This window comes from Dipodomys merriami, unplaced genomic scaffold (assembly GCF_024711535.1).
Source record: "Dipodomys merriami isolate MVZ:Mamm:240054 unplaced genomic scaffold, mDipMer1.0.p SCAF_29, whole genome shotgun sequence".
In the NCBI taxonomy this organism is placed as follows: domain Eukaryota; kingdom Metazoa; phylum Chordata; class Mammalia; order Rodentia; family Heteromyidae; genus Dipodomys; species Dipodomys merriami.
The window spans coordinates 18,115,786-18,187,874 of record NW_027204381.1 but is presented as its reverse complement, the minus strand read 5'-3'; positions in this window follow the sequence as shown (position 1 = coordinate 18,187,874).

The following is a 72,089-nucleotide window of genomic DNA, read 5'->3' as shown; positions in this document are numbered from 1 at the left end:
GCATTGCCACCTCTGGCAGGTGCCAGGCACCAGCGATGAGGAATGGGGTTGAACCCTAGCGGGGAGGAGGTGCCCACAGAGCCAGGCCCCTCAGGAGCAGGCAGGGGGCAGGCCGGCCCCTCGCGGGGTGCTGTGGTAGTAGTTGTATTCTTCTGCCTGGGAGGCAGGGCCTCTGTCTGCTCTCAGTCTCCACTGAGGCTCAGGGCCTTGTGACCATGGCCTGAGTGGCCTGTTCTCCCCAGCGTCGGGTTTGGGAACAGTCCCCATTGTGGCCCTGTCAGAGCGGACAGGTCCCCAAAGAGGCACAAAAGGGGCCTGGAAACCAGGCCAGGGTGGAAAATACCCTTTTGGGGGTTATTTAGCCCTGGCTGATTGGTCACCTCATTAGCGGCCCATCTGCAGGCGGTGAGGAGGGGCCGCCCGGCCTCACAGACAGCACAATTACCGGAACTTCTAGAGCCAATTCCAGTTAGGAGCACGCCAGGCCCGGCTTTGTCCTCGGGAGAAGCAGGAAAGGTCAGTGCACACCATAGGAGTAGGAAAATAAAAGCTGTGCACAGCTCGGGGGAGGGACACAAAGAGAGGAGGAAAGAAAGAATGGAAGAATGAAAGAACGAAAGAAAGAAGGAAGGAAGGAAGGAAGGAAGGAATAAGGAAGGAAGGAAGGAAGGAAGGAAGGAAGGAAGGAATAAGGAAGGAAGGAAGGAAGGAAGGAAAGAAAAAGGAAGGAAGGAAGGAAGGAAGGAAAGAAAGAAAGAAGGAAGGAAGGAAGGAAGGAAGGAAAGAAAAAGGAAGGAAGGAAGGAAAGAAAGAAAGAAAGAAAGAAAGAAAGAAAGAAAGAAGGAAGGAAGGAAGGAAGGAAGGAAGGAAGGAAGGAAGAAAAGAGAGAAAAAGAGAGAAAGAAAGAGAGAAAGAGAGGGAGGGACAGAGGGAGGGGGGAGGGGGAGGGAGGGAGAGAAGGGGAGAGAGAGAGAGAGAGAGAGAGAGAGAGAGAGAGAGAGAGAGAGAGAGAGAGAGAGAGAGAGTGACATTTGGAAGTTCCTCAGAATGAGAGGAGAATAATGAAGTAGAAATGACAAGGGACAGGGAGTGGGAGCACACACCAGGAGAAATCCAAGTGAATAGCCCAGACTACTCAACGCTGCACAGGCTCTGGGGCCCTGGCCGGGGCTTTCTGTGTGGCCAAGCCTGGCATCGACCCTGAGGCCAATGTAACCTGAGGGGCTGTGTAGGTTGATGTTGGTGCCAGACAGGTGTGTGGAAGGGAAGGAGATGGTGGGAGTTATCCAAATCTCCCCTACTTCCCTCCTACCCAACCTGCTCCCCACACGTTCCTCTGTGAATCTTAGCCTTGGTCTGGTCTCTGATCTGTGAACAATCCAGGTGTCATTTCTAGATGAATTCCACAGCAAAATCCACAATGACAGGCCCCGAGAGAAGAAGACTCTTCTGTGCCATGCAGGGTGTGTGTGTGTGTGTGTGTGTGTGTGTGTGTGTGTGTGTGTGTGTGTGTGTGTGTGTGTGTGTGTGTGTGTGTGTGTGTGTGTGTGTGTGTGTGTGTGTGTGTGTGTGTGTGTGTGTGTGTGTGTGTGTGTGTGTGTGTGTGTGTGTGTGTGTGTGTGTGTGTGTGTGTGTGTGTGTGTGTGTGTGTGATGGCACAGGTTCACTCTGGTGGCTTAAAATACATGGTGGTACTTTATGTTAAGATGAACCTAGCTGGGTCTGAAGAGAAGCCCCTGGGGGTGGGTGATGAGCCACAGGGCTGGCTGGCTGTCTATGCCCGTACCGCAAAGGCCCTCGGGTTGCCTTGGTACCTATGTGTTCAACAAACCCCTGTGAAGGAGTTGGAAAGATCCCTGTCTCCCTGATCAGCTAGATCCCAAGGCACTGGGCTTTGGCAGGCTTTTGTGAGGTGAGGCCTGGGGTCCAGCCCTGCAGGGGTGAGCCTCCTGGGAGAGGCTATGGGGGTCTTTTCCTCATTCAGGCTTTCATACTGTGTGGTCTATTTTACCTGGTTGAGTGAGGCCTGCCAGGATCTATGGAACTGTAAAGCCATCAGTCTTATCTTAAATGCCCCCCCTAGCCTCAAAGCCTTGGGATTATTGACAACAAGCAATCATTTCCTCCGTATTTTGGGGGGGTGGCTGGACCAGGAAACTGAGGTGTAAGTTCAGGCTCCTGTCTACTCCCTCCCCCACTTCCCTTCCCTGGGACAACGCAAGGCAGCAACAGTAAACCTGGGATTCTATCCACACAAGCGCTGGCTTTAGGGTCTACGGGAGATGGTGGCACTGACCCTTCTTTTGACTTTGTTTCACAATTGCTGGTTGCTTCCCAGAGCGTACCAGTAAGGGAGGAAAAGGATGGGCAGCGGTGTACATGTCCTCACAGGACCAGGGATACCTAAAGCCCCAGTGAGATGGAGATGCGTCAGCCTCTTTCTCCCCTTCCCCTCTCTCCCCTTCCTGCCCCACACCCTCAAATCACTTCCCTCCACATCCATGTCCTGACTGCCACGGTTCCCTGGCTCTGACATGGTTACTGGATACTTTGCCTCTGGATTGCCTTCCTCTCCCCTCCCCCCAACCTTTTATCACCCAATGCAGTGGGTATTCATTATTTAAGCCACCCATGCCTCTGAAAGTCTTATTTATCCAACATCTTTCTACAGCATATGTCAAAATTTACAGTAAGTGCATTCATCCCATAATAAACATTTGGCTTTGCTGGTCTGCCGGAGGCAGGGCTAATTAGGGAGAGCGATTCCCTTGTTGTCTGAAGGGAGGTCAGATGCGGCAATTAGCATCCTCGCGTAGCTTTCATAATTGTGACTTGGAGGCTAGGCCCTTTGGTACCAGGTGGGGAAGAGAAGTTGGCAGGGAAGAAGGGGGCGCCTTCCCCCAGCAAGTTCAGGAAAGCCAGAGCTGTGCTGGGAAAAGCAATTGCTGTGTGTTCTGGACTCTCAAGTCTTTGCATGCAGTCCAAGATCCCTGGCTACCACTTACTTCCCAAGCAAGGCGGGGCTCTGAGGATATTCTTTGTTCCTCACCGGTGTGCCCAGCCCTCTCCGCTAGTATTCGTGAGGATCACTTCCAGCTGGGCACTAGTGGTTCACATCTGTAATCCTAGCTACTCAGGAGGCTGAGATCTGGAGAATTATAGTTCTAAGCTAGTCTGGGCAGAAAAGTCCATCTCCAAAATAATCAGCAAAAACTGAGGCTGGCAGAGTGGTTCAAGTGGTAGAGCATCAGCTAAGTATGCAAGCAAGCAAACTGAGTGAATGGAGCCCCTGAGTTCAAACCTACATCCTGGGGTTGGGGGTGGGGGGAAGAGGATTTCTGCCCTTGAAAAGAGGCAGCGGAAGTGGGTGAGTGACAACCATATCACCCACATGACAAATTCTTCTGAAATTGTTGGGGGGCAGGGTGAAGAGGTTGAGTCTCTACCTTGGTACCTCACTGTTATAATAGTATCCTGATGCCCCAGCTGGGAGGTAACCAGCAGGGCTCTATTTTTCTCCTTTCACAGCTACTTCTTTTCTTTTTGTTCCACCAAATATCCCTTTATTGAGAACTTACTCTATCTTATAACTTATTATCTCTGCCACGTATGATATCGTAGTATACCTCATTTCATACTTATATACTTCTGTGGAGAATAGAATAAGATTATCCATTCCCCTTAAAATATGAGATAGGCAATGTCTGAAAAAGTCAAATAAATTGTCTAGCTACACACTGGTCTTTTCCTCTGGTCTTCTAGTTCTAAGGACAGCCAAGGCTGTCCTAAGTCCTTCTTAGAAGTCTATGAACTCAAAACCATTTTTAGGACATTGGCACCCTTTCTCATGCTACTGGTGCTCGCAGGGACAATGCAAAATTAACAATGATAACAGATCATACTATTAAATAGATCCTCAGTAAGGTGCACTTGTAGAGATCAACCCAGTTTTCCTTCCGAATGTCTCAGTAAGGCAGTGAATAGTATTCATTTGATGAAGGCTGGACTCCTAAGCCCATGTCTGTTAAATATTCTGTGCAATACAACGGAGAAGTGTGAGGAATAACATGTGCTGTCTACGTTCGTCTGGAGGAAAAGCACACAGGTGAGTGTTTCAGTTGTAAGCGGAAACGGCAGTGTTCTGCACAAAACGCCCTTTAACTTGAAAGAAGGTCTGACAGACAAATTATGACTGTCCAGACTTGGGTTTGTGGGGAAAAAAAAAAAAAAAACGTTTTCCAGCAGATGAACAGAGGAACACTGTCGCCTCGAGAAAAGCAATTGACAGCATCCGTCGCCATTGTGAAGATTCACGTTTCAAGCCTACTCAGGATTGGGGGTAATCTGTATTCATACTGCATCTATCATGGTCTAGTTAGGAGAGAGAAACTACCCAGAAATTTCAATAGGAATAGTTTACTATGAAGAACCAACTATTTGCCAGCACAGAAGACAATAAAGAACACCCTAAGATCAAGGGAGATTTCCCCCCAGGAAAGAAGGAACTTGGGCAGCACACCCTTTCCTTAAGTCTGGGATTCAGTTCACTGAGGGCAGATAGGGTGGCAACCTGCTTTATGGTGGAGACGTTACTCAGGCCCATCCCATAGTTAATTGGCCAAGGCTGGTGGTCAGGGGACTGACTGTTGTCCAGTAATAACACGTCTACAAGAAACTGACTATTCTGGAAAGCCAGACGTGGCATCCACAAAAATCTCCAAGAAATTCCTCTTCATGGGGGTGGAGGGGGTCTGTCCCCAGGGAGACATTGCCATGGGAACGCCTTTTGGGGATACCAAGAGAATGAATTAATGGGGAGATGCAGGACTGTGGGACCGTGTCACCCCAAGTCCTTTGGGCTGCTAGCTACCATGCACTTTACCAGCACCTCACAGAAGATCAGTGAGATCAGCCATCAATCACTTTCCATCCGCCAGTGCTGCCCACCAACAGAGCTCCCGCCTGACAAGGAGGAGAGGTCCTGGGATCACAGGCAGGGGGTGAGGCTGGACAGCAATCCTGCGGTAACTGCTTCAGCACATGAAATCCCAGTAGCACCGAGACAGCTCTGCTCCTGCCTAATAAGGCCAACCGAGTGAGTGAACAAGGCGGGATACACAGACTGGACAGGTATTCTGTCCAATCGCTGGCTGTATTAACAATTTGGTCCTGCGACCGCTGAATGTCTAAGACCAGGTTAATTGCCAACAGTGTGTGTATAAAATGATGGCGCCTATCCCCACTGATTCCTGGTGGGCTATGTAGGTTCCCCAACTGGCTTCAAACAAACTCCTGAGGATGGCTTCCTACGAGTCTCATCAGAACCCCTGCAGGGTTTTTTTTTTTTTGTTTTTTTTTTTTTGCCTCCCGTTTTCTGGTGAGTCGGACTCAGGCCATTGGCTGGGCCAGCTTGGTCCAAGTCAGCCACACCCACTCCTCCTCCACAAAGTCGGATTCCCAGTGGCACTTACGCCCTAAACTTTTTCTCCTGTGCCAAGGCTTTGCTGATGAGATTGGAGGTGATATTAAGCAAATGTGATTTTTTTCCCCAATATCCTATCATGGAATATAACCACATTTGCGATATCTGCATAATTCAGCGAGCCGATATCTTCCAGCGATCAATTCACAATGTAAAATTCCATTTGAAGAACCAGGCGGATCAATGGGTTTTAATGTAATAGCATATGAAAAGGTTTCTGATTCCAAGCTGCAACTAACCTTTAAGAAACTACCATTTGTCGAGTCTCGCTGTAATTTCCATGAACATCTACAATTATCAGAAGGCTATTAAAACACTCCTCCCCTTCCAAGCACCTATCTGTGTGAGGTCATATTTTATTCATATCCTGCAACAAAACAACATATCATAACAGATTATAACTGGAAACAGCTATGAGGACCCAGCTGTTTTCAATTAAGGCAGATATTAAAGAGGTTGGTGAGCCTGATACTAGTGCCTCATGCCTGCGATCCTCGCTGCTTGGGAAACTGAGATCTGGAAGATTTTGGTTGGGGCCAACCCAGCAGACAAGTTCCTCAGACCCCATCTCAACTCATTGCTTGGCACAGTGGCACACACCAAGCATCATCCTGGGCTTCGTGGGAGGCTGGGGATAGGAGGATTGAGGTTCCAGGATGGACTGGGCAAAATAATCCCCGAGTTCCCTCTACAGGGGAAGCTGGGCATGATGTTGTGTACCCACGGTTCTAGCAATGACTGAATGTGGTTTGCTGCTCAGACACACAACTGGGTGAGAAATGAGATCTGTCCTAAAAATCTGCTGAGAAATAGTCCTGGGGGAGTGGTTTAAAGTGGTAGCGTATCTACCTAACAAGCATGAGGCCTCAAGTTCAAACCTTAAGATTTGCACAGAGAGAGAGAGAGAAGGGGGAGGGGGCTTGTGAAAATGTAAAACAAGATCACCATTCTAATTTTATTTGATTTAGGACCATTGTAATCCATGTTTCTTATGGTAACATATAACACATTTGTTATTGTGTTTAAAATAAATATTTTAACTTTTTCTCAGTTTTAAGTTCTGGCACAGTAAATAGGGATGGTTATCATCTATATAAACATGAGCTTTTGCTGGGCACTGATGGCTCATGCCTGTCATCCTACCTGCTCAAAAGGCTGAGATCTGAGGACTGAAGCCAATCTAGTCAGAAAAGTCTATGAGATTTTTATCTCCAATTAAACTCAAAAGAAAAAAATAAAGCTAGAAGTGGAGCTGTGGCTCAACTGGTAGAGTGCTAGCCTTGAACAATAAAGTTCAGGGACAGGGACAGTGCCCAGGCCCTGAGTTAAATTCCCCAGGATTTAACTCTCTCTCTCTCTCTCTCTCTCTCTCTCTCTCTCTCTCTCTCTCTCTCTCTCTCTCTCTCTCTCTCTCACACACACACACACACACACACACACACGCACACCTACCTATGAGCTTTTAGGGGGCTTGATAATTTTTTTAATTATATGCTTTAAAAGCGCTCCTCTTGGGCTGTTGTTAGATGAGAAGAGTTTTCTGTCCAAATGTGAGACCTTGGATCCCAAAAGTAAGCAGCAAGCAAGGCCTTGGGGGAAGTTATCAGGAAGCCACCTTTGGGTCAGGGGGTTGAAAGTTCAGCAATACTTGCATTTGGATGCCTACAGGTGCAGACTCCTGGTTTATTTCTATTATACTTCCCTTCCTGCCATTTTGGTTCTGTTACTGTGGCTGCATTTATCATTCTTCCCTTCTTCCCTTTGGGCTTCCTGTATCTGCCCGCCAGAGCCTGCTGCTGCTGATCTGTGCTCCCTTTGGCTTCCCCTCCCACCCCAAATTAGTCGTATCTGTGTACGTTCTACTTTCTTCTTGCTAGGCTTTGGGGTCATGAAGTCAGATCTGGTGGCTCAGCTCTTTCAAACAGATCACTCTTATCCAGAGATGCCATTCAGGAAAAGTGTCAAAAGTCTGAGAACACACTGTGACTTGGAGCTGGGGCACAGGGACATGCGGTCTTGTGTTCATCAGCACAGAACGAGGTGGTAGGTGCCCCGGGGGGGGGGAGGGGCTCCTCACACTTAGGTGACACTTCTTGGCAACATGCCCGGTTCAGCGATGCTGTGGATGCCCACAGCCCTGTTCCTGGAGTAGGCAGACCTGATGGAATCTCCCTGAATCCTGCACGCTGGCTAGGCCACGGTCTTTCCCTCCTTCCTTTCAGATGCTTTAAGGGCCAGAGCTTCCCAGAAAAAAAACCCAACCTATAAGAAGATGGCTCACCCCATGAGAGGAAGGAGAGAAATCCCCTACACTACGCCTTCAGTAAGCAGCAGATGGCACAGTGAGTATCAGGTGCCAATCTGCTTTTACTTAGTGATACTGAGGTTTTGAACTAAAGGTCATGTGCTTGCTAGGCAGACCCTCTACCGCTTGAGCCACATCCCTGGTGACAATTTCCTTGAGAATTCCTTGCGAGACCCAACCTGCACCTTCTGCCCCAGATCCCAGACTGTCTGTGAGCTCTGCCTGGGTACCCCAGGGGAAGGTGGCCCGCACAGCAGAAAGGAGAACAGAAGGAGGGAACCTCCTCATTCACCTCTGAGATAAAACGAAAAAAAAAATTAGAGAGAGAGAAAAAGAAAGAAGAAAGGAGAAAATCAAAGACTAATCCTAAAAATTCTCCTTTAATCTTAGCGCTTCCAGACCCAGTTTCTCTTTCATCTAGGACTTCGAAAGTTATCTAGTTATTTTACGGGTAGCAAAACCACAAGATGGAGAGAGGGTGGGGGGAGAGGGGGAGGAGGAGATTAAATTAATGAGCAGGTAAGCAGGTTTATTATTTCCGTCTGATCCTTCCTTCCTTCCTGCTAATTTCTCTGAGCCAATTTGGAAGGCAGGGCCTATCATGTTAACTCAGAGACAGACTATTGTATCCGTGTGCTTTCTGAAGCCATTTATCTGAAGGGGTATTAAAGACCCAATTTACATAGACATTGTAGCATTGTGAGGGATACCTACGAGAGAGAGAGAGAGAGAGAGAGAGAGAGAGAGAGAGAGAGAGAGAGAGACAGCAAGAGAGAGAGAAAGAGAGAAGAGGGGGGAGAGGGGGAAGAAGAGGGGGAGAGGGGAGGGAGGGAGGGAGGGAGGAAGAGAGAGAGAGAGAGAAACAGCAAGAGCAAGAGAGAAAGAGAAAAGGGGGGGAGGAGAGGGGAAGAAGAAGGGGAGGTAGGGGGGGGAGGGGCAGCAAGCTAGGGTACCATCCAGTGGGCCTGTGCTGTGTGCGCATGTGCCCAGTCTGCATTGAGAGTCATCTCTCACAAGGCTCTCAAAGAAGTCTGTAGTCACTCAACCTAGTTCAAGAAGTCATTGGTCTCTGGCAGAAAGCAGACTCCAGACAACGGCAGACGACATGTTTATTAGATTTGGGTTTCAATTCTCAGGCTCCTGCCTTATCGGTTTGCCTAGGTTCACAGTAGAGTAAATAGGACCCTCTTAAGCTTCATATCTGCCTAATTGGTAGCTTGATCATGTTGTTCCAGCTACTCTGTCTGTGTGTGTGTGTGTGTGTGAGAGAGAGAGAGAGAGAGAGAGACAGAGACAGAGACAGAGACAGAGAGACAGAGAGACAGAGAGACAGAGAGAGAGAGAGAGTGACAGAGACAGACAGAGAGAGAGGCAGTCAGATAGACAGAGAGACAGAGAAAGAAAGATGGGAGAGAGTTGCATGAATATTGAGAAGAGCTCAGCTTCCCAGGCTAACTTCAGCGTGTATGGTTTGGCAATGGTTTGAATGTACTCTCCAAAGGTTCCTATGTGGGAAGCTCAGTGTGAGGCAGGGATGTTGACTCACTGCGAAGCCTTGAAGAGGCAGGGTGAGGTAGGGTGGGTGTGGATCATAAAGGCACTGATTTCAGAAGGACTGAACATCAGGTAAGGTCCTGCCTTGTCTAGTGCCTCCCTGACTGATCCCGTGACTGTCTTTCTCATAAATCCTTCTCCTCTCACACGGTCCACCATGATGGGACTCAGCCAAATCAATGGGACCACTTGATCTTGAACAGACTGCCCGATGTGTGCTTTTTCTTTGCCAAGTATGTTGTTGCAGTAACAGAACATGTACTCATACACTCGGTTCCAAGATTGACCCAATCCAGAGCTTTTGGTTCTACCTAAGGAAACAGAGCAGCTTAACAACCACCTCATCTTGGCAGGGGTAGTGGCTCCCTTTGGTCATGCACTAAACATAAGCAAAAATGTCTATGCTGCTTCGAACCCTGGTTTTCTGAGCCGAAAATGGGAGGTTTATACCTACAAGGACTCCCTCCAGAATTTAGCAAGGATGAGAAGTTAACACAGCCAGCTTTGGTAGTTTGTGGTGAAGATTCAGCCACTCCCAAGTTCCCTTTGCTGATAATGTACTCAACAGAGAGCTTCCTGATGGATAATTGGGCCTCCTGTTGTAGTCTTGTTCACCAGCCCATGCCAGTGACCAGTGCCAGTGGTCGCACAGTTGGTGTTGCCCCTATAAACCAGCATACTGGAGCCGGGCACTGGTGGCTATGCCTATAATGCTAGCTACACAGGATACTGAGCTCTGAGGATCATAGTTTGAAGCCAGCCTGGGCAGAAAAGTCTCTGTAAGACTCTTATCTCCAGTTAACCACTCAAAAACCAGCAGTGGTGCTGTGGCTCAAGTGGTAAAGCGCTAGCCTTGTGCACAAAGAGGCTCAGGGGCTGCACCCAAGCCCTGAGTTCAAACCCTACAACTGATAAAACAAACCAAAACAAACCACCACAACAAAAACTCAGCATGCTGGAACCACCTCAATTCTTCCATTCATTCATCAAAGCTTTCATTCATCCGGCTGCCATTCGTTGATGACTTAGAGCAACGGTTCACGGCCTTGATGTCACTTTGATCCCCTAGGCAGTTATACAAAGCACTCATGTTTGAGTCTGTCAGAAAGGCAAGTTAATGCAGAGGCTCTGGGAATGGCCACCAGGCACCGAACATCCATAGGTTGTTACAGTGAGTATTAGGGGTTAAAAATCATTGGCCTGGTGCATGCCCTGCATCATGCTTGGTTCCAGAAGACACAACGATGAATAAGATGCTCTTAGCTCGATCCCCACCATCCCTTAGCATCAATCACCTTTGGCAATAAGCCATTATATTTTCACTTTTAGGATGGGAGGACCAGGGTTTAAAACTTCCTGATTGGGTGGGGGGGGGGGGGGGAGAGGGGAGGCTGGGAAGGGAGGTGAAGGGTAAACAAAGGAGGAGGCTGCAATGCTTGGTAAGAAATGTACGCATTATCCTGCCCATGTAATTGTAACCCCTCTGTACAGTATGTTCACAAATAAAATAAAATAAAATATTTAAAAAAAAAACAAACTTCCTGATGACCTCTTTAAATAACCTTCCCCTCTGCCCCTCCCTCAGGAACCCAGCCTGAGGGCCTTACCTCTGTCTGCACAGTGAAATGCGCTCCCCAAACCACAGTTACCAGCGAGGTCACCATGCTTTCCCAGGCTCCCTTCTGTCCTAGGCTGGGCATCCTCAAGGTCATTTCGCCCGTACGCAGCACGGTTGGTGAAGCTGGTTCCTCTTGTTTTCCACCCGTGTTCTGAGCCAGGTCAAGCCTTCTGGAACCCATCAGGAGACCCTGATCTCAGGAGCCATCTGCCTCATCTTTCTCCAGAAACAACCAGAAGACTGACTCTGGTCATTGCCCCACAGCATGTCTTTGTCCTAGAGCCCTGCCTCCATTGGCTGGGTTTGTTTCTCTACCCATTGTCCACAGCAGCCTGCACCATGCACCCTCAGCCCCGCACCTGTCCTAAGTCAAGGCAGCTGCACTCAGAGGCTGACTTTGGCTGGGATAAGAGTCATGCATCCCCATCAATCGTTTCTTTCTTTCTTCCTCTTCAGGCCTGGCAGCCACCATTGGATGAGATTATGAGATTTTTTTTTTTATCATTCAAGTCTGTTAAGACTCTGTTTCTTTCTGCCATCAAAACTTTGTTCTGATCTTCGCAGGGACTTAAAATACTGTCCTTGAACCAAGATGGGGGCCCCCACGCATTAAACACACTTCCCAACTTCAAAGCTGTACGTGGTGCCACCGAGGGTCCTGGGGGATGGTGAATAAGAGACGTGTGTTTGTTGTGCTACAAAGGGAAGTCTCGCTTCTTGATGGAGTTGATCTGAGGGGTGGGGGTGCTGGGGGGGTTGGCTGTCAGTCTCCAAAGGAAGGGAGGAGCAGAAGGAAGGAGAGGTCTAAATTCCACAGGGACTTCTGGTATCAGCAGCCTCCTTCCAAGGAGGAACGGGGTCTCCAACTGGATCAGGGGCCAGGATGGCAGCAAGGCCTCTGGGACTATGCCATAGTGCTCGTTATTTCTGTCCTTTGAATAATCATAGAACATCATCATTTTTTTGTGTGTGCGGCCATTTTCCAGGCACTATGGCTGGGAAAGACCATTATTTTCCGAGTATCCAATTAGGTCACAGGCTCAGAGAGGTCAGGTTGCGTGCTTAGATGGACCCGATGAACACCAGCCCTATGTCTCCCTTCCATCACAAAGGTGGCAAGGAGATGTTAGAGTCAGGCTTTGAGGCCCCACTGGGACTCGGTGAGAATGAAGGCTGCAGCGAATGTGTAAGGTGGATGTGTTCATTATGCAAAACTCGGTCCTTTTAACAGGAGAAGGAACCAGATGAATAGTTATGCCCGGATGATAAGTGTATACCGATACTGACCTGAACATGCCAAGGTATTTGGTTATCAGATTAAATAACCATGGGCAGTCTGGGTATCTGGATAGGGTGAGCTCGGAACTGTCAGTCTGCGGCAAGGATTATCAGCACTGACTTACTCTAGGATGTCTATGAGGATTTCTCTCCTTATCCTGCTCCCCAGCACCAAGTGTAATCTTTCCGGCCCCCAAAACTTGGCAAAGGAGGCCATAGAGCAAAGGTCACAGGATGTGACACAATGAAGGCTAGAATATACCTGGCCCATTTGTGCTCCCTCCCCTCCCCCAATGCCTCCCCTCTTGGGGAAGAAAACTGCCCAAGAATGAACTCAAAGGAGGGGCAGGGGCACAAGTTCTGTGTCTCTGCCTCATCGCCCCTCAACTCTGTCACTGCCCTTCCCTCCTCCCCCCCACTTGAGAAGATCAACCTCTCTCTCACAATGCACTTTTATGCTTAGTTGACAAATGACCATGGGAGGCTGGAATTCACAGCCAAACCCATGTCAGCGCTTACTCCAGGACCTCGACAGCCTTTTGTGGTTTCCCAAGTAGAAAACCATGGGGCTCAATCATTTATGGCCTTCCATGTCCACTCCCCACCACTTCCCCGTAGAGGCTCCATCCTGACTTTACCAGACAGTTCATTCTCCAATGACACACACACAGCATAATTTCCACGTCTCATACCTCCACACGCACTGTACCTGCTGCCTGTAATCTCTTCTCCCACCTCCTTTTCTGCCTAGCTAAAGCCAACCTAACCCCTAATGACCCACACCACTCCTGCACACTGCGTTTGCAAGACCTGCTGTCACTGCCCTGTGGCTAGGAGCCTGCAGCTCATCCCTGCTCTACTGCCATGGTAGAGAGGTAGGGGCTGTAGAGTGTTCATTTCCAATACCAGGCCTGCCCCACCAGGCACTTAAACAGTGTTCGAGGAAAAAAGTGAAATCAAGTCAATGAGTGATACTTGACCCCCTTTCCCAAAATGTCCATACCCTTGTAGCTTTAGCTTCCAGAGACTTCTCTTACTAACAGAATCAGTGAGGAGAAGGTGGACGGTGGGTTAGATGGTTAGACCCGGAAGGTAGCTCGATAGATCGGCACTGTTAACCCTTCTGGTTTCTGGGGACTCTTTAAGGCAGAGGCCAGCGGGCAACGACAGGTTGGAACAAAGCCGAGCAGTGGAGCCAGGATCGTTAAAAACAAAAACAAACAAAAAACCCCGCAACTCTGGGAGAAGTAGAAAGTAGAGAGCAGAGAATGGGCTCAGCCAGTGTATCTTTACCCTGCTCTTCCTTTTTCTTCCAAAACTTCCTCTTCTGCTATAGGCTGTGGGACCTTCTTTGCCTACCCCTGGTGACAGTGTGCCTTCCTGTCACCTTCTTGGGTCCATCCTGGCCCCACCTCTGGACATTCCCTGGGAGCCTCTCCTTCTCAGTCTCCTTCCTGGGGACACATACTTAGCAAATTACCACAGTGATTTCCCCCACAGTGGATGCAGAGCTGTGGGCTTGGGAAAGGGACGTGCGGCCTTGTCCAGAGCCTGAAATAGGATGTTTAATGACTACCAGCCATTAAATGATACCCCAGCCTCTGAAGCCAGGTCCTCTCCAGGGCCTGCTAGGTGGCAGGGCGTGGCTGCCCTATTCCCTCGGCCTCACCACGACCTCTTATTGCACAGCTGTCCATCTGCCTTTCTCCTCTCTACACCAGCACGCTTGGGCGGCTCAGAGAGGGCTCTGCAGATAGTTTCTCAAAGATGAGCAATCCTCCTGGCCAGCCTCTGCCTTCCTGACTTCCCTTTCCTGCCCTTGTAGGACGAGGTTTGACAAGCTCTTTCCCATTTCATCTTCAAGCAGGCTGAGGGACTCAGAAGCAGCTTAATGAAGGCAGATTTCCCCTCTTGTTCTTACACAAAAGAGAGAGAGAACAGGTATCCATGTTAATCGTTCTTAATTGTTTCTTGCCCTCAAAAATCTTTAGAGTGAAGAAGCCTAATTGACCAGTTCCTAACAGGACACTGAAGGACGAGGCAGGGAGGGGCCTGGCTCAGCTACCTGAGGCCGCTCATCCCTCAAGATCCAGTGCATCTACCACCTCAGGGTGGAAGACCTGAGGTCAGATGATTATGGTGGACACGGTCCTGGGCCCCTGCACAGCTGTGATGTGCTGGGGCCCTGCTTTCTGCCTGAATGCCCTGCTGCTGCTGCTGCTGCTGCTGCTTCCTTTGGTGTCAGCTGAGACTGTTAAGGACAGACTGCATCTCAGCCCAATGTTTCCCCTGCCCACTCTCGCCTTCCTCTCTGCATGCTGACCCAGCCTGTCTCGGCAACAGCTATCTTCCCCGCAGACACTGCAGCATCCTGCCTGGCGCCCATCCCCAGCCACACACTGTAAGAGGGGCCTATGGCACAAAAGCTAGTACTTTCCATTTGCCAGAGTTACATTGGCTGATCTTGGCAAACTACTCATGCATTATTTTACAACTCATTATCTGTCTACTTACATATGGACCTCTCTATCATATCTATCTATCTATCTATCTATCTATCTATCTATCTATCTATCTATCTATCTATCTATCTATCTATCTTTCTATCACTATCACTCCATCTATCTCTAAACAACCTCATTTATCCATATCTACCAATCATCTGTCTATCTGTGTGTCTATTATGTATCTACCCATCTATCCATCGATCTACTCATCCATGTAATAGATGCTGCTTGTAACCCCACCCAGATCCCATTCACTGATGGATATACCCATAGTCCAGCTGCTTTATGTGTGGGTGGGTGGGAGGGTGGGGGAACACAATTCAGCCCATAAAAGGAGAGTGTATTTAGGGGGGATTATGGGAATCAGATAGCTTTTGCTGAGCATCATTGATTTGCTAAGGAGAGAAAAATGGAAGGCCCGAATTTGAAATGAACAATTTTAAAGCAAATCGTCAGCACTTAGAGTGAGCCTCCATGCCTTCAACCCGAGTAGACAGGGTGCCAGCCAGGGACAAGACTAAATTATCAGAGTGGCAGAATTTCAGAAAGCCTGGCTTCTCAGCCCAGTGAGATACCTGTATTGAAAACAGGGTCCTAAGAGGAGAGGTCTAGGTCCCCACACTTGAGTGGAAATATCTGCATGGCGGTACTTCAGACTTAAACTTCTACAGTTTCTTGTGTTTTCCCCAGTGGCCTACAGCCTCCAGTTACAGGACAGAGGCCCCTGCGTTCTGGAAGATGACACAGGGACCTCAAATGAGGACTTTGAACAGCCCTGTGCTTGCTCTCCTCAGGATCTGTTTCCATACCCTCTCTTGGCTACCAGGTCATAAACTGGGGCCAAATCTCAGCTGAGCCAGATCAGGGAATTCTTGGATCTTCTAGAGGATTAGAGGTGAACATCCAAAGCTGTAAGACATGGCAATAAGATAGCAGAGCTAGGAATCAGGAGTGAGTCCGGAAGGAGGACCTGGATTGGGAGAACTCTTCAACACAGGCCATTCTCCCACGACACAAAATACAGCCCTCTGGCAAGGAGCCCAAGTTATAGTTCTAAGACCTGGCTGAGGGGCCTCTAGCCTGTGTGAATCGAAGCAGAGCTGACAGCCTTGCCATGGTAAAGCGGGTAGGCAGAGATGGAAAGGCTCAGAACAGCGGGCATGCTCGAGTGGGTCTGTCATGTAGCCACAGAAAGTCTGCCTGCTAACCCTGTGCAAGCCCAGGAGAACACTTCATTTACTGGGGCCACAGTCTTTAGCGAGGACTCTGCCAACATCACATGGAGCTCCTGTTATTGAACCGGTTTCCCTCATGGAAACAGGAATGATAAAAATCCCAGGATGGCAGAGACCAGCTGGTAGCATCTAATTGTCAAAAGCAAGTTGGGTATAATTACTATAATAAACCAGCAAAGTTGGAGTAGTAGAAGCTGCGGCCTGTAGGGATTTCAGGAGTTGGTACATAGATTAGGATATTCCCAAAGGCAACAAAGATGGACAGCCAGCAAAGGGTTTCCTTTACATGTGTCTATGCAAATGGGATCTAGAACAGATGAGCATAAGGCCAACTTAGCCTTTCCAATAGGAAGTTAAGATGGCACATCTGTTTTCCACACCTGACCTAATTCTTATACCCAGAACTTATTGTCTGGAGATGAGGCCAGGTTCCACGACACAGGACCCTGTGAACACCATGGTGCTCTTGTCCCAGTGATAACTCCACTGGGACTTCCCCCAAAGGAACCTGCAGTGATTTACTTGCACAGGTACTGGACAAATAGAGCCCAGAGTCTTTTGAAGTCCATTGGAGGCAAAGTCTGAGTGGACACAGGGGACAGGGAGCACATTTATGTCACCTGTTAGAGAGGTCAGAGGGGCCTAGCTAATAGACAGTGTATGTGTCAAAACAGCTCAACTATGTTTACTGGTTTCTCCCCTGGTTACTGAATTATAATTGGTGTGGACATATTTAGCAGAAGATATAACCTTCACCTTAGGACTTTGACCTGTAGAATAAAAGTCTAGTGAATAAAGAAAGGCCAATGGAATGCCCTTGGCTGTTACTTGTCTCCACCAGGACAGTAAATGAGAAAACAATATCATATTCCAGGGAGAATGACAAGAAGCCGTGACACCCAAACTGATTAAGAAGATACTGAGGTGTCCGTTGTGATATAAGTCACATGGTTCCTGTCTTGTATTGCTCACCAGGTGCATCATGGGTACTGGCAGTTAGACACAGGGCTACTGTGAAGCTGACTAAATAGCACTCCCGAATGCAACTGCTATGCCAATCAATCATAAATTTACTAGAGCAGATTAACATGGCTTTGGGTAAGTGGGAGGTTGCTATTGATTTGGTGAATGCATTTTTTAAAACCCACCAGCAAGAAAGATCAAACACAGCATTAATATAAAATAGACAACAACACACATTCACCATCTTGTCTCAGGGAAGGTGAACATTCGTATTCTCTGTTCACAACACAGCGTGTCTTAGGCTGTTTGGACATGCCACAAGGCATGAGAATGGTCCACCGTCTTGGTGCTATCATGTTAATTGGCCAAAGAGAAGGGATTTAATGTGTTGCTCATGGTACCTTGACCTGGCTTGTTCTCACAAAAGGGGTGTTATGAACACCTGAGTTTGGTCCCACCCAGCCTCTTTCTGGCTTTCTACTTTATGGTAGGACCTTCCTTATACATGCTCTCTTCTCATCCACCGTGGGGTCTTCTCCAGAGTTTTGCCAACCTTTGGGCCATGCTCTTGAACCTCCAGAACTGTGAGCTAAGTAAACCTCCTTTCTTTACCAAGCTGGCCTTCAATGTGTCTCATATTAGCAATGAAAAACAGACTTTTATAATGCATTTTTCAAACGCCTCTCCAGGAAATTATGATCTACCCGAATTCTGGAGATGTTGTATCTGGATGGAGTTAGACTGGGAGATGCGGCTCAGAGCTGTGTAAAAGGTGATTGAAGTCGAGGCTGGTGATGTCTGATTCAGAGAGATACCCTTTATCCAGTGAGTTTTGGCTACCTGACAAGGGACTCTCATCTCTAGGCTCTGAGAGCTGAGCTCAGCCAATGATATGCACGGGAGGGGGGTGAACACAGGTCCTGAAGGTTGGACTATAACCAGCTCTGTGGTGGACTTAATGATTTCCATTAACACTTGCCATGCATCCATGCGAAACTACTTTCCAGCTGAGATATATTTTTACATAGCTCACCAGTTCTCCTGCCCTTTCCCACATCCTTCACTGCTAAGGGCATGTACCCTCCATAAATCATCTGAGCAAGGATCTCTGCTCAGGATACACTTCTAGATAATATACACATCCCTATGTGTGTTTATCATCTTTCCACCGTCTAGTGCATGTGCCTCAAGCCCGGGTGTCATACTGCACTTCCTTAGTCACATCCACGACTGCATGACTCAATGAATTATCAAACCCCAACTTGCCTTGGGGCTTCTCCTATCTTCATTAATTCTAACCTACATGTTTTGAAGATAGAGGATTTCGTACTAGGAAAATCTCTGTAGTTCAGATTGGATTAATAGAAGGAGTCACACCACACAATTCTACTTCAACTTCCTGATTCCAACATAGAAAATCACAGGGGAGGGAGGGGAGGGAGAGAAAGGGAGAGAGGCTTCTATTTACCTATTATCCTGTTGTCTACAACTCGAAAATCTAGAAAACATGAAAGAAATTAAATTTTGGCCTTTAAATTTACAAAAGTCAACCTTTTGGAGGCTTTAAGGGGGTTTTCAAGGATAACTTCTTTATTGTTATTTATTGTTATCATTACTACTACTACAGTACTAGAGTTTAGGACCTTGTGCTTGGTAGAAGGTGCTCTACCACTGAACCAGATCTCCAGTTCTGTTTCTTGCTGAGTTCTTTTAGGATAGGGACTCATTTCCTGCCCAGGTGCCTGTCTGAGCTGATCCATCTACTTTAGGCTTCCTGTGGTTGCTGGGATCATAGATGTGCACCAGCAAGTGTTACTTCCCTCTGTGGAGATGGGGTCTCTCAGACTCTGCTGGGCTGGCCTTCAACAGCAATCCTTAGACTCTCAGCCTCCCATGGGCTACTTGCACCCACTTCGTTCAAAGACCACTTTGATAATGCCTTTTTTTTTTTTTTACTGTGTATGCTTGATTTGCATATACAATTTAACAGTGATCAACTATTGAAGTATTCTATAAGCTAGAGTCTTCATCATTTCAAATCAGACTTCCCCAGTTTGGTCTGAATTAGTGAAGTTTAACTAAATATGGACAGCAAGTGAATTGCAAATTATATGTAAATGTGTATAAATTAGCACCAGTTATTAGAATAATTTGCATCTACAGCTCTATAATTAGGCAGCAACCTGGGAGAGAAGGGCAGTGGGCAAGATACCCAGGAAGCTGGGAAGGCAGCCCAGAAGTCTTGGGGTCCCTACCTCTATGTTAATGAGGCACAGCGGTTCCTCTCCCAAGGCCCATTAACAGAAGAGCACGAGGATCGAAAAATCCACAGGCTGGCATGGGGATTTCTGGTTCTTGCTAGGAGTGAGGAATCCCATTGATACAGCTCAGGGAGCCTGGCTTTCTCTGTGCAGCACAGCACAGTGTGTGGAGTGTAGAAATCTCAGATCTATTGCTTTCAGGGTGACATTGGCCAGGTCATCCTCTGATCTTCAGATTCCTCCTCCAAAAGGTGGGATTTGTAAGAAATACTTGTCGCCTCACCTCCGAGGACTACGTTCAGAGATTACGTACGCAAACTGTATGTGCTTGGGTGGTGTTATCACGCCAGCCAACTTCACTTAGCCAACCCATGGCACATCCAGGATTGAAACTCAGGTCTGGCTTCCTGGCCCTGGCTTCACTGTCACAGCAAGAAGCAGAGACCAGTTCGTCCCCAGGCCATTCACCCTCCTGGCCTTCCTTGGCCTCCTCCCTGCTTCACATGGGCGCAGGTCTCTTGAGACCAGCAACGGCACCTTTCATGACTCTTGGATCCCATCTCAGCGTGCTTCCTGGTAGAATGTGGTTTGGCAAGAGCCCAGGCTGTGCTGTCCAGGCGTGTCTGGGGGTTTATCTAGGGTGCTCCCCTCTTTCCCATTAGTCTAGAGCAATAGGGTTTACCTCTAATCTCCCATCCCTTTCATGGAAGATAAAGGAATTTAGAGTGATTCCTTTACTCCCTAGAAGCCATGAATATGGCTGGCCGCCCCAACTATCTGCTTTCACCCTGCCATCTCTTCCCTGAGTGACTTTCCCTGCCCCACTCACTTGGCCAATGTCTAAGAATTAATTCTGTACAACAGATGGACATTTACTGAGCATCTACTGGATGCTGGTCTCTGTGATGTCCTTGGAGGCATGAGGGCAAACTGAACAAGATGGAGCTTCTCCACACAGACTTTATGTCTTCAGAACCCCTACGACAGCCTTCTCGACACCCATCCTCTCTTGGAAAGGAGCACCCTAGCCTTTCCTGTATACTTGTCCGTATCCGAGTTCCCTCGTGTCTTTAACAGGGGGCGAACTCTTACACACACTGTGCCCTCGTCTCCCCTGCCCTTCTCCCTCTCCCTTTTTGCCTGTCTTCTTTTCTTCTCTCTCCCTTCCTTCCTTCCTCCCTCCGTCCCTCCCGTTGGCAGCCATCTTCTTTGTCCTTCTTTGGAATTTATGAGGCCAATCCTTGAAATGAGAAGGTGACTACTTTCAAAGAGATAAAAGAAAGCCCTTCTTTTCCCAGCAGATAATTAATTTGTGTCACTTGCTGGTCATGGAACATAATTGAGGCCAAGGGCTTAAGAAGGCCCTGAGAAGGAATTAGACACGTAGTTTTACCCGGGGGATGTATCTTTCACTGTGATCCCCTGTCCCTGGAGAACTGAGCTGGGGAGCAAAGAACTTCTCTGCCTATTAACCAGTGCTGGCCAAGCACAATGTCCGCTGATCAGGAAGTGATTGGAGAGAAGAGCTTTCAGTCATAGAGGGCTGTGGCCAAAGGGTAGGTGGAGAATAAATCTGACTAGGTCTTGGGTTCAAGTCCAAGTCCAACACAATTCCATCCTTTTACTAGTTGAGTGATTCAGACAAATGGCTTTACTTCCTTGTGGCCTGGGGCTCCTGTGTGTTCTTCCTTCCTGAGCTGTTCTGAGGCTCTGGGGGCTAACACAAGGGAAAAGGCTGGACAAGCTGCAGAATGGTAAGGACTGGGATGCTCCACAGATGCCTGTTTCCTCCCTTCTGAGTGAAGGGAAGCCTGGAGAAGAGACCATGGTCCCTTGTGGCTTAAAAGCTGAAAGCTGCCAGCCTTAGTCTTGGCTACAGAGACCCTTTTGCTGGTGTTTGGCAATATGACCCAGGGTGATTTCAGGTGAAATTCCGGGAGCTAGAGCAAATGATCTCAGCCTCGCTGAGCTCCGGCCTCCATCCAGCACTCACCAGCGGTGAGGGCAGGCAGGTGCTTTGCTCTTTTCTCCACTCCCAGTCTCTTCATCTGTGAAATGGGCAACTGGCATGGGAACAGAGAACCTTGCCAGATCAAGGTTTACAAAGCGCGTACCTTAGGACAACATCTGTGAGAAATCCTAAGAAGCATCTAGTTCCAGAAAAGAGAGAAAGAAAAAGAAAAATTTGGGGGGAAATGCCGCTGCACATATGTGCATGTGGCATTTCCAAAAAATCTGTGAGTAGGGAGGATTTCTTTGTTTAGCGTGGCCTGCCTCGCATTTTTGAGAACCCCTTATTACCATCCCCCAGTGTGGAGGATTACGGGAACGTGCCTTGGGGTGCAGGTGACAAAGTGATGTCTTGGATCATTGACTCTGAAACATATTGGGCCTCTGTAAAACCTAAGTAGTGCCAACTTCACACAAACAGGAGGAAGGTGCATATGTGTGTGTGGGGGGAGTGGGTGAGTGGGTGGGGGTGGAGGGGTGTGGGGGTGGGGGTGTAGAAATTCAGTATTACACCGAGACTTGTCCAGCGGGCAGGGCTGTGACGTTTGGACTATTCCTCTTGAATCTGGATCTCTGTCTTCCTGATTGTATGTGACCCTCAGAGGTGACATTCATTCCCCGGGGACAAGTGTGGGTCGTGGGGGCCTACCAGATTGTGAAGTCACTGAGACATTGGCCTTGGTGGGCACATTACACCTATCGTGAACTATCCCCCTGAAGTGTGAGGTGGGTGGAGACTCAGGGAAGGGACCAGAGCTGTTTTATCTGAGCGTCTACCTGTGGGATGGGAAGAGAGCAAACCCATGGGATGTTGCTCAGTATTTCTATGAAATGGTTCACTGAATACTGAGTACTGAGACAGCCAGCCTGGCATTGGCTATGAGGAGCACAAAAGAAGTGATGGAGTCGTCGTCTCTGTCATGAAGTCCTCTCAGGCCTGGGGAAAGTCACATGACTCCTGTTCTCAAGCATGAGTACCCAGTGTGACCTTGGAAGTTTGTTAACAATCCAGAAGTCTGGTACTTGGTGCTGCCAGTCACAGATGCTGAGGGTCAGATTCTAGGCCCAGGCACCTGTGTGGTGATGATTAGGATCCACTGTAGTTTGGGGAATTTCTGAATTACTCTCCACAGGGTACGTGGGACGAGCATGCAGACTGTGGAGCCAGAATGTGAGGTGGCTGGAGGCCTCCATCTCTCTGAGCCTTTGGAGATGGCTCAGGAGCTCGTGGGAGGGGTGGGGCTCTGTGTGTGTGTGTGTGTGCGTGTGTGTGTGTGTGTGTGTGTCAGCCAGCCCAGGTCCAGCTGTAGACAGTGGCTCAGGGAGTTGTGGCCATTCTCAGCAAATTTGTCAAAACTAGTTAACGCATACAAGAAAAATCATCTACTTGAGTCCAGGTCTCACTTTAGAGGGCAGAGAACGGTGAGGTGGTTTCTAGATAGGTGTGGGATGGATTAACCATGGTGTGTCTTCATGATGCACATAGGGGCCGAGAGACACCATTTTAACGGCAGAGGTTGACTTTGGACCAGACGCTTCCGTGTTCATTACAAAGGAGAATTGCGTTATGGCAGGAGGCCTCTGAAGACCTGCAGGAGCTCATGGCCTATTTAGCCAAGACCCAAATTCCCTAATAGAGTAACTCATTTTGGTCTGATCATACACAGCTACTAACAGAGTGTTCTCTTTCTTACCACCTCTGGGCCAGTGTCTTAAGTCATCCACTGGGCATGGACTTCCTCTAACCCAAACCTTATATGTGCAAACAAAAGATGCCCGATAAAACCTGTGACAACTGATCATTGTTCTGCTTTGGTGTGGAGGGCACAGTGTCTGTTTCTGTCTTCAGTTTGAGTTCGTTTTCACCTCTAAAGAGCTTGTGAAGTACTTTATTATCACCATATGCAAACCAAATATCTTAAACAGACAGATAGTTAGCAAACAGACAAGTAGATTCAGGACTTCCGGTGGGATCCATCTTCACCAACGAACTCATGTGCTGGTGCTCAGAGCCCTGAATCTTTATCATGCACTGAAGGAAGCAACGGCCCAGGTTCCCAGAGGAGTAGAATGGGATTTCAATTACATATCCACTTTTTTTTTATCCCTTCACTGAAATAACATGGGCTCCCTACTAGCTCTAAATTGCCAAAAAAAAAGAGAGAGAGAGAAAAGAGAGACAAATAGACACTAATTACAGAGCAAAGTGGAGTCCAAAACGTCAAGGTAATTGGCAGAGGCATTCGCCTCTGTCACTTCCTCCAGAGCCAAGACAGAAGACACCGAAGTCTCCTCTCCTGCTCCTCGGCCCTCAGCAACCCCTCCACGCAGGGAGTGGGAGCGTGGTGGGGGTAGGGACAAAAGAGCCATCTGTGGAGAGAAGCTTCCATGTTCCACTTTTAGCCCTGGCAAACTATTAACTTGAAGACCATGGCATCTGTTTCCTTCATATAATAATCTGTGCCATTGGTTTTTATCCATTCTTATCTATTTCTAAGCATCCTTCACGTCCAAGCCAGGACTGCAGCAGCTTCGCCCATGAAGAAAGCGCCCGTGTCAGAGAACCCAGCTGATCATGCCAACTGCTTGTATGACCTCAGGCAAATCCCTTGGCCTCTTGGGTGCCCCTTTCCTCTTTTGGACAGTGAGATCCAAGAGTGTGCTGGTAAACATTTAGCCAGGTCTATCAGGGCAGGAAAAGCTCTGATTCGTCGCTTTTGCCAGTTCCCCTGGTATAAATGCTACCATCACGGCTGGTTTCAAACCGTCAACCTATTTTTGCTTGGGAAGTCCTTGGTACACAGACTTGGAAAGAATGGTACCCAGTAGCATTGCTGAGAGAAAAGAAGAGGGAGACAGAAAAGAGGCAGAGGAAGGAAATTACAGAGGGAGGGCGTCATGGATGAAGATGCATTGTTCTCATAAACCGGATGTTGAATTGGAAACTTTTTGTACAGCTGGAGGGAGGAGGAGGTAAGTGGAGGAGAAACTGGAGTGTCTTGACCTTGTGTCCTGAGCCTCCAACAGCCCTGTCTGACCTGTGTGAACTTTGTTGGGAGTTAAAACTATGGCTGCAAGAACCAAAAACAATTTGATGTCTTGAACCTCTGTTTACTTTGGATTTTGTGTAATAACTATTGGGAAGCCGTCAAGATGTCTGGAATAAGGAAATCACATGACAAGAGATCCTGTGGGTGGGGTGGGGTGGGGGGTGACAGCTAGAGTTAAATGCCTCTGGGAAGCCAGGCCCCAGTGGCTCACGCCTATCATCCTAGCCAGTCAGGAGGCTGAGATCTGAGGACCAAGGTCAAGAGCCAGCCCAGGCAGGAAAATTGGTGAGACTCTCATCTCCAGTTACTCAGCAAAAATCCAGAAAGTGGGGCTGTGGCTCAAAGAGTTCAAGGATAGTACCCAGGTCCTGAGTTCAAGCTCCACAACAAACAAAAACAAAACCAAAAGCCTGAGGATGGGGGTGGAGGGCTGGCCATGAGAACTGGGGATTTCAGGCTTCAGGACCACACTGGTGGTAGTGGGGATGGAAGGACAGGGCTGAGAAGGAAGAGGCGTGGGGGCTGGCCACGTTGTCTGGCAGTGAGTCATGGAGCTGGTGACAGGCGATGGTGGAGCGCTAGTAAAAGGGTGCAGAACACCAGGATGTGGGTGAGAAATCTGGGAAGAACCACAGAGCTGGATCCATTTTATAGCTCTGGATCTTTCTTCCTGGGGCCACGAAGTCTTCTCATTCTCTGGTTCCTCGAACCCATCATTCTCACAACATAGCGACTCTTCTCTCTTCTCCCCTACTGCCTTTCTCTGATCGCTTACATCTTCATCTCCATCTATAACACCAGCTGTTCCAGGTGAACTCTGACCCCCCAGCCCACCCACTGATAAACGATTCAGTGACTCAGTATCTGTCTCTTCATAATTGTGAAGGAGAGAATCTGGCCGACTCTGCTTTTACACCCGCCATATAGTAACAATAGACAACTTAGGTCTTAGGTGGTCTCTGTTCAGGTACTATCTGGTCCAGTGTGCTCTGGTTTGATGGTGGTGGTGATAGAGTGGTACCCTAATCAGGTCACATAGTACAAAAAAACATAGCCCAATCCTGAATCTCCTTCCTTCCTTCCTTCCTTCCTTCCTTCCTTCCTTCCTTCCTTCCTTCCTTCCTTCCTTCCTTCCTTCCTTTCCTCCTCCCTCCCTTCTCCCTTCCTCTCCCTCACTCCTTTCCCTCCCTGTTTCCCTCTGTCCTTCCCTTCTTCCCTTTCTTCCTTCTTCCCTTCCTTCTTTTTCCCCCTCCCTTCATTCCTTTCTCTAAAAAGGAAGACAGTGATTTTCTACCTTGTGTACTCCAGTCAAGCCCGGGAGCTCTGTGTCATGAGGCCAGGGGACCATTTTATGTTAGAATTGGAGCCCAAGGAATGCTCCGCTCCCCTCCTCTGGTCAGGCCGCGGCGGCTTCCGTTCTCAGTCTCTGCAGCAATCCCTGACATATCATCACAGACAGCCTTCTTGGCTCAAATCGCTTCCTGCTGTGCACCCATAACACACAGATTGGAGGTAACTTTCCCCTAGAGAACCAATTAGCACAGACCCAGGCTGGGTAATTACAGTTTGATAAGATCCTAGCAGTCGATATCCAGGGCAGATAAAGTACTAGGAAGCCATTTTTTCGGCAGGACTTGGGGGACAGTAATACAACTCAGCTCTCCTCCTGCTTCCTCTGTCCTGAACTTCCAAACCCCGCCTCCTGCAAATGTTAAATCGACCCCAGAGAGAAAGAACGTGGAAGGGATTGGAGAGAAAAGTCTTCTCTGAAACCTAGGGTTGCTGGATCTCCACTAGAGATCACTAAACTGACGAGATGACCAGGGGGACAGAGACATGGAAGCTGGGTAGGCAGATGACAGGTAGGTGTCTAGAGCTCAGCTCCCATGGCCTCTCTCCCGGCCTCTCCTCCAGGTTCCCCCAGGCCTCCAGCAGCTCTTACCTCCTTCCTTCCATTGCCTCTGGAGTTGCACTGAAGCTGTTGCTGAGTACGAAGTAGTTCCTCTCATTGCCCAGCTCAAAGCCCCCTTTCTACCCACCCAGACTTCCTCAACCACCCGAGCGCCCTGGTCCTCCCTGTACCCTGTGGGACTTCCTACGATCCACTGTCTATACTGCAGTCCGTGAGTTTGTTTCAAAAAATGCAAATCCAGTTATGTAATTTGCTTGCTTAGAGCCCCTCAATGGCTGCCAGCCACCATGAAGATCTGTGTACACATGGCCTTCGCAGAGCTGTGGTTTATTTTCCTTCAGATCTTTTAAGAAACAAAATATCGCAGATACTGGCGAGAGCCACTGCACATCATTCTCCACCAACCCCAGATTTCTTTCTTCTGTAAGGTTGTTAGTGGTGGAAAACTTTTCTTGGGTCACTTTACATTTTGTTTCCCCCTTTAGATTAGCGAGCAGTAAAATTGACTTCTATTTTGGGCCACAGTTCCATGAGTGTGTTGTAGGGATGCCTACAGCATCACCACGATGGTGATACCAAACACTTCCACCACTCCTCCGAAGGCCCTCTGCATCTCTTCGTGATCACACTGCCTCCCTCCCCCTCCCCCCTGCCCAGCCCCGGGCATGCACAGGTCTCTTCACCACTGCCATTTTCTTTGAAAGAGGTGCTATAAATGGAATGAGGGAGTATGTTGCTTTTGAAATCCATCCCAGTGGTAGCATGTTATCTGTCAGCACTTTCTCTTTCTTATGGCTGAGCAATATTCTATCACAGGAATAGGACATGCCATAAAACACAACTTTCCTTGCTCCTACTCTTCTGATGACATGGTCCCTCCATGTCTTGAATGTCTTTCCTCTTCATCTTCCAGCAAACTCCCTTGTCTTTCTTCAGTTACCAGTAGAACATGTCTTCCCTGGAGAACCTCTCAGAATCTAAGCATAGCTGATCTGTGCATGCCAAGTGCTCCTGTCCACCCAGTGTCTCCTCTGTGAACTTGTTCCTCCAGCTTCAGGATAGCTTCTGGTTAAATCACTGAGTTCTCCAACACTCGGTGAGATCTGGGGGGGGGGGGAAACGGGGTAATGGCTATATATGGCTCTGTTTCTGCCCTCTGGAAAAGGCCCAGTCAATATTTGTTGGATGAATGGATATTAGTGTTACACTCAATGTTCAGGAAATGGCAACCAATGTCTGATGGATGGATGAAGGATTGGTTTGGGAGGGAGTCCATCTTTGAATAGATGAATACCTTCATTTGGTTTTTGGTATGACCTATTCAGACCACTTTGCCAATACTTCCAGAGTTCTCGATCACCAGCCCCTCTTTTCCAGAAATTCAGAACAGCACAGGACAAAATAGAAAATGCAGACAAAGGATCAGTTGAAGTAAAGTAGTAACAGAAATAGGAGAACTAGAACATAGAAATTCCTTGCCATAAAGTCTGAGCTTCCTAGCAACCAAAGACACAGGGGAAGCCAACTGTAAAAAAAAAAAAAATCCATTGCCCATAAGTGAAATGATAACCTGTTTCCCGGGAGAAGTTGAAGCGAAGGGAAATTTCCCACATGGGACTTCAAAATGGGACAGAGAGATCAAACAGGCAATTTAAAAAAGTATCTTTCAGCACTAAATGCAATAGCGAGACTTAAGTAGATTTTCCTTTAAGCATCGCTTCAGTGCAAACTTAAAACAGTATGCCTAAACACAAGTCGGTAAATCTGCTTCTATGAGGAGTGAAACACATTCTGGTCCAGATGCACAGTTCTGATTGTCTGGCTTGATCCGGGGATAAAAATCTAACATCCCTGCAGGAGTAGATGGGCCATGCGTCCTTCATAATCCCCCATGAATATTACTTCTTACACTTGAGCCTTCCATGACAGCCAGCCGCACACAAGCTGAGTTTCTGTTTCCTAGCGAGGGCATGGAGATGTGGCCTCCTGTGTTGTCAACACAGAGTGGACAATGCCCCCATCCCTCAGATGGCAGCCAAAGCAGACAGCAGGACCCACAGCCTCTCCTGAGATCAAGCAGGCTCTCACGGCCTCCTACGCTTCCTCTCATGTACCCCCCTATCATAGAGATGGCTGGAGCGTGGCTGAGGCTCCCCCTCTCTACTGTCCATGCCCCAGGGATACACAATACTAGCAAGATTTCTTTGGGGAATTAGAAGAATTGAAGAAGACAACGTTGAGAGGAAATATGCAGAAGAGAAGGGGCGTTATCCACTAACATCAGAGTTCTGCATGCATCCACAGCTAATCACTTATTATTATTATCTTTAAGTAGTTATACAAATGAGGTGCCATTTAACAAAGCTTTTTATGCATGCAATATATCTTGATCAATGTCACCCCTTTTAACATAAATCTTTTCATTGTGTCCACGAACACAGAGCAGAAGACAGGCTGCTGAAGGCCCACCAGGGTGTCCATGTTCCAGGAGGTTGAGTGGGCTGACTAGAGCCACCTGGATTGGTATGTCAGAGCCCAGATTAGTTTTGCTGGACACACATCCAGTGTTCTTTGCAGTCGCCATTTATGAGACGAACTGTGGGGATACTATGTGCTAATGTATGACAATTTCCTGGAAAAATAGCAGGGAGGCCACCTTTATCTTTAGACTAAGAAGAAGGAGTTTCCAACTATAATAATAATAAAAAAAGATTTGGTGATATTTCTGCCAGGGAGAGTTGTAAATGAATCATGAGGATAGGCCGCTGAGGGAGACTCTGAAATTTTCTTATTCATAACCTTTAAAAATGCACATGCTAAGCTGGCCACCAGTGGCTCACACCTGCAATCCTCACTCCCCAGGAGGCTGAAATCTGAGGATCATGGTTCGAAGCCAGCCTGGGGCAGGAAGGCCTGTGAGATTCTTATCTCCAATTAACTACCAAGAAAGGCAGAAGTGTGACTGTGGCTCATGTAGTAGAATGCTAGCCTTGACCAAAAACCTTAAACACAGCACTCAGGCCCTAGCTCGGAGTTCAAGCTCCAGGACTGGTACACACACACACACACACACACACACCATACCACACATACACACTCACCACACTACACCACACACACACACACACACACACACACACACACACACCATACCACACATACACACTCACCACACCATACCACACACACACACACAGCACAAGCTGTTGTTCTGGGGCTGGGAGAAGTTTGAGGGGTGTGTCCCATTCAGCCACGCTCCTGTCCCCCTCAAATTTTCCTCTGCCTTCCTTTTCACACATCCTTTGACGGCCAAGCCTGGGCATGCGAGCGGAGTCAGCCTGGGGACCTAACATCCAGTTACTTCACGCTGGCTGTGCAGACCAGCCCACAGCTGAATCTGAGTCTCAGCAGGAGGCACTTGTCGCTTCAGGGACTGCAGATGAAGGGCTCCGATGAAGAGACAAGTTACAGAGGTGTGAACAGGGAACCTCCCACCGGGCCTGGGAGAGGATCAGAGAATGGGACAGCCAGATGAGACAGACACATAGCTCACAGGCACCAGAACGGTGGAGGAGAGGAGGCAGAATGGCAAGAAATCCCATTTCTCCTCCCACTTGTCTCCTGGTCTCTTCCCCATACCTGCATTGTCCACACTCAAACAAGCCATCATTCAAGGAGGCTGGCAGATGGAGAGCCAGTGGGCAGCCTCTTGAGGCTGGAGCAGGGTGGGGAAGATGGAGATGGACCAGAATGGGCAGAGGACAGGTGGAAAATGCCCAGCCTGGCGGAAGCACAGCTCACAGGGTCTCTGGCCTCCTCTGGCTCTGCTTCCAGTGGGTAGAAACGAGGTCTCTGAATGAAGAGGGCGTGGCACAATTGCAGTAGCAATTGCAGAAAGGGAGCTGTTTAAAAACAGTGGTCAGAGAATCCTCTGAGGTCCCAATGAGGCAGGGACTGGCCCAGGGCTGGATAATTAAGAGCCTGGCTGTCCAGGACGGAGGGCATCCCCTCCCAGGGGTCACAGGGGGGAGGACTGATGGGAAGGCTGGCTCTGCAGTGTCCCTGAGGCCCATCGAAAGGGCGGGGACTGCGCCCAGTCCCTCCTTCACTGTGCGATACTCACAAAAGCAGACGCTCCTCAGACCCCTGACTCCTTGCACACAACGGCGCCATGACAACAGACTCTTTCTGAATGAGGAGGGGGCCTGCCAAGGTGTGGGGGTGCTCCCAGCTAACTTGGAGAGAGACAAGTATCAGGAAGGCAGACAGCTGTGTCCCCCAGCGCTGAGCAGCGACCCAGAAAACATTGCAGGCCCCTGTGGCTTCTCCCCAAGAGCTGGAAGAGAGTGGCAGCTGGTGGGCAGGTGGCAAAGCTCCCACGTGGCTACGGGTGTGCTCTGTGGTGGTCTTGGGGCTCTGGCATCAGACATAAACAGGGTGTGTGTGAAAGACTCGTCCCCACCAATCCCTCCACCCCCAAATAACACATGCAGTCTCTCCCTCCCCCTTTCCCCATGGGCAGGCTTCCACAAAAGGAGGTGACTTGAAGGCTTCCTGGAAGAAGAGGCACTGATGCTGAGCCTGGAGGGCCGAGCAGATGACAGCGGGGCAAAGAGAGGGTGGGAAAGCACACTGCGCTGAGGGAATGATGTGCAAACGCACGATAGAGAGAGAGAGAGAGAGAGAGAGAGAGAGAGACAGAGACAGAGACAGAGACAGACAGAGACAGAGAGACAGACAGAGACAGAGAGACAGAGACACAGAGACAGAGACACAGAGACAGAGACAGAGAGACAGAGACAGACACAGAGACACAGAGAATGAATGTGGGCACCAGGAATGGAGAGAAGTCCAGAAGAGGTCCTGGGACAGGGCTGGGAGACCTGGGGTCACCCACGCACCCCTCTGGTGGCTCCCACCAGCCCCTGATGGGGAAGGTGACAAACACTCGTCATTCGTGGTCACTGACAAGTCTCTGTTTTCACGGGTTCCAGGTCAGAGTTAGGGGTGGCAGTAGGGCTTAGGACCACGGTCTTGGAGACACACTCGGCAGTTTGTTCAAGGGATGCCACCCGTCACAGGCCAGGGCTGATGCGGGGCAGTCCTGACTCGTGTCTGACACTGGTCACATCACTGTGCCCCCTCCTCTCCGTGATGGCACATGCAGCTGTCTCAGTGTGTGCCAACGTGCCTCACCAAGTCTACCAGGCAAAGCCCCATTAGGAAGAACTGGAGTCATTGCTAATCGGCCTTGGGCCTGGGCCCTGCGCACTCGTATACAAATGCGCCGGTCTGCGCATGCTCAGCCGCCTCCGGGCCGGCCCAGCATCAGAGTCTGTAGTGGATGCTTTGGTTATGGACTCCTGCCATGCATGGCCATGCTCCCTGGGACTGTCCCCAGATGTCCCCGGCACAGTCTCCACGGTGGCTCTTCTTTCTCCTCCCAAGGATAACAAGATCTCTGCAAATATTTCAAGCTGGAAAATCTCCTTTAATTTCATGTCATGTTGTTTGGCTTTCCCCTTTTATCTGACTGCTTTTCCCACTGTTCTGTGTACCTCCCCACCCCCACCCGGGGCTTCTCTCTCCTGTTCCTCTAGCAGCTCCAGGATCGGGCCTGAGCTCCTTCCCCAGCCAGTCTCCCTTCTGCCCTTCTGTTCTACTCTTTCCCCTCCTTCTCCACCCCCTCAGGCCAACCTCATCTGCACAGCTATATCTCCAGCAAGAGAGAGAGGTGGGGGGAGGTCCCACCCCAGGGAGCCATGGGGGTGAGGAGGCCTCTGGACTCCAGACCAACTGCCTTTGAATGTGGAGGTGGGAGGAGGAGGGAGGCTCAGGTTTCCCAGGAAAGAGCAGCTATTAGTCACTAGAGGGAAAAAAGGAAAGGAATTGGCTAAACAGCAGGTGGTTGGAGCAAGCTCACACAGCCCAAATCAGCCCCGAATTTAATAAAAAGGACAGGAACTGGAGACGGGCAGCAAAGGCCTCACCCTCCTCCCCAATTCCAAAAGGAAGAGGCACCTGGGTGCCTTTGGAGGCCTAGGGCAGCAGAGGGAAGCAGAGGTATGCGAGAGAAAGGGACATGGAGGTGCTTTGCTTCTGCCTTTTCCAAGGCCCCACGTACCCCTTCAGCATCCTACAGAAATGGCACAAAGCGTGGCGTCCTTTGTAGCTGAGTGCTCGGCTTTCTTCCATTTCTTTTCCTTTAACATAGTTTCAGTTCCAATCAAGAAAAATGGTCTTTACATAGATTCCCCCTTAAATACCAGGCTCTGGGTAGGAACCAGGTAGGGATCAGAGGCGAGTAATACACCCTGTCTTGGGCTCCATAGTTTGAGAGAGACACGCATTCACAACGATTCAAGTTAGTGGAGCAATTCACCACCCCTTCACCCCGGTGCCTGCTATATCCTTTGGTGGCCCAGCTCTGCCTGGAGGGCTAGGAGCGCTTCCCTGAGAACGCTGTCTCAAAGGAGAGGAGAGTTTGCCAGCGAGTCAGAGGGAGCTCCCCTGGAAGGAAGAACTTCCATGAGTGGGGTGTGTTTGGGGGTCCAGTGTGTTTGGGGGTGGGGATTGAGGATATGTGGGAACAAGAAGGAGGCAAGCAGGATTGCTGGAGGCTGATGCCCTCTTTGGAAGTCTGGTGGTCAGGCAGGCTGTCCCACCGACCTGCCAGTCTCATTTCCACTCATCACCATCTTCTTCAAGCCCTGTTTGTACCCACATCGATGCCCGGATGCTCCTAGAGTCCACCCTGTTTTCTCCAGCTGTCATGACCTGGGAATTACTCTTCTCTCAGGCTGGAATATCCTTCCCCACTTTGTTCACCAAGGTAGCACAGCCTCAAGTTCTTGGGATAAGTTAGCTCTATTCTGGAAATGCTGACTTGACCGTGCATCCTTTGCTTGTTTTCATTAGACTCCAAGGCCTCCAAAACAGAATCTGTACAACAGTGGGGTCATTTGCTACATGGTATTATTTGTATGTCCTTGTCCCTGCTCCACTGTGGACGCCCGCCCCCCTTCCCCTGGCCATGTCTAGCGCTGAATAGGTATTGAATGAAAATTTGGTAAGAGCAGCAAAAATTGGCAAAAATTACTCTGCGTCTTGACCTCAGAATTAAGATTCTAGGAATATTTCCTTAAGGAATATTACAAAAGAAGGAAAAAGACACGTACATTGGGTTCTCATTGTAGTGCTATTTCATTAGTAGAAGGCTAGGAGTCATCTCAATGCCAACAAAGAGGGAATTGCTCAGTGCCTGTTGTATTACCATTAAATAGAGTTGCTACTGAGACTACGTAAGAACGCAGAAAACATTTTCCCCACTATCTAGGCCTTTTTTTTTTTTTATTTTTTAAGGTATACTAGTCGCATGTTCCCTCGATTTTAATTACACAAAACTAAAAGCGAGGACTCAAAGAGAATGTACAAAAAGAAAATTAGTTGTTAGACTGAGTTTAGTCAACTGAAGTGATTTATTTTCCTTCTCCGAATTTCCTTTTAATGCCATTATGATAATATTTATGTGGAGAAAGGAAATGGTGATTCAGCTCATGAGCCACGCAATCCCGGGCTTTGTTTCTGAGAGCGAGTCTGTGGAATACATTGTCCTCTGTAACTGCTTCAGAGATCTTCAGACTGTCCTCAAAGGCTCTGACTTTTCCCAGAGTGACCCCGTGAACCACCACACATTGGGCAATCTTCACTCACCGTGGTAAAAATTTGGGTTGTATCTAGTTTAGGCATCTTCCATTCCAGGCCAATAAAACCTTGTCTTTAGTCCACGCATACATGGTTCTTTCTGTTAACTACACTTTTTCAAAGCAAATACCTGCAACCCCCTCACCAGGTCAGGGACTGCTAGGAACTGAGTGATAGTGACCTGCTACATCCCTTCTCGAAGCTAGAAGATAGCCACGACCTGGGGACATTTGGAAGTGGCCTGGAAGGAAGCGTGGAAGGTGGTCACGTGAGCTTGTAGAGGTAGGGCCCTAATCTAATAGGATTTGTGGCCTTATAAGAAGTGGAGGAGATGCAAGGACATTTCTTCCTCTGCAAATACATAGAGAAAAAGGCATGTGAAACACACAGGGAGAAAATGGCCGTCTATGAAGCCGGAAGAGAACCTGCATCAGGACTGGGATTTGCCAGCACCTTGATCTTTGTCTCATGGCTTCCAGAAAATACATTTCTGTTTCGATCCTGAAGTGTTCATTCACCCCCCCCCCCCCCGCCACCCCGCAATGATTGAACCCCTGGGCTTCATGCTGGCTAGGCAAACACTGAGCTATGTCCCTGGTCCTGCTTTCTTATTTTGGTTTTGAGACAGGATCTTGCTAACTTTGCTAGGGCTGGTGTGGAACTCATGATCCACCTACTTCGGACCTCCTCAGTAGCTGAGATTATCAGAACGCACTACAGTGCCTGGCTCAGCCTGAAGTATTCTGTTATGACAAGGCAAAGATGAGTTCATGTTTCACAAGGGAGAATCTGATATCCCTCACCAATTAAAGCATTTAAGAGCACAGGCTCAGTATGGAACCACATGTGAAGTAGATAAACAAAATATCTTAAATGATTTGTGGAGGAAGAAATGGGAGAGAGGAGGCCTTCGACACCAGGAAGGAACTGGGATCTTCTTTAGAGAAAGACAACCAACCATCAGGGAAGTGGACAAAGTAGAGAGTGATGGGGCACACAGAACTTGAGTAAGGTAATGAACATTTCAAAGTCTGGAGCTCTCCCTGCATTTCAGGATCCAGAGGTCTTTGCTACATTTGCTACACATGTCTTAGAGGCAGCAAACTATATTCTAGCGGCTCATGGACTCATCACAACCAGATGTGGATGTAGTGTTTGCACTTATCCTTTCTTACAGATGAGAGAACTGAGGCTCAGCCTCCAAGGGCACGCACCTACTAAATGAATGACCCTGGCCTCAGAACTATCTTCCTGGTACAAATGAAGCCTGTGGCTTTTTGTCCCTCCTCCCCACCCCCCACACCTATCCTTATCAGGTTGGCCTGATGCAGGCTTCCCCATGCCTACTGGCTGCAGAAATCACTTCTCATTCTTGTCCTGTGGTCAGGGAGCTTGTGTCCCAGGGTGAGAGGAAAGCTCCGAGCTATTCAGTCGACAATTGCTCCTTTCAGTCCAGATTTGTTTTTTGATTTGTTTTCTGTTTGTCTTTCCTTCTGGGGAGGGAGAGAGCATGGGGGAACTTCAGCCTTTTTCTGAGAGCTCTTGTTGATTCTTCATTCTGTTGTGTGGGGATTTTAAATGACGAGGCTTTGATTTTTCCTGCCTCTTTGGGAGACTGGGCAGGTTTGGTTTTTTTTTTGTTTTTACAAACACACTGGCTCTGGTAGTACATTTGTGCTTGATTTTGCCTGCTGAGGAACCCAAAGGCCCAACGCTGAGATTATGAATGTCTGTGTTCCTTCTCCCCAACCTGGCATAGACATTATGTAAGGCCTTGATTCCGGGTGCTTTATTGGAGTTGTGAGTGAGAGCTGGAATCGGGTGGGGTGGGGGACTGAAAAAGTGGGGGGAGGGAGAGAGAGGGAGAGCGTGAATGAGAAAGAAAAAGCACAGGTGTGAGAAGTACTTCTCTGTATGACCTGTGTTTGCTGGTGGCCCTGGAGGGCCAGAGCTTGAACACATGCTATGCCCTTCTGGCTGAGGAAACCTCACGTGGTGGGTGAGTCTGCATCTGGCGTTGGCCAAATGCACACATTTGAGCAAGCCCAGACACAGACCAGTTACCTGTGTCCTCAGCTCAAGCAGGTGGAGTTTGGAGCCACGGGTCAGTCACACCTGCTTGGATCTACAAGTGTGTTCTCACACCTTCGTGAGGCATCAAGCGTGAAGGCTTCTGTGAAACACATAGCCGGCGATGTTCCCATGAACAAACATGAGACACGATGGCAGAAAAATCTCTAAGTGTGTGCGCACCCCAGAAAACGTGCACGGAGACTTGAGGCTTCTCTGCCACCTCCAGTAGTATTATTTAGGACTTGTGGGTGTGAGCAAAGACATATGTGTCTGTTTGTGTACACGTATGAGCCACCTGGGGTTGCTCATGGTGTTGGTGTTACTGCACATTCCTGTGTGTGTGTGTGTGTGTGTGTGTGTGTGTACATGCGCAGCTCCTAGGAACACATTATTTAGACAGAACACAGGAGAAGGGTCCTTGTAGGAATGGAAAACCCTGATTTCATGGTGTGTCCCTGTGTTCACAGTCCCAGAGAATTTAGAACCACCACAGTGACAACAACACAGACAAATGGAAGCTGGTCCAACCCTGCCTGCGTTTGTGGAGCCCCGGGAGCAGTCTTCTTGCTGGCTATGTCTGTTACCATGACTATGGCTGGCTCCTGTGTATTTTTAAATCCCTATCTCTGCCACTCCTCGTTCTGAAGCTCCAACCCTACTCCCTCAGCATTTCCTTCCCTCTCCCATCAGAAGCTCAGGGCTCAACTCTCACTTAGCCTGGGTGTGAGGTAGGGGGAAAATGGACAACCTGCCTATCATTCTAGACCCCTGCCCTCTCCCAGTCCAGGTACGTCTTAGGATTGTGTAGGGCCAGAGAGTGCAGGAAGAGATGCTTTGCCTCCTGCTTGCTGTTGAATGTGAGCCCTGGGCCCCATCTAGGGACTGGGAGAGGAAGAACTCCACACAGAGAGTAGAAGCTACTGACTCAGGACTCTACTTGTTAAAAGGCTGGGTACATTACAGATGGTGGCTTGTGCCTGCAATCCCAGTTTCTTAAGAGGCAAAGATAGGCAGATGACAGTTCAAAGCTAGCCAGAGCAAACAAAAGAACAAGCTGGTTGTGATGATCAGTACGAGTAATCCCAACTACACGGGAAGCAGAGATCAGGAGAATTGTAGCCTGAGGCTAGTCTGGGCAAAAAATTTTTTAAAAAAATGGAAAGACCCTATTCAAAAAAGAAAAAAACTAACAAAAGCAAAATATGCTGAGGGTGTGGCTCAGGTGGTACAGCACTGGCCCAGCCAACTCCAGGCTCGGATTTCACTCTCTAGTACTGTTCCCATCCCACCTTCCCCCAACAAAAGGCAGGATACATTGAAGCCCAAGTCACCAGTCCCCTTTGCTCTGGGTGCACTAAAGCCTTGGGGCTTAGGTACAAAAGATGATTAACACGGAAGGGAGAGGGCACACCTGGCACTTCCTGGTACAAGAAGCGGGAGGTGGGAACAGCACTGGCCTGGCTTCTTGTACCAATCTCCAGGAGCCAGGTCCTCAAGGGCAGGGCCTATGTCCTTTCTGACCTTACCCAGCCTGGCTTCCTCAGGGATGAGTCCTTCACACGGGTTGTGCATGGGCTTCACTCAGCTTGGCTCTCTTCCTCTAAGAACTGAGGGGCTTTAGATGGAATTATCTGCACACTCCCTGCTCTGACATTTTATGATTCTGTTAGCGAATTGAATTGGATGGACATTATGGAGGATGTTGAGCAACAGGCTCATGTTTCTTTGAGCACTGATCCCCGGCTGTGTCATAGTCAGGTCAACAGAAAGCCAAGTAGGAAGTGATCGTACCCCTCTCTCCTTTAATGAATTAGGAGAGTCATTCACCAGGTCCTTCCAGAAACCTGCATGGAGAACCAGCAGGTGAGCATTCCATCACTCTAGGAGTTTCTGGAGGTCAAATGCCCTCCTTGCTGGCTGGTCCTTTAAGCCAAGATGGTCATGAGCTCGTGTTGGCTACAGCAGCTGGGGCGCTCACTGCTGTGGTCAGCTCCTCTGTGCAGGAACTAAAGACAGGGCTTGATCTGATTTGACGAGAGGCCCTGGCTCCAGCAATAGAAACAAGATTGTGTTTCCATGGAGGGCAGGTGCTATGGGCCCTGGAAGGTTCCCTTTGACTACCACCTTCCTGGACAACCTCTCCATAGTCTGTATTTCTTTCTGGTCAGTTCTTATGATGGTGTTGAATTGTGTCCCCACTAATTCATACACCGACATCCTAATCCTCAAGATCTCAGATGCGACCTCATTGGGAAACGGGGGTCTGTCCAGAAGTCAAACCGTATATCACGTGCATTCTGTTCACGGGAGAAACCTGAATGCAGAGCCGCTCGCCGCAGGGTCAGAATGCTGCTGCTTTGTCGAGCCAAAGAATGCCACGATTGCCAGCCAAACACCTCCAGAGAGGCCAGGAGCCTTCAGGAGAAAGCCACCCTGCCGACACCCCGTCTCCAACTTCAGCCCCCTAGAACCACACCAGGACACTTCTGGTTGTGTCATTCTCCCAGTCTGTGGTATTTTGCTACAGCTGCAGCAAATGAACACATCCAATAAGAGATCCACGTGTCAGAGAAAGCCTCCCACCCTGGGTGCCCCCTAGGGAGAGGCATGGTAACACCAGCTAAATGTCCTCCAAGAACTGCTGCCAGCCCCCTTCAGCATCTCAGCTACTCTGGCCCATCAGAAGGTCCTTCCTTCATCCCACCTCAATCTCACCTGCTGGGAGCCCAGCCCATTCGGTTTTATTTCGCCCTCACGAGCGACAATAATCAACTGGAGTGTCCACCTCCAGATAGCAATCCTTTCTTGTCTAAAAATGCCCGGCACAGAGAGTTGACAGCTCCCACCCTCCTGCTCCAGGTAAATCTTCCACTCACAGCCCCGCCCCACGCCCAGATGCTCAGTCCTCCACACATCCCCCGGGAAATGACCTTTCCGGTGATGTCCCCATGCTGGACATGATAAGGCCTCCTTCTCCACCCACCCCCCAGCTCTCAGCCATCCCTCCCCCTAGTCTCAAGACTCATAACCCCATCCTGAGAGACGGCGTGTGTTGCTGTGCCCACACCTCGCCTCTTCTCCAGACACGGGAGCCGCAAGGACTGAGAAGCCTCGGCTGTGGAATCGCAGTGACCGAGGAGAAGGCCTGATTGCTTGTGCATAGCTGCTGAAAGGGGTCTTGACATTTTAAGTGCTCGTCAGAGTGAGGAATGACAGCAGCAGACAATGAGACACTTCCTCTTTGCCTTTTGCTGGCTATTAATAAGTGTTTCTGATTCTGCAGATGTGGGAGAGATTCTGGGCCACTGGGTTGGGGTGTGCTATATTTTTTTCTCACTTTGTCTATCTCTCGGCCCTTGCTTCCTCTTCTCCTCCCTGCCCCCTCCCTCCCTTAGCTGCCAGCCTCGTTCTCTCCAGGCACTGTGGGCTGTTTGTCTTGGAGCTGCATTGGTGAGTGCTCAGGAAATGGCATGAGGAAGCTAGTAATTGACCTGCTGGAGTCTCAACTGACCGCTCTGTCCCAGGCACTTCCCTGGGGCTGGACAGGAGTGCAAGAGAGATTAGGTCTGGTGCAGGAACAAAGCAAGTGTGAGGCTGGGAGTAGGGGAAAGGCAGCCCATAAAGAAAGGTACTCATTACCTGATTTACGTAACCCCTCTGTGTATAGCCTTTATAATAACAGTTTTTTTTTTTTTTTTTAAAAAGGGTGCTGGTGGCTCACTCCTGTGATCCTAGCTACTCAGGAGGCTGAGATCTGAGGATCACAGTTCAATGCCAGCCTGGACAGGAAAGTTCATGAGACTCTTACCTCCAATGAACCTCCAGAAAACTGGAAGTGGCTCAAGTGGTAGAGCGCTCGCCTTGAGCTGTAGAGCTGAGGGACAGCGCCCATAGCCTGTAGATGCTATGAGTCAGGAACCAGGCCATGGGGATAGACAAGCCCAGAGAAAACCAGAAGCTATATTTCCCAGTGTTCCTTTCTCTGCTTGCCAATCTTCCCTCCCCTTCTAGATCCTTCCATCAGGGAGCCCACTAGAGGATATGAGTTCCACCATATTGAATCTGGACAGGATGCTGTGACCCCTAGCCTCAAGGAAAAAAAAATCCTGTGTCTGAATCCAAGAGGGGGCCCTTTGGCATCCCATGTTCCCTGCCTGCTTCCTTAGATTTGGGGTTAGACGCTTGAGCTCTTCCCCCATCAGGAGGAACAACCATTCGAAGGCGCCCAGGACCTCCATCACCCTCCTTTAAGTCATAGTCAGAGCCCCTCCTCTGGGTCCTGACACCTCTTCTCACAAGGCACCTTTGTGGTTTTAATTTCACACTGTTTGAACAGGAAGGAGACCATGAACTGATGCCCAGGAAGGAGGGAGGTGAGAAGAGCACAAAGGACATGTCTAGCCTACAGATGCGCTCCAACTGTGAGCCCTGGCCCTGTGAGGAAAGCATCAATGCTCAGGGGAGCCATGGGAAAGTAAGAGGAGTGCACACCCCAAGCCCCCCTCCATTTCAGGGCCACCTGGCTCCCTAGGTCCTCGCCCCCTCCCTCCACAGCCTCCAGCCTCTAGCCTGGCTTCCCTGGAGTCCAGCTCCAAAGCCTTATCCCAGGCCCACAGCCTTTGGTTCTCTTTATTCTGATTCAATTACATACACAATATGAGCTTTGCAAACAGAAAATTACACGCTGCAATAATTGAATTCTTTCCTGGACTTGAAGCTTGCTGAGCTGTGGTGCGGAGCAACTCCCAGATATGGAGCCTTGCCCCGGGGCCCCACCTTCACCTAGCAAAACCATAACCCACATTTAAACATCATTTTACAGCTAATGGTGCTCTGACTTCCGCCATCTCCCTTGAATTTCACAGCTCTGTGAAGTAAGATATATACCCGGCCTTCCGTATCGGTGGGATCTGCATCCACAATTCAACTAACCGTGGATGAAAGATATTTGGGAAGAAAAAATAGTTAATCTGTGCTGAGCATGTGCAGAATTTTCCTTCCCTAAACCATACCGGGGACCTCTATTGACATGGAAGGTACATTGATTAGGTATATTGTAAGCAATCTAGAGATGATTGACGTACATGAGAGCATTTATATGCAAATACTGCACTGTTGAAGGTAAAGAAACTTGAGCCTCCCTGAGAATGCCCTGGAACACCAAACTCCATGAATGGTACTTCACAAATGGAGAAACAGAAACAGAAAATAATTACAAGTGTGTCTGAGGTGACACAAAACATGTTTCACGGCCTAAATCCAAGTTTTCTTTTCTTTTCTACTTGTATTATCTTTTACTTCAATTGAACACATACAAGCCATCCCAGAAATAATTAAATTTTTTTTCTAATTTACTTTATTGTTGTTTTAGAGGTGATATTCAGAGGGGTTACAATTACAAGTTAGGTTTTGAGTACATTTCTTTTTGAACAGTGTCACCTAGTCCCTTGTTTTCTCCCAGCTTTTTCCCTCCTCTCCCTCTTCCCCTACAAGTTATATAGTTCATTTTCAACAGTGTTTAGTGAATATCACTATGCATTAGTTCACCCTTTGTCACACCATTTCTGTGCTTTCCCTTCCCCTCCCTAAAACAGATAAACTTAAAAACAAGACAAAGGGTACAGAAATAAAAAACATTGACAAGAGGGGAAAACCAGAAAAAAAAAACATATAAAAAGATAAAAGGCCTCTTGTTTAATTTCTTGGAGTTCATTTTGACAAGCCTCATTTTATATGATCATGTGCACATACCTAGTGAGCCCTAGTGATCCTCTTCTAAGAATATCTTCCTTTGGTCTCACTGTGTGAATGTTTAGAGTCCTGTTTATTTTTTTCTTTTACTATCCATTGAGTTTACATGTAGATTTACAGGCACATTCTAATGATTACAAATGAGGGAATCCATGCAACCTGTATTTCTTAGGGTCTAGCTTACTTCACTTAATGTATTTTTTCCAAGTCTTTCTATTTCCTTATGAATGGGGCAATGTCATTCTTTCTGATGGAAGCATAGAATCCCATTGTGTATATTTACCATATTTTCTTGATTCATTCATCCACTGAGGGGCCTCTGGGTTGATCCCACATCTTGGCTATGGTAAACAATACTGCAATGAACATGGTTGTACTGGTGGCTTTAATGTGGCCCTAAAGCCAGGTTTTCAGAGACAAATCTCCTATGTTCTTCAGCCTAGCCTGATCCCCATTTCCTGCCAGCTTCAACTACCAGTTGTCCCAGCTCTCCTTGTGCCCATGGTTCAAAGGGGTCCCCATGGACCCCCCACAAGCCAATGTCTGTAAGGACCCACAGCTAGATATACAGTTGTACTTGTTTCCAAACACAAACTAAAGCCATTGTTTCCAGATCTATGAGAGTTACTTACAAACACTGATCAGTGTTGGGCACCTTAAAGAGAAGGACCCACCACACGGGCCTTAAATCTTTTCATCCCTTTGACTTTGGTCTATGTCCATCAAGCCCTACCTCCATACTCAACTAATAAGTTATTTGATAAAAATCCCTAACACAGCCAGGCTAGGGTTCCAAGAAAAACTCAAGCCTCCCAATAAGTCAACTACTTTTATTTCATTTCCCCTGCTCTTCCCGTAAAATAAAACCAAGTACGAATTTCTTAGGCCTGAGGTAAGCACAGCTGGGATTGCCCTTGACTAGCCTTCCCTGCCCCCACCAATACTATTAGCTCCCTCATTTGGCCCTCATAGACATTAATGAAACAGGGACTCTTATTGGTCTTTTAGAGATGGGGAACTGGGACATACAGCAGCAAAGATGTTCCTTCAAAGCCCTTCTCCAAATGCAGAAAAGAACCCAGATCAACCAACTACAGGGTCTGGATCATAATCACTGACCCTTCCAGCTGCTTAGAGAAATAGCACATCCTTTCATCTTGCATTCATCTAGGCTTTCTTTTGAACTGGACTATTAAACTTCCTCCTTAAGTGACTACTTGATTTTGGTCTTTTTGCCCGTTAAATCCATCCCATATACTCAGCTAGCAAGTTACTCAATATACATTCTCTGACAAAGCCATGCTCAGGCTCCAAGAAAAATATAACACTTCTATTTCTTGTGGAGAAGTGAAGTTCAGGCTACAATGAGTTTAGCACAAGGTGCTCTTTGCCTGATCTCACCTTGCCTCTGGAGCCCCATCATTCATCTCTTTCTTCTTGCATTCTTCTCTACAAGTTTGCCAAACTGCTTAGAATTCCTTTCCCAAACAGCAGGTTTCACACACGAGTGTTTCTGTGTTTGCTTCTCCTCCCAGAGTTCCATTCCTACTTTGCTGTGGTTTTGTCTTATGTCTTTATTGGGTCATCCTCCTCTCCAGAAATCTTTTGTAAGCCTTAGATGGGCTCTTCTTCTATGCTGGGATCCCATAGTCCCCTGAGCACAGCTCTGAGATGTTAGCCGCCTGCTGCTGTGTCTGAACCCCCTAGCCCTGGCCCTCAATTCTGGACGGGGAATTCATTACACAGACACTGTGTCTCAGCACCTAACATAACTTCTGGCAATCATTAAATTTATGTCATAAGTCTGTCTAGCACCAGCAAGTCCTTCTAGCACTAGTTAGCTGAGTGACACAGCTTCATAGCCTTATAAGATATTCCCTGGGGTCCTCTGACCCCAGTAAAAGGGAATTTATGGCAAATTCTCCTAAGTTTTCCAAGAGTTGTAGTTACCAAAAGAAACTATTTCTTGAAGCTAAAGAACAATCCCAGAACTTGACAAAATTGTTTTTACCTACTTTGCCAACTCACCAATTTCCTAAAGGCCCTGAAAAATAGGAAGGCAAGTTTGAGAAAAGTATCAATTCACCTGTCTGTCAGGACTACCCAGACACACAGGTAGAAACAAGGCAGAGAAGCCAAAAGTCCTCCCTTTTATGAACCTGACACAAGTTACAGTCATGAAAGGATTCCTGGTCAAACCAAGACATGCTCTGTGGCGTAGACATAAAATATCCAGGATGTCAATTCTTTGTGAATAAATCTATAAATATTAAATGTAATCCCAACAAGGTTTTTCAAGGAACTTGACAAGTTGATTTTGAAATTTACGTTGAAAAGTAAATATCAAGAAAATCAAGAAAAAGAAAAGAAAATCAAGGAAAAGAAGGAAAAGGAAAGGGAACTTGCTTTCTCAGATAGTGAAACGGACTACAAATTTAGAATGTTTAAACAAGTACACTCTAATGCATTGTCTGAGGTTGCGTTCGGTCCACCATAGTATGGTTGAGTGACTACTGACACAAGTGTGTAACTTGCAAAGCCAAAAATATTTTTCTGGCAAGAGCTGAGGTTTGGGGTATAAATTCACATTTATGTAGATACCTTACTTGAATAAAAAATATATAGTTGTTTTGCATTATTTTATATATATCATTACAAGATGAATCATGGAAGTTGTAAAATTATATATATATGTATACGTAATGCATAATATTATTGGAGAGAAGATTGCTGATTATTTTTGTAAGAACATATTAATTTGTTATGCAATTAAAAGCTTTATTACTACTTACACCAACAGTAGCTAAACAAATCCTACTCCCACCCCCATGCCATTTGTACCAGGCAAGTCTGTTCTACTAGGCTCTATAAGTTGGTCTAGTATTAGAGACCACTGTTTCTGTAGTCTGCTTCTTGGCTTTATGGCATTCCTTAAAACTAGGAACTATGTCTTTGTTGTGGGCACTCTTGGTTTTGCTTTCCAGTCTTTAATCCCTTTTTGGCAATTACACTGACTTAGATTTAAGCCACAGGTCACATCAGTGCCCTCCAGGGACTCTGCTTTTGGGGCAGAGATTACATGAACCAGTGGATTTGCCTGCCTAAAAAAAACGAGGAAGAGAGGAAGCCAGCTCTGCCATGTTTTTGGACTATCAGTGTAGGAGAAGCAGAGAAAACTGGGTTGGGAGAGAAAAAAAGGGAAGAATGAAAAAGCTCACAGAAGAGAGACAAGAAATGAATCCTGCTGTCCTGTGGGGATCTGATTCTGGATGACAACAATCACTTGGTAGTTTTTTGTTTTGTTTTGTTTTTGTCAGTCATGGGGCTTGAACTCTGGGCTTGGACGCTGTCCCTCAGCTCTTCAGCTCAAGGTGAGCGCTCTACCACTTGAGCTACAGTGCTACTTCAGGTTTTCTGGTGGTTTATTGGAGATAAAGAGTTTCTCGGACTTTCCTGACCGGGCTGGCTTTGAACTGTGATCCTCAGATCTCAGCCTCCTGAGTAGCTAGGATTACAGGCATGAGCCACTGACGCCCGGCTTGCTTGGTAGTTTTTATAGAAAGGGCATCTCTGTGTCTTTATGATGAACGTCTGTGCCTTTTATTGTCTCTGGCTGGTTTCTGTTGTTTACAACCAGACGAATTCTAATTAGCATTTGTAGAGTTGATCGCTTTTGTACCTCCCAAGCACCTATCCATAGCAAAACCTGCTTCCTAGTATATGCTCATCAAGATGATAAATTGAATGGAATGAGGTCATCCCTGCCTCTGCTGGGTATTTCTAGTGTTTCCTGCCCATCACCTCATAAGACATCCACACACAGATGAGCTCTGCCAGAGTCTGTCTCTTAGATGATGGCCAGGCCCCAAATTGACTTCAGCCCTGGAGCTTCTGTAGTCTTGGAAGTGATTCCACAGGACTGTGCATTGATGAGACGCTACATATTATTTTGCTGAGTATTTAAGAGAATTCGTTATCTAGGGAGCTGCTTAGAAATGACTCCAATATGTAAACTCTTGGCTACTAAAGGTTGGTGAGTGTGACATTCGTTAATACCTGCAATTTAGATTGCCAACGGGAAGCCCTAAATATAAAACATTACCACAGCACAAAGCACACAGTTCCTCGGTCACTCCTACAGTCTCCGTGACTGTGAATTACTCATCCTCAAGGGGCAGCTGGCAGCCCTAGAACTTGGAATTGAACTGCAGACTTTACAAAGTCAAGTGGAAAGGAAGACACTTGCGGTGCCCTGAAGTTGGGGAGATACCTTCGAAGGGATCAGCTAGTCTAATCTCCTCATTTTTACAGATAAGCCACCCTAAATCCCTTCTGCAACAAGTGAAACATTAATAAATAAATAAAACAAAGTCAATTTTTACCAATGAGGAAACAGAGACTCAAAGCGGTTAAGTGGCCAACCCGAGATCGGGTTCCGGAGAGAAATAGAGCCCTAAGCACCCTTCACGGCAGGCACACCTTACCCCGCACCCAGCCACTAGCAGAGAAGGCAGCACACTGGAGACAGTGTCCCTAGGTGCTTAGAAACTTCTCATCTTCTCTCTGAGAACAGCAGGCACAGGCTAAAGGCCATTTGTTAAAAGCCAGGAATCTAGAAACAGCTGAACTAATCAAAGCTTGCAATTAGAGAGCATATATCTGCCAGACTGCCCACCCGGAACTGTTTTCCCAGCTGACCCTCCTCCCCAAGCGCACCCAGGAAGTCAAATCAATACCAGAGTGAAATGCTCCTCCTTCCCCCCCCCTTTTATTTGTAAAGGTTGAATCTGTAGAACTGTAAAGGGACAGTAATCGATTTGAGCACCATATGGGTTTTATGTGCATTGACAAATCTAACTTCTCTATAAACTCTGGAGTCTTCCCTTCTTTCATGAAGAGACAGGAAAATCGTCTCTCTGTGTGATGACCAGACAACACACCTCACCCCTCTCTGATGAATTTTTCCCAAGGTTCTGGCTTTTCTGGTTGGTAGAGCTAACTCTTCAACCACAGCCATCTCTGATTGCCCTGGGTGCAGGTGAAAGCCACAGGCTGTTTATAATGTGAGGTGGAGGAGGCCAAGGCAAAGTCCTGATAAGCCTGAGCTTAAAAAACCAGTTGAGCCAGGTGCCTGTGGCTCACGCCTATAATCCTAGCTACTCAGGAAGCTGAGATCTGAGGATCACAGTTCAAAGCCAGCCTGGTCAGGAAAGTCTGTGAGACTCTTATATCCAAAGAACCACTGGAAAGACCTGAAGTGGCGCTGTGGCTCAAAGTGGTAGAGTGCTAGCGAAAAAGCTCAGGAATGGCATCCAGGTCCTGGGTTCAATCCCCGTGGTTACCACTAACACCAAAAGACCAGATGAGACAGGGTGGGGGTTGGGGAGAGAAGGGTTTATGAGCTGAGTTCAGATCCTTCCAGAGTTGCAAGGATCTGAATGTTTAATTTTTTCCTGAGTTGTATGTGGCAAGAAAGCCACCCTGAAGGGTGACAATAGCCTGTACAAGAACTCACCAAGAAAATTGAGATGAGACCTAGAAAGATGGGACAGCAATTCAATCCTGAAGAAACCAATCCAGCCGAGAAGTGGAGACTCCAGCCCGCACCTCCTCTCCCCACTGCCCGCCGGCCTCTCCTCCAAATAGAACACTTCTTTACTCCGTGGCTCTGCTTCGATGCCCAGTTTCCGATGTCTTTCAAACATAACGTTTATCTGGCTTTGAAGGTCTTATTCTGGGGACATTTCTTATTTCCCTTCTTTTCTTCTATTAAAAAGAAAAAGAAAGAAAGAAAGAAAGAAAGAAAGAAAGAAGAAGAAGAAAAAAAACCCAGCAGCTTTGACTAGTCTGAGGGTGACACAAACGGCTGATTTTTATGCAACGTGGCAAATGCCTTTCAGCGACACAATGGCAGGTTCTTTGACAATGTCATGCATCTATTCAAAACAACCTGCATGCCAGTCAGAGGCCTAGGCGTCTGAACAGCTCTTGTTCTCTGTGGTGATAAGCCATGTTAGATTTTCCCATTCTTTTTGAGAAATAATTCGGGCCTCTCTCTCTTTTTTTTAAGTCCCCTGCTTTTTTTGATTATATATTTTTTTTCACCTCTTGCCTCTCCGCCGAACAATAGGACCTGTCCCTGTTTGATTCCTTATGTGATGGTTGTGTCGTAACAACTTGAGAAAGAGAGAAAAGGAGAGTAAGGACATGCTGGTGGGGAGGTGGATGGGAAGAACGCGGGGACTTCGCAGCTCCTGCTGGGTACTGGCTGAGAGGATGGACCACAGGAAGGAGGGGTTGGGAGATTCGCGGTGATCATTTCCATGGGTCGATTTGTACAGCTCCTTTTGTCGGGAGCTGGGAACGCAAGTGGATAGGGCTAATTACTGGGCCTTCTGTTCCTCTGTCTGTGCCACTACTGCAAGCCCTCTCTCCCCCCTGGAAAGAACATTTGCTTCTTGCCCCTGCTGAAACTATGACAGATTAAAAAGAGGGTGCAAGCCGGGCACCGGTGGCTCACGCCTGTAAATCCTAGCTACTCAGGAGGCTGAGATCTGAGGATCCTGATTCCAAGCCAGCCTGGGCTGGAAAGCTTGTGAGATTCTTGTGTCCAATTAAACACCAAGAAGCTGGAAATGGAGCTGTGGCTCAAGTGGTAGACTTTTAACCTTGAGAAACAAACAAACAAACAACAAGAAGAAAAACAGGGACAGTACCCCAGGCTTTGAGATCAAGCCCCGGGTACACACACACACACACACACACATACACACACGCACATACGCACACACGCACACACACACACACGAGGGAGCAAAACAGACACAGTGAGAAGGATAGGATAGGAAAGGAATAAAGCCACCCAGCTTTGCAAACAAGATCAAAGGTCATCACTACCTTCCATTCCCAGCAGGTTCCCTAGCTAGAAGTTACTGGTTTTTTTTCCCCCATGTCTTTTCCTGTTGGCAGTATTTATTAGTCATTGTTATCTAATAAACTGCCTCATTGCTTCATGGCTTAAAGTAAACAGGATTTGCCTCCACCTCCTGAGTAGTTAAGATTACAGGCCTGGTACTTGGGGTTGAGCTCAGAGCCTCGGGCTTGCTCAGCAATCACTCATTTGAGCCACGCCCCCATTAGCTCATTTGTTCTGTTTTTTGGATAGAGTCCCATCTGACTTTGCTTGGACTGCTATCTCCCTATTTCTAACTCCTGGATAGCTAAGATGACAGGCATGCACCCTCAGGCCTAGCTCTTGATCTATAATTTATTTACATCATAGTACTTCCGGGGAGATTCTGGGCTGGGTTGGGCTGGGCTGGGCTGGGCTGGGTTGGGTGGATGTTCGGCAGGTGGAGGTGGGTTGGCTGGGTCGGAGTTTGGGTAGCCTCACTCACAGGATGGAAGAGATGGGGGTTTGGGTTGGTTACATACTCTTGGGGCAAGAGAACAACATGGAAGTCACAGGCTTGCCATCTGATAACAAGTGGCCAAAGAAAATCACACAGCCAACTTAGCTCAAGGTAGACATACTCCTGGAGACCACCACTGCATCTGAGGTTAGAAAAGAAGTGATATGGTCATTAGAAAAAGGTTTCATTTGCTTCCAATTCAATGGCCTCTCCCCTCCCCAGGAGCCAAGATCCCCTCACAGCCGACTTAAGACACTGTGTCAAAACTTCAGAGTCCCGGACCCAGTCATTCTCACAGATTGCTTTCTGTTAAATTGTGCCTGTTATTCTTCTGCTGTAAGTCCTTTGTTGTTGTTGTTGTTGCTAAATATGGCAGAGTTTTCAGAACTGGCTAGCTCTAGTCTCTTTGTGGCTAAGAAAAATCAAGGCTTGGAGGAGTAAGAAGGCCCAAGCAACTTCACTAGCCCCAGTTCCCGACTGGATGTCGAGTCCTTCGGTTTGTAGGTTGGCCCCTCAGGAAGTTCTCATGCTCAAAATGAAAAGGAAGATAGCTCAAAGCTGTTGTGCTTTGTGTCCTAGCTACTAGCAGCTTACGACTCAAAGCCGTTCTCACACCAGAACACACACCAAAGAGAGGCCACCGAAGGGGTGCAGAAAGAGTAGGTGTCCTCAGACCTCAGGCCAGTAGACTTCCCTGTCTGGGCAGACTCTGACTCTTGAGTTTCCTAGCAGCTGAGGCAAAGAGGAGAGATGCATGGAAGTAGGCAGGGTTTTGTTTTCAAATCAAAGGAAGCACACAAACTCACCTATTCAGACGATCTAAGTTTTGCTGCCACAGAATACCAGTAGGCATTTGCTGGATGTAACTCTCTCTCTCTCTCTCTCTCTCTCTCTCTCTCTCTCTCTCTCTCTCTCTCTCTCTCTCTCTCTCGCTCACTCGCTCACTCGCTCGCTCGCTCTCGCTCTCTGTGGAACACTGAACAGCATTTTGGAGTGAAATCTCTCTCCTGGTTGATTTGCTATGCCCCTCACTCCCCACTCCACAGTGCCTGGCATGGTGCTGGGTTACCTGCAGTGGGTATACGGTCAATGCCATGCACTGATTGGTCAGTGGAGACAGCTGTTTTGACTTCTCACCAGGCTCTATCCATGGGTGAGTGTCCAGGGCTATTTGGAAGCCTAAAATAATCGATTTGGTACTGACTGGATAACAAACCTCTTTCCAATAGCTCTAGAATCTGTGGTTCCCTCCATTGAAGAAACACAATCTGGGTTTCATCTGAAAAATCACTGGGGATTGAACTCAGAGCCTCAGGCTTGCTCAACAATCTCTCGACCACTTGAGCTATGCTCCCCAGCCCTTTTGCATTGAATTTGATGTTCAGATAAGAGTTCCGTTCAACATTGCTGGGTGCCAGCCTGGGACTTCCCGAGTAGCTGAGTGGTGGAGGTAGGACATGACAGGTATGGTAGGCATGCACCACCATGCCTGGCCTAGCATCTGTTCCTGAGTGGCATTGGGCAGATTCTTTCACTCACCTGAATATTCACCTGTCTTCTTCCCTGCTCAAGTACTTTGGGGGCCAGTCAACAATATATAGGGAACACTTTTAAGTATAGTACTAGTAAAAAGCAATCTTAGTGTGGATTGAGCGACAAAATTTTTCGGAGCTAGCAATGTTACATTTCTTTTGAATTATTTTTATTAATTAAATGCTTTTCAAGTATTTTTATTATTTTGTAAGAGTCACATATATATTATGAGAAATCTTGGTCATGTTTCAGATACATGTCACATTTATAATCTGCAGGCAATTTTATATAGAGTTCCTTTGTTTTTTTCCCTTGATGCTAGTCCTAGGGCTTGAACTCAGGGCCTGAGCATGATCCTGTATTCAAGGCTAGCACTCTACCACTTGAGCCACAGCTCCACAGTTTGGTGGTTGATTGGAGACAAGAGTCTCACCAACTTTTCTGCCTGTGCTGGCTTCAAATTGTGATTGTCACTAGATCTCAGCCTCCTGAATCGCTAGGATGACAAGTTGTGAGTCACTCATGCCCGGTCATTCTATAGCATTCTTAGGGTGCTGGCATTTGGACCTGTAATTTGTCCCTTGTGATCAGGGGTGGGATTTTCCATTCTGACATTGTATCAGATTTGGGAAATGTTTAGGTTTGGGGCTTTGGATTAGAGACACTCAACCTGTTATACTCCTAAACCCTCTGTGCAGAGCTCAGTTAAACCTGACCTTTAACCTTAGAACTTGACCATCCAACTCTACCTAAATGGTGTGTTATGTGATAATAGGTGCTGGGGGGGGGGGGAAGAGAGAAAGAGAGGCAGCTGCCATTGGCCTGGCCTATAGGTGAAGTGCTTTAAGCTCCTGTACTGCAGTCCTGCACTTGAACTTGGTCTGGGCTAAGTGACTTAAATTCTGAGTGCACACAAATTGCCGGGTCTTGTTAATATGCAAATACATCCGTTCGTTCAGGGGAGGGATGGGGAATCCAGATCTCCAACAAGCTCCGGGGGCCAGGCCAACACTGCCAGTTCAGGGACCAACCAGGAGTTCTAGTAGAGCCCACAGAACCTGGTAGTATGCTGAGTTTGTGAGGTTTCTCACACAGGCCCTGCCCTTCAGAGCAGGTGGCCAGGGGGAGGTCCAGGCGTGTGAAATGGGACCTTCCTGCCCTTGTCTGGCAGCCTTCCACAAAGGAATTTCCTGACCTTCCAAGGGACTTAAATTCGAATTCTGCATTCTACTGCTCCATGCATAAGTGTCCAAAAGGGGCAGGCTGTGAAGCAAAGAGGCTTCCCGCCGTGTTTATCTTTCCCTTGCTTTTTGAGAATGACCTGGAATTTCTCTTTATTATACATAAGCAAATAAAAACTGTACTTAGCAGTGGGGCACCCTGCAATGTTTAGATACATGTGTCCACCAGGGAGTGAGGAAATTCACACCAAACCCCTCACGCACTTCTTTATGATGAATCTTTCGAAAATCCGATTTTCCTCCTAGCATTTTAAAACAGTTATATCTATGTTTCCTGTCGCTTCTTAGTTATTTGTTTACTATTTTCTTGGCAGTACTAAAGGATGGACTCGGAGTCTCATGCTTGCTAGCTAGCTCTACCACGGAGCCTCTAGCCATTTTTATTCTAGTTGAGACAGGGTCTCGCTTTGTGCTTGATCCATTCATCAACTGGGGCCCTGCTGTAGCTGGGATGACAGGCCTACACCACACATTGGGGTGCAGTCCTGTGAGCTTTCTGCCCAGGCTGGCCTGGAAACTCCTAATCTTAGCTTCCCATATCGCTGAGGTGACAGGCATGCACTACTATACCCAGCTACAAGTTAAAATAAAAGGGTCTTGTGAGTTCCCCCCACCCCCTCAGACTGGCCTGAAACTATGATCCTACAACTCCCAATCTCCCAAGTAGCTAAGATCACAGGCTTGTACCACCGCACCCTGGTTTTGCTATGTAGACAGTTTTGCTTTGTAGTTCAGGCTGGCTTAAAATGTATTACATCGCTCAGTCTGGATTACAAGAGTATGTCACAATGCCTAGTGACTTTCTCCACCATGTTAACCCCTCCCCCCCCAAATCCCCTCAGGAATGAACCCTACTAAATACAATCATAAACATTACTTAGCAGAACCGGTAACACAGATGATGTTGCTAATTCCTGCCTGCAAATGACAAAGACGGAGGCACAGAGCCAGCAAACAAATGTCCTTAGGTGATACAGCCTATACAAAACAAATCCAAGCTGGGCACCGGGTGGTGCACACCTGTAATCCTAGCTACTCAGGAGGCTGAGATATGAGGATCCCGGTTCAAAGCCAGCCAGGGCAAGAAAGGCCTCCAATTAACCACCCCCCCACCCCAAACTGGAAGTAGAGCTGTGGCTCAAAGTGGTAGAGAACTAGCCTTGATGACAAAAGCTCCAGGAATTGCCCAGACCCTAAGTTCAAGCCCCATGACCACCCCCACACAAGTAAGTCTGGTTCAAATTCAGCTCCAAAGTCTGCATCTTTAGAGGACATTGTATGAGCTTACAGAGAATATGGCAGAGAATGAATGGTCTGGCCTTAGCACAGGGTCCAGCAGGCGTAGCGAGAGAGGGTGCTGGGAATGGGGAGGGGAGTAAGGAAGGGGGGTCCCGACTGAGGAGAGAAAGGACGCAGTATAGCCCCGACTTCCCTTCTACCCTACCACAAGCTGCCCAGTGCCCTGAAAGTCAGTCTCATCCTCAGGGAGAGAGCTGGTGGTTTACTGAGATACTAATCACCTACTTAGGAAACTGACAGTGTGGGGCTTTGCACCTCAAAACAGGTTAACTTATGCCACTGGCTTTTTCTTTTAATTTTTCAAGGTGCAATCAGACATGGCAACTTCTCATGAGTAACCTTGGATTTATGTGCTGATCGGATGCATTCTTCAGCTTCCTAAGTGCTTCAAATGTACACATTTTCACTTGAAAAATCACCAGAAAAACTTTCAAACATAAAACATGAAAGCTCATTTGAAGAGAGGAATTCTCCAATGGAGTGAACCTAGCCTGTCATAAAAAAGTAAACTAGTCATACTTAGGAAAACTAGTCATACTTATGAGAACCAGATATGTGTGTATACACATACATGTGCATACCTATATGCACATATATGTAAATATATTTACATGTAAATACACACGCATACATATATTTATATATGTATATTTATATGAACAGATATGTGCATATTTATATATTATATGTGTATTTACACATGCATGTATGTGCATATATGGTCAGATTATAGCAGAGGAGATGATGAATATCTGAATATCTGAGGCTGGATGTCTGTGCTCCTCAAGCCTTGGGGAGCTGGGGGAAGCGATGTTCAGTTCTCTCCCAGAGAATGTATTTTGAAAAAATTTAAAAAAACTTCTAAATAAAGCACTCTAGAGAAACACACTTATACCTCCAAAGAATTACTCAAATAAGAGTGACATTGTCAGCTATTTATTTTAAAAGCTTTTTTTTAATCCTGAAGGAGGAGAAGAAAAACAAAAATCTCTCCATTCTACCACGCTCCACCAAAAGCCTGTGGGTAAATTCTTACCAAGCTTATTTCTTCTTAGGAGGTGAGTCTGACTCCTAGGTAGCAGGTGATTACTATTCCCCAACCTCTCCCCTCTCTCTTTTCCACTTCCAGCTAAATTCTCTGTCTGCTTCTGAAACACACACACACACACACAGAGCTGGTGTGGAAGGTGATAAAGGCATACTTTAGGGTACACAGTGGTTCTTAATCAAATTTCCTAGAAGAGCTACAGAGACCCAGTCCCTTCTCTCTTTCTGTCTTAGCTTCCCAGCCTCATGATACAAACAGACCTCCTCCTCCCTACTCCCACCATGACATAGTGTGATATCACAAGCCCAAATGGACAGGGCCAAGCAACCATGGAATGAAATCTTTGTAACAATGAGTCAATGTAGCTCTTTCCTTCTTGTCGATGTATGATACTAGTTTGTCATCATGATGGATATTCTGTGACTAACATAGAGGAGGAAGAAGAAAGAAAAGAAGAGAGCAGTTGGAGAAGAATGGCAGCGTAGTAGGATTACGGTTTGGACCTCAGGCTTCTAGCTCATGCTGTCCTTTAAGAAATCTTTCCCTTTTTGGGCTCATTTCTAATTGTACCCTAGCAATGGACTCCAAGCCTTACCTAGTCACAACCCAAGCAGCATTCGTTTAGCAGAAAGGCCTGGGAAGAGTGAGGTAAGGATGATCCCACAGGAAAAATAAAGTGGGTTGAGCTTTTGGTTATGAAAATGATGGAAAAATCTTTCCTGGGAAGGAAGCAGACAGTCAGTACCAGTTTGAGTTCTTAGCAGGTGTCACCTGGGATGGCTTCGACACAGAATGCACAGATAAGGTAGTAAGAACAATGTGCATCCACTGCCTCCACACCCTTGTGTCAGAATCCCACCATTTCTCCACATCGGCTGGTGTTAGACTTCAGGGCTAGCACCAATTTCTTTCTCTAATATTTGCTCAAACTGGAGAAGCAGCCTTTGTCCCCCCTTCTGGGATGCTATTTATTTGAGTGCACACCCAAGGCTAGGACAAGGGCTGGCTCACTCTTCATTTCCCTGGGGTATTTGGGACAGATTCAATAGAAAGACTGGGGAAATTACTATGACTAGATATCCCCTGGGCTGGTGGGAGGGCAGGCATCGGCTCCAGGCACCTTGCATGTCTCAGTTCACATCTCCACATTATCCTGAGGTTCTAGAAGCTGCTCAGAGATGAAGCATCTGGAGTCCCATGACTGGACACTTGGGTGAAGGTGACCGAGTATGTAGGTAGTGGAGCTGGGGTTTGAACTCAGGTGCCTGGGGATGGATCTCACCCATCATTTGTACGTAGAGGCCAGATTAAACAATTGTCAGGGTTTTTTTTTTAAATCATGTTCAATAGGTCAAGTACAAGATGATTTGTAAAGAAAGCAGTACAATTTTCCCCCACATCTATCTGCCTGGTTGCAGGCAGCCGCCTGTCTTGTGCCCTACAAGCCTGCAGGGGGCGCCATATTTACCGCCTGCAGGGTTCTTTCCCGCCAGGCTCCTGCTGACCAGCTATCAGACTCCTGTTTCCATCCTGGCCACACCCCTTGTTCCTCTAATGCTGGCTCCTCCCCCCATAGATGGAGATACACAAGATTATGCAGTGCAGGTGAGCAGAGGCTACAGCATACTTAAGTAGCTGAGCACAAGAGATCCGCGTGCCAAGAGCTCAATAGGTCAATTATTATTGACCTCTCTCCGGGACAGAGAAGGTGTTCAACAGACGGTCATTGCTCGGTGAGTTGCTTCCTTATAAAGCATAGACTTGTGGCTCTTTCTCCAAACGCCTCTGCTTGAATGAGCCACCCTGCCCGGAGCAGAAAGTGCAACATGGTGGCAGTCAAAACTGGCTTAAGGGGGGGGGGGGCGCGGAGAGGGGCAAGAAAGGATGGGGGAGAGGATGTGGCAAGAAAGATGGCATCACCCCAGGTCAGACTGGGAAGGAGCACTCTCTGGGGACAGAGCCAGCCCTCAGCTCAGCCCTCCTCTGCACAAAAAGCAAGAGATGTCAACGTATGCATTCTTCCCACCCTGTTTCTTCCCAAGGCTGGGCACTCTGGGATGTGTGTTCCTGGTCTCACCAACCTTCATCGGCTTCCATCATCTGCCTCATCAACCCAGAGAAGGACACAGATCATCGTCAGCAATGCTAATAGCCCCACCAGCGACTCCACTGGCTTGAATCCTGGTCTGGGTCTAGAGCAAACCGTGATTCTGGACACTCTCAGATCCGTTTGCCTTAGGTGAATGGTAAGCAAGTTGTCCACCTTAAGACCTTGCTAGAAATCACAAACAGGATAACACGAAGAACTTTAAAGATATACATTTGTCCTGTGTATCTCTTGGGAATTGGTTCTAGAAAATACTTACCCCCCCCCATACCAAAACCTACAGAAACTCAAGTCTCACGTAAAATAGCACCTGATTTGCCTTTAACCTACAGTCCTCCTTCCATATACTTTAATAAACCATCCCTAGGTTACACATGATGTGTGCTTCAGTGTAAACAGTTGTGACATTGCATTGTGGAGAAAATAATGACAAGAAAGGACAGTCTGTCCGTGTGCAGTAGGGATGCAGGTTTTTTTTCTCTGAATCCTTTCAATCCGTGCTTGGTTGAATCTGCAGAGGGCTGTCTGTACTGAGCTACTCAAAAGCGAATGCAAAGGATTATACACAGCATAATCACCAATCGACCACTGTCACCAGCAACTCTTGTGGCTCCTGTATTCTAATCTGGGCCATTCACATGCAGTTCAAGCATGGTAATACAGAAAGGCTTAAAGTAGGTATCACAGTGAAGGCCTTTTTTAAACGCCTCCCAGGCAAACGGGAAAGTATGCGCAAAGATCCCGTGGCAGGAAGCAGCCTTGACTGTGCTCTGAATTGACGTGACCATTGTGGCTGAAAGGTAGTGAATAGGGTGGTGAAGGGGGTCGTGATGGACAGTAGATGCTCAGAACCACTTGGTCCACGAATGGATGAATTGGTGAGCAAATGAGGTTGCTGTGCAGGTCTAGGAATCCTGAGCCTCCGACGGTATCTTGGGATTCTGATCTCTGCAGCATCATGGTTCCTAAGGCAGCCTCATCCTAAACTCTATGGAGTCGCCTTGCCTGAAGCCTGCCAGGGAGCTCCACTGGTGATCCGATGCCAGCCAGAGGCTTGGGCATTTCTCCCCTTCCCCCTTCCCCCCTGTCTGTCCACTCTTGCAAGCCTCTTCTCTCCTGCCCAGTTGCCCACGGGGGAAGCATGGCCTGTGTTTATGAAAACTGAACATGTCACTCAAACCAGCAACCTCCGGCCCGGCTAGGCTGGGAATCAGTCGCCACGGTTTCACCTCTCCCTTCTGTCAGTGGGCTTCACAGGGAAAGCCGGGGCTCCCGCATGGCTCTGCCCAGAGCCTCGCAGACGGTAATGAGTCCAGGGTTGGTGTTAAGCTCAGATGTCAAACAGAGTGGCCAGGGCCTCCAGGAACACCGAGAGAGCCGCGAGCTTCCCCCTCTACAAGGTCAGCTTGTGTGTAACACTTCATTAAATTGCTCAAACACTGAGCCGTGTCTTTAACCAATACCTTTAATGTCATTTTCTGCAGACTTAATAGAGGGGAATTAGCATACCTGTCAAGTCTTCCCATTTAAACTTCGAAGCAAGCCAAGTTTAAAGTGCCTCCCTCAGCCCACAGTGGATTTCGCTTCAAACTTTAGTTTAAGGAAGAGGGGGGAAAATAAAATAAAGGAGAAGGGAGGGGAATCCTCTGCGGAGGCTGTGTGACGAAGTCCAGCACGCCATCTCTGTCTCGGCCTTCTTCCAAGCCTGGCTTCTTGTCTCCAGGAAGCAGAGACCTGGGCAAAAGGATGGAGACCCAGCAGGGTGTGGGGTGTGGAGTTGACCGTTCTCGGTGTCTCAGATTTACAGACTAGAAAGGAGCCACAGGGAGGTCAATTAGTTCACTCCTCAGCCCCACGGTGTGTGCTGGGCAGAAGAGACAGAAGCCATTGTGGATGGAGAAAAAGAAGACACTGAGGCTCTCTGATCTGAACTGTGTGTCCCCATGTTCCACATGCTGGACACCCACCCACCCTGTCCCTTACCTGCTGGTGTTAGGAAGAGGGGCTGCTTTGCCCTTATAACTGAGATTAGTGCCCTAATCAATAAGATCACGGAGTGGACTCCCAGCCCCCAGCCCCTCCCCCCCAGCCCCCACCACATGAAGGTTCATTGGGAGATCAATGGAGACGTCGTCTCTCTCTCCAGCTTTCACCAGGCTCGGCCTCTGCTGGGGCCTCCCTCTTGGACTTTCCAGCTTCTAAAATTGTAAGCATTCCTGTCTGTTGGTTTTAGCACTCCCTGCCCCTGCCAGCCCCTAATCTATGCCATCTTTGTTACAACAGCTGGAACAGATGCATGCAAAGGCTTAACTGGGAGGATGTATTCTTGGTCACACAGTCAGGGGTCAGGCTGTGAGGCTTTCGGAGCTGGGGCCGCGTGCCTGTGGACAGCTCAGCTTGTGCACATAACGGCATAGCTCTGCTCTTCGCCATGGTGGGTGGGAGGGAAGGAACTGGAGCCGAAGAGGAAGCCAATAGGATAGGCCAGCACCCATGAGGGTCTGCCCAGCTGCTGAGCGTGGGAAGTGAGCTGCTGGAGACAGGCCCAAGTCACAAGTTCCACCGGCCCAGGACCCTCAGCCAAGGGAGGGGGCGGCTCTGTCTGGTTTTGAAGTTGGTGGCTTGTAAACAGCCAATGTCTACGGCTCACGGTTCTGGAGACTGGAAGTCCAAAGAGCCATACACAGGCAGATTTGGTTTCTCTTGACGCCTTGCCACTTGGTTCACAGATGGCACTTCTCTGTGTCCTTCCCACATGAGCTAGCCCTGCGTGGACTCTCCTAATCACGAGGACTCCACCATCGTAACCTTTCACTTCCCAAAGCTCCTACCAGCCATCAGCCTGAAGGCTCAGACTTCAGCATGGGTTTTGGAAGGAAACAAAACCTTCAGACCATCCTGGATGGGTATACATGAGGAACAAGATAATTGCAAGCTTCTCCTCCTCTGTTGGAAGCAGAGAGAGAGAGAAAGAGAGAGAGAGAGAGGGAGAGAGAGAGAGACTCTTATCTCAATCTGCTGGCTGGGGCAGTGAAGACCAGCACCCTGAGCTCCATGATTAGGAATGGACTGGAGAGCAGGTGTTCAGTTTAGCACATCCCACCTGTGACAGGGGTCCAGCGGCCAATGGGAGGTCAGATTCCCAGAGGGAGTGCCCGCCTGAGCCTCAGGAACTCAGCACAGGAGTCTTGGCGAGTGCAGGAAAACTGGGTAATGAATGTACTTCTGTCATTAAACTGCTAATCGTTAATTATCCCCCTAGACGTGGCATAATGTGCTACCCAGGCAAAAATAAGATTGCTTGAACTTTTCCACCAAGTTCTAGTTTTAAACAAATTACTCGCGTCAAAACTATTTACCAAAGTGAGTAATTTTAGACATTTATCAGACTCCATAACATGCTTTAATTAGCGCCAGCTAATAAAGTCCTCATGTAATTAAGCATACGTACTTCCTTGTTGTTTCTTTATTTTAAATGTTCCGTTCACACAATTTTGGGAAACGATTGTGATGCGCAGCTTCTAGAATATACGCCCGGGCAGGGAGCTGTGTGCCTCTGCGCATGTGTTTCCAATGTCACGAGATGTCATAAAATTAGAGCACCCACTTAATTATTAATGTTGCAATTAGGGCAAGAACGAGGTCCTCCTCTCCTACCTCCCCCCCCCAAAAAAAAGTGGAAATCTGATCTCTGGCTCCAGCTGCAGTGGAAACTGGTAGCCTCTCCCTCTTGGTCCCAGAGGGGCGAAGCAGGTAGCGTGACTTGGGCTCAGATGCCCTTAGGGAGTGAGTGGGTCTATGAGGCGGCAGGTTTCCCTGACACATGCTCCTCCGGAGAGGGTCTAGAGAGAGAATGGCAGCCCTGACAGCTCCCTCCTCGCTCAGAAACCTGTCACCCGAAGATCAGCATTTTAACTACCCCCTGCCCCTCAAGAAAAAAAAAAAAAGGAAGGACACCTTAATTTACCCTTCTGATTGGCTTGAGAGCTGTCAGAGTGACAGCCTGTCTCTCACGGAAAAGAGACCTGATGTTAGTTCTCAAGGCTGGCTCCGTGTGCGTTCTGTGGCTGGCTTGCTCCTGGAAATGGCAGAAGGCCTGAGATGGCTGCACGGGGCCAGGAACTCTACTGTTCCCAGCTCTCACGGGCCATAAGGGTTGGGGTGAAACCCCCCACCCCCTGCTCACTACACACCCAGGACCAGATTTCCAGCTTGAAGCTGACAGCCATAACTTCTCTTTGCCCTGACCCTGGGTGCAGCCAGTGAATGCTGCAAGGCTCAGACAGGGCCATCTGCAAATGTCATCCCGGACAAACCTGCCCACTGCCCTGGCTCAGACACCAGACATCTCCAGGGTTAACCTAGAGTCTGAGACTTCATTCGACGCCACAGAAACACCGCCCAGTTTCCTTCATCTCTGGTCTTCCCTGGGCAAACGAAGTTGGTAATTTATATGACGATGACAGCAGCGGCATGAGGAGCCGAACTCCCCCAAAGGGCTGGTATTACTCTTTGTAAATCTACGCCCATTTTTAGTAAACATAAAAAAGCCCCAGGCCCCTTAAGACTCCCAGGGAGTCCAACACGCCTCCTACCTCTCTTAGAAGCCCTCATGTATGACTGATAGTCTATCTTCAGCATGTTCTTGCGAAGATTTTCTCAAACTTTCTATGTTTTTAATGGTTTTGCAAGCATACTGTTAGTACTTATTTGCTTTTTGAAAGCACGCATACCTCCCCTAAGCTCTGACCGCCTCCCCAAAGGATATGCTCAATTCCCCTGTCCTTACAGATCTCAATTTAGAGCGATGTTTACCACAGAGTAACCACTGGCCACACGGTCACTGACTACTTCAAATGCATCTGGTCCATGTCAGCTGGTCGGTTGTGTGCAAGTCTCATTTAGAGACCGGGGATGAGGAACAGGACATGTAAAATGTCTCAATACATTTTCTATCGATTATGTGTTGAGAGGATAATTTTGTTTTGGTGAGGTTAAATAAAATATATGGTTAAGATAGTTTAACTCCATTCTTTTTACTCTTTTCCTTTTCCTTTTTGATGAGGCTATTAGAAGGTTTGAAAACCAGACGTGTGACTCTCATTGTTTTCCTGGTGACTAGCACTGCCCAGGAGGGTGGCACTGAGGACAAGCAGAGGGGGAGTGTTAGCCTTGGTGTGGGTTTGGTCCTGCCTCTTGTTGTCAGTGTGGATTTGGGGCATACTTCTTTACTTCCCTGGGCCTCCCTTCCTGGAGAAGGTTGGCTACATGACAACCTCTGAGACCTGGGCCATTGGTAACCTTCAGCCATTGTATACAGTTCAATCATTGTCTCTCCAGAAACCGAAGGAAGAAGACAGATTCCTTTGCTGGCTTTAGATAGGATGCCACCACAGCAGGACGGAGCTAGGCTGTTGCAGTCATTGGCAATTATGGAGGGTTTAGGTGGCTTCGTATCCTGGTCCTCCTGGATGGGAGCTCCCAAAAGTATGGCCGTCTGAACTCTGACCTTTCTACTTTCCAGGGCAAACAACACCTGGGGAGGGGCACCCCATCCTGTCCTTTAACCCATGGTGATGTGTCACTGATCAGCACAATTGGCTCTAATAGCTCCCCAGGTGGATTCCAGAGAGCAATGAGCCGAACATAAAAATCCCTTTATTATTGCCATTTCGCTTTTATATACCCATCAAGCTTTCATATTTAATCTCCTACATCACAATAGCTGATCATTTTTAACATTTGACATTGATAGAGTGCCCACTGCTATTATTCTGACATACTATAAAACATTACACCCATTTGCAATAGAAAAGGCCAAGAATCAATACCCAGACCCATTTTCCACTGTGGCTGTAAATCATGAAGCACCTAACAAATTGGTTTAAGTAGAAGAAACTTCAGAACCAATGAATGGCCTGACCAATCCCACCCCTGTCAGGGCTGACAGGGACCTGGAGGCCTGAGGGTTGGGGCATGGAGATGATGCGGATCCGGCCTGCTCTCAAGGCAACTAGGCCTCTCTGGGGATCAGACTGCCCATCGATCGGGACCACAGGGAACAGGGGTCGCCTACCTCTATCCAGTTCACATCTGCTTCAGCTCTTGTCTTACAGCCACGTTAGGGAAGCTGGGGATTTCCTACTTCCAACCCCACATTTCTACGGCTCCAAGACACCATGGTCAAAATACTGACCCAGTTCCTTGTAACAAGATGTGAAACCGAATGGATGGGGCCATTTGATCAGACTGATTTTAAGATGAATTCCTTGAGAGGCCAGGTCAGCATGGCCAAAGCCAGGCTGAGAAGTTAAGAAAAGTTGTGGTTTTAGCCGTTGTTTAAAATATTTGAGGTTAAGAACTGACATGCATGTTCAGTTATTATTCTTGAAGTGAATGATTTTTTTTTATCTAGGAGGTTAGAATATTTAGAAAAGTAGGGATAAATATGATCAAAGTGTCATATATAGGTCTATAAAAATATCATGGTAAAACCCCATATTTTGTACAATTAGTATACTCTAATAATAGTAGCAGCAGCAGTAGTAGTAGTAGTAGCAGCAGCAATAGTAGTAAAGAAAATCGACATTATTTTCCATTCTTTGGGCATTGCATAGATCTAGCCTGAGTCTGTGATGATTTGCTGAACTCCACTGAAAACTTCTTACATCTCCAGTAACTGGTTGAAAATGAAGGAGGGTCATGGTTTGACTGAGTATAGAAGCTGTGATCTAGAAGATTCTAATAGCTTGAGGATCTTGCTCTGGGTCAACAGAAGAGAAAAGAAGCCTATTAGCAGATTTATTCTCAGTTCAGAACTGGATTTCTTCTAGAAATCTGGTATATGAGTTCACAGGTTGACTTGACTTCTGACAAAGGTAATCATCTAAAATGTACTAGATTTCTATAGCACAAATCCTTTTCTTCTATTACCTTTTATTACAAATTCAGAGATGATTTGCATGCACTTCAATTAGCAGTGAGTGATTCTTTACATTACCTGTGTTAGCCAGCCTCTTAATGGCCCTATGTAAAATGAAAAGCTTCTGTTAAAAGAAAGTCTTTGATAAAGAAACATGCCTTTAGCAAATATCTATGAATGATTCTAAGTTATTCCATTATGTACACTTGAATGGGATGTGTAGGAGGTTATTGGATGCAGATGTTGGATCCTGGAAGGTGGGAGCATCAGATTATGATACAGGAATCTGGTTTGAGTGTCATCCTGCCATTTTCCATTTGTACAATTGCAGGATGGATGAAATATCTGGCCTTTTATGCATTAGTTTTCTCATTTGTAATAATAATAATTCCCTATCTCTTTCATGAGATCCCTAATGAGGAAATTAAATAATGCAAATAAGAGCATTTACTATGGCTGTTATTACTGATAATGCAATAATGCAGTAATAACAAAATATAATGAGAAGAAACAAACCCTTCTTAGATCAGTTTTATGCCAATGAGAGTTAAGTGATGTTTATTCAGAAAAAACACTAATAGGAAACAAAACCCTTGAAATCTGGGTCTCTCAATTTTTGACACAAAGAATTCAAAATCAGGAAGACAATGGAGCTCAAGAAAATCCAAGAGGACCTCTAAATCCTAAGTTTTTACTTTTGCAAGGAATTAACGTTGTTTCATTGAACGTATCTGAATATATTTTAATGACTTCATTTACCCAATCAAAAAAGAGTTATTTTTTGACTGCCTATTCTGTGTCCAACACTGGGTTCCAGCGGGATGTGTAGCAAAAACATACGTGGCATGTGTGCTACCTACCCAAAGAGGATCTCAAGTGAAGAAGAATCACTTTCCAGGCCCTAGCTCAACCTGTGGAAACCAGAATTTCCCCAGGTCATTTCAACATGAGGGCTCACTGGCCTATCAACTAGTACAGAATCAGGCAGAAATCACCAGGACCAGGAGCCTGTGATCGTCAGGTGACTGAGATTTCTGATTTTCTTGTTTTCTTCAAATGGGGAACGTTTAAGAAATGGGCACGTCTAGCTGGTGTATGCCCACCATGGGGAGACAGGAACGGGCCAAGTCCTTTGTTCTTAGCTTTATAATTCTGCTGTTGACTCACTCCCAGATCACCTGGTTTGGCCTACTGGGCTGTAGGTCCAGAGAACCGCCCCCAAATCCCACCGGCATTCGATGGTTCTTTTTGAACTAAGTCTGTGATTAGAGATTATGTGGTGGGGAGGGCGTCGGGGTGGGTAAGTCTGCTCCCAGGAGACTTACCCAAACTGATCTCAAAGCTAAAATAATACTCCCACTATAGCCCCCCCTTCCAGACTGGCAAGAGAGCTCTCCCACATGAGTTTTCCCTCAGTCATCTCCTGTGAACCAGCTCTCAGCAACCCTGCAAGAGACTTAGAGCAAATGTTGCGCTACATGATGACGATGCTCAAGTTCAGAGCAATGAAGCGAAGGCCCGAATCCAACAGGCTCGTCATCCCTGTAGGCAAATCAGCACCAGTTTTGAATGTGTTCTGTGGTCCTTGGTGTATTTCTAGGAATAGAATAAACCACTATAAAAATTCTGCTTGTTGAATGAATAAATGTATGAACAAATAAGAAAAAATAACTGATCCGTTAGGGTTAGAGCAATGTAAGACTTCTGGGTTAGAGGTCCAGAACAGAACGGGGCCCCCTCCACATGCACACATACCTCTAAACAAAACTAAAAACACCCCATTGAAATCTTATCATTTTCAATAATCATGTGGTTTCAAAGGTCACTGGAGCCTTCTGTAATCTTCTCATTGTAGGTCCATTTTTAACCATTGCCTGAGCCTCAATGAAAGCTGGCAAGCAAACCTTCATTTTGCCTGTGGTTCCTCTTTCTCCGGGTGGGAAGTTATTCTGGGCTTGTAACCGCTGCTGCTGATTTTGCAGTATCAGGATCTCAGTGTATTGGAAATACATCCTGTTCCCACAGCACTGCCCAAAGCCCTTTGACTGGAGCTGATTTGGGTGAGTGTAGTATGTTCAGTTACACCCATGGAGAGCTGCACAGAGAGAGGGCAGAGAGTCCACCAGAAGTCACCTGCGCTTCCCTAACGGTGGCTCAGCCAACCAAGAACCCCACACACAGCCTCCCCCCACCCAGAGCACTTACATAGCGCTCAGGTCCATTTCTTTAGCTGAAATGTAAGTCACATGTTTGCCTTGCTCAGTCCCCAGTGGCTTTTGTTCAAGTCCAGGATGCAAACCCAGGGCTTCTGCCCTGAGTATGCTGAGACAGCTTTGCCTGTTCAAGTTGGGGATGGGGGTGGGGAGAGGTGGGCTGGTGCAGGAGCCACTGCTGAAGCCCATGGACTTCTGGCTATCCTGGGCTGAATCTTCTCTCATGCAGCACCAATCTAGTTCTGGTAGCAAGTTTCAGAGGATGTGAAGGCCAGGGAACCCAGCTCCCTTATTCTAACAAACAAGGAAGAGGGAGAATAAGTTGTAGCCATGGACTTATTGCAGACCTTCCAACAAAGATGCCAGGAGGAGCGGGCGGGCCCCGTGAGTCTGTTTGCAGAGCATTCAAGTGCCCTAAATCTCCCCTCGGTTTCTCCTTCCACTGGGTCCAGGTGGCCAGGACACAGGCTGCCTCCCGTCCCATCAGAAGTGACCCTTTGAGATCTGATCTCGCATCTGCTGGGCTAGGCATGTGGAAGAGACAGCTGGCACGGCCCCTCCCGGGGGACTGCAATTAGGGGATATTTAATCCTGTCACCTGGTTCATTTGAAGTGATGGATTTGGGCTGCAGTGCTGAGTGGCGCCAAGAGGATATTGGATTACCAGGGCCCATCCCCTTCACCCCTCTAAGAGAGCTGGCCCAGCCTGCCCCTGGTCCTGGCTTCCTGGCTCTAAGGGGAGTCACCTGACCCCCATGGATCAAAAGTTGCTGTTAACCAACTTCTCTCCTTTCCTCCAAGTGTTCACCCGGAGCCTCCTGGAGATATGAAAACTTGGGGTGTGGGGGACGTGGAGGGAAGATTTCCACCCCCTGTGACCGACACTCCCCATCCCACAGGTAATTTGGAGGTTGGTGGAGACTCTGAGCTTGCAAATTCTAGAAATTCACTCCATTTTTCATTTTCCAGATTCCCCGTGCTCGGAATGTCTCATTGGCGATTTAATGTGGGGATCTGTCTGCTGAATCTCAATGCCACTGGAAATTTCTCTGATTTGTCCTTTTGGGGAGCTAGCCAAACACTCGGGAAAGAAATAATCAAGGGACCCAATGCTATGAGTCTGCGGATTTTGTTGAGTCCCCTTCCCTCTCTCTGGATCCCAGTTTAGTCATTTATACACTGACAGATGGAGAAGATAGTCTCCTTTCTGGATCTACCTTTGTGGGGACAGGAGTTGGATAAGATGAAGAATTGGACCAGACAAATGGAAACATCCCTGAAATGGGGGGTAAGGGAAAATCCAACCAAACAAGATGTTTGGTAGGACCAACTTGCATGTAGCCGAAGCAATGGGGTGGCCTGCGTGATTGGTAGTGATTTTTGTGGGTCATCTAGCCACTTATAAGCCTGAGCATCTAAAGCTCCCAGAAGAAAGAAGTAGTGTTCACTTTCTGGGATTTCCAGCTTGACATATCTTACGACAGTCTTCAAGGAAGATGGCAGGTTCTGCACACAACCAGATTCCTGTTTCTGGAGAGGTAAAGGGTCCAGAATCACACAGGGGTGCACACCTCCCACAAGACAGGCTCAGTATGAAGGTGCTCCTGGAGAACACACACAAGGAAGCATGACAGTATCCTTCTGCTTCAAATGGTCCTATGGCATCCCAATGTTCTCAGAATAACCTCCCATGTGTTGCAGTTACCAAGCTGCATGGTCAGGCCTTACCATCTTCCGTATTCATCCTTCACCCTGTCCCTGAGTGCTCTTTTGCTTACTTTGTCCTTGCCCAAGTACTTTTGTACAGCATTTTCCAGGCCTTTCTACCTGGAATATCCTTTGTGACACCTGATTCTTTTGCATCCCTTCAGGTCATAGCTCAAATTATTTCTTTAGGAAGATCTTCCTTACTCATCTCCATTACACCCCTGTTTATTTTTCTTAAGGCATCCATACATTATCTCGAATAAACTCACTGGTGTTCTTTTAACTCTTGCTTGAATGTAATCCCCACGCAGCTAATCAAATTGTTTCTCTTGTTTGTAGTTATAGATCCCACACCTGGGAAAACTACCAAAATATCACAGAAGAACAATAAATACTGGCTGAGTCAATGAACACAGCATTCCTAATTGTAGGGACAGCTGAAGGCTGTCTTTCTCCATGGGTTTCAGGGAAGGAGGATAGATTGTGGCGTAGGTGGGAAAGTCTCATCACCCTGTTGAACAAGTCACCCCAAAATGGTATGTGCCATTTCTACCTCCAACCTTGAGACATGCAAGCAGCCACCACCCGGGCTCTGCCCTCTGCTGACCTACCTACTCCAGTACCAGTTTCTAAGATGATCAAAGGACTGGAACAAAGGATTCTAATTGAGTGGATTCTGTGTTACATCCTGGAAATGGGGGCACTGGCAAGAGCAGGCCCCATCCCGGGAGAGAGCTCTTGAGAGCAGCAGAACGGCTACCTTCAAAGGGTCCATGTGAAAGCAAACCAAGCAGCACTTGAGGTGAGAGGATTTCTCTCCAGAGAGAGGAAACACTTCAAGCCCATCGCCCAGCCTCTAGCCACCGAGATGAGTGTGCGTCTCGTGTGCACATGTGCACAGGTGTGCGCACTTCGGTTCTGTAATGCTGGGTCAGACCATCTCCTTGCAGGTTCTATAGCTCCAGCATCTCCCAGTCCTCTGTGTGAACAGCCAGTGGCTCTCTTCCCATCTCCATCCACAGAGGGCAGGCTCTGGGGCTTTGCTTATCTTCCACTGAGTCCTGTGTAATTCTATTTCTCTAAGAAGCTCCCTGCCCGTGAGCCCGTCCCCTTCTGAAATCCATCAGTGTCGGTGTCAAAGTTTGCTGTTGGGTGATTTGACAAATCATCCGCGGGGGCATGTTCATATGCACGCGCGCCGCTTCCTCATTCCGTTTACAAGCTCCTTCAAGGCACAAGCTATACCTTTTTTTCATTTATAACCCACTTCATGTGATTCCTAGGATGGACTTTTCATCAGTGTGCTTATTGTCTGGGCATATTTTTTTTTGTTGTTTGTAGACTGCGAACCCTCGGATGCGGACTTTATTTCATTCATTCATTTATTTAAAATATTTACAGAGGCCCATTCTGTGGTAGGCATTGGCTAAGTGCTAGGGATTCAGTGTGGAAGCCCACAGTGTGGGGCAGGATGGAAACACACACAAATAACTATAATAGAACGTGGTAAGTGCTATAATAAAGGTACTGTATGCTCAGAGTGCTGTAGGAACTCAGGAGGGAGCTTATGAAATAATTTAGTTAATGTTCCAAAGTCTACATATGAATGTTTAAATAACGCCTTTTCCTTTCCAAGTGCTTCCTGCTTTCACGGCATTTTTCACGTCTATTATCTTATTTGATGCTTTTAGCCATCTTGTTAATAAGCTTTTGTTCCACAAACTCTCTCTCAACACAGAGCCAGGCCTCAAGAAATATGTATCAAAAGACAGAGTCAGAGAATAGACAGTCAATGCTGCTTGCATTTACATAAAGGGAATATCACAAGCTGATTTGCCTACAACCATCAAGAAGCACCAGACAGCCAGTACATACATACATACATACACACACACACACATACACACAACACCTACTATGTGTGGGGCTCTCTCTGCTAGGCTCTGGTGGTTAAAAAAGAGTGTACAAGACACATTCCTTTCTCCAGGGCATAGGATCTCATTGGTAAAACATGATCTAAAATCTTGGGTGGTTCAAGGATGATTTAAGGAGGCAGCAGCTCAGGACAATATTGCAAGGTGGGCCTTGGCCAACCACCTGATGGATAGTACAGACCAGGAGACCACAGGGGCAGAGGAGGTCATTGTATCGGAGGGCAGTCAGGAAGGCCTCATTGGGAACATAGGATTCTATCTAGATCTTTAGAGATGAGTTGATGTACTAGGAGGAAAAGAAGAGGTATAAAACAAAGCATATACTCATAGGAAATGAAGCTCCATGGACCCCTGCTCCTCATGGTGGATGGTGTGGTCATGCGTTTCTCACCACACAGTGTCTACTCACGTCCTTACATTGCTCTCTATCCCCCAGCCCCACCTGCCAGCAGATAACGTACTGTGCGCTTGCCCCAGTGCAGACTGACTGGGTGTTAAAAATAAATAAGGGCTGGGAAGGTAGCTCAGAGGTAGAGAACTTGCCTTGCATGCATGAGGCCCTGGGTTCGATTCCTCAGCACCACATAAGCAGAAGGAAAAAAAAGCCGGAAGTGGCACTGTGGCTCAAGTGGAAGAGCACTAGCCTTGAGCTGAAGAGCTGAGGGACAGCGCCCAGGCCCAGAGTTCAGGCCCCACGACTGGACCAAAATAATAATAATAATAATAATAAATAAATAAGTCTGCTCAAATTCCTTCCCCACCCCTCAGCTGTAATGAAACCTGATTTTCCTCTATCCTCTGGGTTAAAATTTCCCCTGAGGTCCACATGGTGATACAATCTTCTCCCCTCTCCCCATGGTCATCTAGATGAGGGAGGAGCTCAGGGGTCAATGACACCTATACGCCATTTCAGTTTCAGATCATTATTCTTCTCACGGCAAAATACCATCTCAAAAATGAGAAAGTCACAGCATCTGCTAAAACCCCTTCATGTCTCTCTCCATTGCTGTTCATCGCCAAACCCCTGATTGACTTGGGGAACTCGGTGCCAAGGACAGAACTTCTGCTCTGAGATGAAGGAACTGTTTGAAAGGTGATCTTCCCAACCCTCAGCTTCTTTGTTCTTCGACCACTTCCTGTTTCTACTACCTGGTCCTGCTCCTTAATCCATAGGTGGGAGAGACAGGGTGGGATGATGGTAAACTTTTGATGGGAGGGGGCAAGCTGAGCCTCTCTAGGAGTTGAAGAAGGAGATCGGTTGATCTGATGTGCTCACTGGGACAGAGGGACAGTAAACGGTGGGATCTATGAAGTTGCGTTACTTGGTGGGGTGCATGTACAACAAGGAAAAACGACCTGAAGAATGGCAGAGAGGAACAGACGGATGTGTAGAGGGCTGAGGTCAGGCACCGTGAGGTGACTCTGCATGGCCCTCGCCAGCTTTCCAACACACGGTGGGACTCAACTTCCCCTTCTCGTGCCTTTTAGATGTCCCCCAGGTGTCCTCGGGTGTGTGTACTTTGTTTCAAATTTTTGTTTATTATTGCTACCCACGACCATTTTGGTTGGATATTAAACAGAATCAGAGACAATTAAAATGCCTGTCACCAGGATCTGAGGAGCGCCAAGGTAGAACTGACCCAGCTATAAAAAGAGGGAATTCTCTACTCTCATTTGATTAACCAGATGATGGAAAGACAACCCGTAAGAAAGCAGAGGTGAGACTTGCAGTTTAAAGAACCTGAAACTCTTCACACTAGAATCATCTAGAAGGGTTTACTATTTAAACAAAAATATTCTGATGTTTTATTATGAAAGACAAAACCTAGAGGCTAATTTGGTGCTGGAACTGCCCTGGATGGGGCAGAATGGGAAAGATTTTGTCTTAGTCACATTGCATCCACAGCAGAAAACCAAGAATAGCACGCATGCATGCACACACGCACGTACACACACACGCACACACACACACACACACACACACACACACACACACACACACACAAAACAGAGGAAACAATGAGAAAAAAGAATCAACAGCAATAAAGAAACAGCAACAATAGAGAAGGCTGTTTTGCCAGGTGCCGGTGGCTCACACCTGTCATCCTAGCTACTCAGGAGGCTGAGATCTGAGGGTTGTGATTTAAAGCCAGCGCAGGCAGGAAAGTCTGTGAGACTCTTATCTCCAATTAATCACCACCAAACCAGAAGTGGTGCTGTGGCTCAAAGTAATAGAGTGCTAGCATTGAGTAAAAGAGCTCAGGCACAAAACCTAGGCCCTGAGTTCAAGTCCCACGACTGGCCAAGAGAGAGAGAGTTGTTTATCTCTGCTTGTACTCAGAGTGATAAAAGAAAATATTCCCTGTGAAATAGAAACCCAAGCCCTGTATGTTGCATGAGTTTGAGGTTGAAACTTACAGTGACCCTGTTGTTTGGAAATCCAAGGTAGTTAATTAATACAAAAATAGTAAAAATAAATAAATCGTTTCCTGCTTAATGAAACCCTGGGAATTGTCGATGGATACAAATGTCCATCTTGTTTGGAGGCATACACCCACAGAGCTCTCTGCAATGGATTTTTACAAGAAGAAAGAAATAGCCCACTCAAAGTGAGCTGACAATGAAAAATGGTGAAATACACATGAGAACATTCTACCACACGTGATAACCAGCATCCACAGCTAAGAGGAAGATCTAGACATCAAAATCCATAACACAATAGAGGAACCATCTGAAAAATCATGTAGAATAAGTGTATTTAAAAATCAATAAACATCTCTTAGAAGTAATATGAGTTCTGTGACATAAATAAAACATGATGAAACAGAATAGGTGAGGTTTTAAGTGAACCAAAGAGAATTGAAAAAATGCAGACTTCACTGAGCAAAAGCTCAGTGAAAACATGGTAGAAAGAAGAGAAAAAGAATAAAAGAACAAGAAATTTCAAGCGGCCTTAACCAAAGGGCCAAG